Consider the following 72089-nt stretch of genomic DNA (forward strand, 5'->3'; position numbering starts at 1 on the left):
ACATGGAATTAATCATATCTTCAAGGGTTCGATTTTTTCGTTCTGCTATACCGTTGGATTGAGGACTATATGGAGCAGTTACCTCGTGAATTATACCTGCATCTTGACAAAATTTTTGAAACAGGTTCGAGGTAAACTCTCCACCCCTATCAGACCTTAACCTCTTAACAGATTTATTTGTTTGATTCTCAGCTTCAGATTTAAAAAACATAAATTTATCTAAAGCTTCATCCTTAGTTTTCATCAAATAAACATAACAATAACGAGAGTGATCATCAATGAAGGTAATGAAATACCGTTTATGGTATCTCGTTATTACACCGTTAAACTCACAACAGTCAGTATGAATCAATTCTAAAATATCAGAATTTCTATCTGCAGGATAAAAAGAATTTAGATATCTTCACAATTGCATGATATTCTCCACTTTGGGCCTAAGCCCTCATGGTTTTTCTCTTGGGCTTTACCCAAAAGGCCTTATATCAATGAAGATATCTTTCTCTTATAAACCCATGATCTTTTCCATGTGGTTTCAATGACTATGTTTGCAACCTTGCAACCCCAACAATCCTCCCTCAAACAAAGGACCACAGACTTCCCACGTCCGATCCTTAACCCACCAGGACTTCTGCCCCTCGGTCCACCCGACCTACTAGGACTTCCTGCCTGGTGTCTGGTCTTCTTGATCCGAACATAGGAGCCTCCACTTTCTTTGTTCGATGTCAATATTGTACCCATATGGCTCAATCAGACCATAACTATTGTACACAGTCGGCGGTTAAACCTTCTGGCAGTTCGGGCTCTGATACCAATTGCAGGATCAAAAGAATTTAGATATCTCCACAATTGCATGATATTGTCCACTTTGGGCCTAAGCCCTCATGGTTTTGCTCTTGGGCTTTACCCAAAAGACCTCATGTCAATGAAGATATCTTTCTCTTATAAACCCATGATCTTTTCCATGTGTTTTCAATGTGAGACTATGTTTGCAACCTTGCAACCCCAACATTATCAATTGATTTGAAGGGTTTACGGGATTGTTTATATTGCACACAAATTTCACATTTTTTCTTATCATTTATAGCATGCTTAGAAATCATGTCTAGGTTCATCATTCTTTTTACGGTATTAAAATTGACATGTCCTAATCTGTCATGCCATATATCATAAGACTCAATATTATATGAACAACCAATATCAGTAGATTTATTTAAGATAACATTTTCTACATTGAGTTTAAATAAATCTTCATTAAGGTAACCTTTTCCAATAAAGGTTCCTAAATGTAATATTATAACTTTATTACATTTAAAGTTCAACTCATAATCAGCGCGGACTAACTTTGACCCACTAATCAAATTTCGACGGACCGCTGGAACATGATGCACCTCATGCAGTGACAGGACTTTTCCAGAGGTGAACCTCAGGTCAACTTGTCCTATCCCAAACACCCTGGCTGCAAAATGGTTCCCCATGGCCACGGAAGTGCCTTCAATTAACTGATAAGTAAGGAAGGCAGAGCGATCAGCACAACAATACACATTAGCACGTGTATCAATTAACCATTCATTGGGTTGATAGATCAAATTTAGTTTGAGTTTGAAGGTAACAAACCTATTGCTGGTGTCGTCACTAGCAGTCATGACATTTTCTTGTGCCTTGGTGTTGAACATATTGCTCTGGTTCTTCTTCTTGGGGCAAAATTTGGCATAATGTCCAACTTGTCCACATGCCCAGCACGGCTTGGTTCCATTTTTCTTTTGAATCTTTGGTTTAGGTTTCATCTTGTTCTTCATTTTCTGATTTTTGAATTTTTTCTTGTCAGATGATGTTGGAGTGTATACTGAAAGCCTAAGCTTTGTAAACATTCATTATGAATAAAGAATCACATTTGGTCAAATTGTCTACATTTTGTAGTTGTTCATTTAATTTATATTGTAGATAACATAGTATGTGGTGTCACATGCAGAAGATGATGTTATCAGTACCTTATAAATTATAAACAGTAGCTCACGACCAAAATGGAAAGGAACAAACCATTAGAAGATCGTAGTGTAATTAGGTATTAGTTTATCTTGACTATATAATTACACTAGTACACTCAGAGTGTATTGAGTAGGACCATTTGAGGTCGTTTCTTTTATACTGACTTTATAAAGGAACAAAGACCTCAGTTATTATGGAAGTGTGTACTCTTAATCCTAATATAATAACAAGCATATATATTTGATATTTATTTCTTTAATTTATCAATGGGTGAGATTTAGTTCGATGAATCAATAAGCCCGATAAGTTGGGAAATGATATCACTTATAGTGTGTGTTGTTGATTATAGAAGGAAACTGTGTCCTAGAGATACTAGGTTGATAATGTCCCCAAGAGGAGCTCATAAGGATTGTCATGTTAAACCCTGCAGGTGGACTTAGTCCGACATGATGATAAGGTTGAGTGGTACTACTCTTGGACTTAGATATTAATTAAATGAGTTGTCAGTAACTCACTTAATTAGTGGGCATTCGATATCTTAAACACAGGGAAACTAACACACTCATAATAAGAAGGAGCCCAAAAATGTAATTTGGGATTGGTGCGGTAGTTCAATAATAGTTCTCTAGTGAAATGAATTATTATTGATAAAATTAAGTTGTGTGTTCGGGGCGAACACGGGATGCTTAATTTTATCGGGAGACCAAAACCAATTCCTCCTCTCGGTCCCTATCGTAGCCTCTTATTTATAGAGTACTATACCCACCTATACCCACCTTCTATACTCACCCAAAGGGGGCCGGCCAAGCTTGCTTGGGAACCAAGCTTGGGCCGGCCTAGGTATAAAATTGGGTGGTCGGCCCTAGCTTGAACCCAAGCTAGTGGGGGCCGGCCAAATTAAATTAAAAAAGAAATTTAATTTTAATTTTTTATTATGTGGAAGATATAATTTATTAAAGAGAATTAAAATTAAAATATCTCTCTTGTAAAAGATCTACAAAAGATTAAAGAAAGAGATTAGATCTCTTTCCTTATTTGTAGATTGGTGAGATATTTTATTTTCTCTTTAAAAATTATTCACATGTTGAAAAATTAAAATTATGGAAATTTCTTTTTATCAACCATGAAGAGATTTTTGAAGAGAAATTTTAATTTTAAAATTTCCGGAAACAAATTAGGAAGTTTTAATTGTTGATTGAAACTTGTTCAATTTGTTCTTCATGATGTGGCCGGCCACTTGAATTTAATTGGGGAAATTTTATTTTATTTTTCTCAATTAAATCATGTCAAGGAAATTAAGGAAATTTTATTGTAATTAAATTTCCTAATTTGCCTAGGCCAAGGAATATAAAAGAAGGGGTAGGGGTGCCTTCATGAGACACAACCTCTATTATTTTCTCTCCCTCTTTTGTTCCTTGGTGTGGTCGGCCATCCTTTCCCTCTCTTCCTCTTGTGGTGGCCGAACCCCTCTCTTTCCTTGGAGCTCTTGTGGTGGCCGGATACTACTTGGAGAAGAAGAAGAAGAAGGAGAGGAAGCGAGCATCTCTTGGAGCTTAGTTAGTGTTTTGATTTTCTTCCTTGGTGAAGCTTCTTTCTTTGTGGTCGAACCTAGCTAGGAGGAGAAGAAGGTGGTTGGTGGTTTCTCATCTCGGAAGATCGTTGCCCACACAACGTCCGAGGTTAGAAGAGGAATACGGTAGAAGATCAAGAGATTTTTCTACAAGGTATAACTAGGAATTTTTCTTTCCGCATCATACTAGTTATTTATGGAAATAATACCAAATACAAGAGGCTTACGTTCTAGAATTTCGAATATGTTTTTCGATGTTGTGTTCTTTTATTTTTTTCTTTTCCTTGTGATTTGATTGTTCTTTTTGGTTAACCTAAAGTTATTTTAGGAAATTAAATATTAGATTTCTATAAAAGGTTTTGTCTAGTCGGTGGTGGTTGCTCCCATATCCAAGAAGGTCGTGTGCCTCGCCACGTCAGTACTGGGAACCAATTATGGAAATTAATATTTAATGGAATTAATAACTTAAGGTGATTTGGGTCGAACGTGTTAAGTTCCGCAGGAGATCCAAGTCAAAACCTAAAAGAACAAATAGATTAAGTTTTGGATCAAACGTGTAAAGTTCCGCAGGTGATCCAAAATTTAATTTAAAAGAACACATGGTAGCTAGGAAAAGGTTCAGACCTTTGTACAAAATTTTTGTACAGTGGAACCTCTAGGCTTTCCGAGTAGCAACCAACAGATGAGACTACTACGTTTGCCTTTGGAATAAAATCCATAGGCATTCTTTTATCATCATCTTTATGTTGCTTCCGATGTTCTTCTTCGATATTTAAGGCAATCATCAAATCTTCTAGAGAGATTTTACCTCTCCTATGTTTAAGATTCATGCCAAAATCTTTCCAACTCGGAGGTAATTTTTCGATGATAGATAATACCTGAAAATTTTCAGGTAATGACATATCTCCTTCAGCAAGACCATGAATTTGAACTTGGAATTCATGTGTCTGCTCAACCACAGATTTGCCTTCTACCATTTTGAAGTTTAGGAATTTTGCCACAGTATACTTTTCTAAACAAGAATCTTCGGAGTTGTATTTTTTATCCAAAGATTTCCATAGCTCTTTAGCCGAAGATGTTGAGTAGTATACATCAAATAGTGCGTCTGAGAGGGCAGACAGGATCCTCCCATAGCAGAGGTAATCCCTTTGCTTAAACCTCTGTAAGACAGCACTATAGGCAGGTTCCTCTTCATCAGGTGAAGGAGGATCTGTTTCTATAACGGAGAATAGCCCTAGTGTAGTAAGTCAAAATTTCATCCGTTGTTGCCAACGTTTGAAGTTTTGCCCGAAAAATCTTTCGGGTCTAGCACTAGCCTCATTAGACCCCGTTACCCTATCATTTATCATGTCTACTGAGGCTTACAATAAATTCTCTAAAATTGTTGTAAAAAGAGAGCACTAACAGTAATAAAATTGCACGAAAATAACAAGCATGCAATAAACAGGTAAATAGATGAGTAAGGTTAAGAAATTGGTATCTTCGGTTGAAGCGTCGACGTGCCGACTGTCTTTAGAGAATTTATTGCCGCCCACGGTGCAGAGGCTCTCCGGCAAAATTCCCCCAAGATCCGACAACCGCTCGCTCGCATCGTCCGTAGGTGCACTCCAAGACGAACGACACACTCGAACTCAACATCAGATCGCGGAACCAAGCCTCAGAACAAGGGAAAACTCGGAAAAGAGGAAGAAGGTAGTGCACGCACTAGAGAGGGAAGAATGCTATGCTCTGAGAGTGTGTCTAAACGAGGAACCGAGATAGTGTATTTATACACTCAGAAGCAGTGCTTTGCCAGCGAACCGGGTAGGTACGTTGCTTCTTCACACGCAGGCAGGGGCAGGTGCGCCACTTCCTCACGCGCGGACAGGGGCAGGTGCGCCGCTTCGCGTGCGCTGACCAAATCAGAGACTGGCAAAAACGAACCAGACCAAACCAGAGACTGGCAAAAATGAAGCAGGCCGCCTGCAAGTGCGAGGACCACGAGCTGGGGATTTGCACCCACCATGCGCACAATGATCGCGTGCGTCGCGCCCGGTTTATGGATTTCCGGCTCGAACCCCCCGAAACCACCTGATTTGGGCTCGGCCCGCGCATGCGTGTAAGCCCCCTTAACATTGCTAAGCAAGGATGGAAGAGCTCCATATATAAGCTCTTCCAACCTTCTTGGCTTAGCAATGTGGGACTAAATGCATACACATATGCATTACCAAAAAAAACAAAAAGAATACTTTGAATTAAAACTCAACATAAGCCACTAGAAAAATGATTCTGTCTTATTCAGACTTTGAATAGATTGTAACCGTATCAAGAAGCCATAGATTAGTCATCTTCCTTGTCAGTAGTCTAACATAACTGTATCAAAGGATATCTAGTATTGTCATTCTCAACTAGATATAAGTATATAAATTATTAGGAGTTTTTGTACTAATACTATGATTTATATCATGTTATAACAGTTACAAATTATAGAACTTATAACATAATATATATTATTCATGATCCATATCAATTAATATTATATTTTAATAACTAGTAATTACTATAACTACGTAAATTATAATAATTAACAGCTATTACATCATAAGTATTGTAATTATATAGCAGTTCTGGCCGTTGTCACGATAACTTAAAAAAATAAGAATAATTTTAAAAAATGTACGGTACTAGAAATGAGAGGTTTTTTTTATTAAAAAAAAATTAAAACAGAATTCCCCTTAACTATTTATAGATCTTTTAATGATGGAAATTTAACCATCACTAAAACGGGATATACACAGGGACAGAACTAGAAAAAAAATTTTAGAAGGTTAAATTGCATAGATATTTTTTTGTACGACTAAATAAAAATATTTAATAATTAAAGTTTTACATCAACTCTTGCATAATATACGATGCTGCAAAAACTATACACATGAAGTCTGAAATCTAACTGACAAAGAAGTTAAGCTCTAGCCTATTCATTTCCAGTGTGCTGATCCCTCCAAGGCTCTAACTCTTGCATAATATACGTTGCTGCAAAAACTGCAACCAAATAAACATGAACGTCACTCACATAATTGATGGTTGCTACTCGGAAAACCTAGAGGTTCCACTGTACAAAAATTTTGTACAAAGGTCTGAACCTTTTCCTAGCTACCATGTGTTCTTTTAAATTAAATTTTGGATCGCCTGCGGAACTTAACACGTTTGATCCAAAACTTAATATATTCGTTCTTTTAGGTTTTGACTTGGGTCTCCTTCGGAACTTAACACGTTCGACTCAAATCACCTTAAGTTATTAATTCCATTAAATATTAATTTCCATAATTGGTTCCCAGTACTGACGTGGCGAGGCACACGACCTTCTTGGATATGGGAGCAACCACCACCGACTAGACAAAATCTTTTATGGAAAGCTAATATTTAATTTCCTAAAATAACTTTAGATTAACCGAAAAGAACAATCAAATCACAAGGATAAATAAAACAAAAAAAAACACAACATCGAAAAACATATTCGAAATACTAGAATCGTAAGCCTCTTGTATTTGGTATTATTTTCATAAATAACTAGTATGATGCGGAAAGGAAAAATTACTAGTTATACCTTCTAGAAAGACCTCTTGATCTTCTACCGTATTCCTCTTCTAACCTCGGACGTTGTGTGGGCAACGATCTTCCGAGATGAGAAAACACCAACCACCTTCTTCTCCTCCTAGCTAGGTTCGACCACAATAAAGAAGCTTTACCAAGGATGAAGAACAAAACATCAACCAAGCTCCAAGAGATGCAAGTTTTCTCTCCTTCTTCTTCTTCTTCTCCAAGTAGTATCCGGCCACCACAAGAGCTCCAAGGGAGATGAAGGATTCGGCCACCACAAGAGGAAGAGAGGGAAAGGATGATGGCCGACCACAACACCAAGGAAAAGAGGGAGAGAGAAATAATAGAGGTTGTATCCAATGAAGGCACCCCCACCCCTTCTTTTATATTCCTTAGCCTTGGTAAATTAGGAAATTTAATTACAATAAAATTTCCTTAATTTCCTTGACATGATTTAATTGAGAAAAATAAAATAAAATTTCCCAATTAAACTATAATGGCCGGCCACATCATGGAGGAATAAATTAGACAAATTTTAATCAACAAATTAAAACTTCCTAATTTGTTTCCGGAAATTTTAAAAATAAAATTTTTCTTCAAAAATCTCTTCATGGTTGATAAAAAGAAATTTCTATAATTTTAATTTTTCAACATGTGAATAATTTTTAAAGAGAAAATAAAATATCTCACCAATCTACAAATAAGGAAAGAGATTTAATCTCTTTCTTTAATCTTTTGTAGATCCTTTACAAGAGAGATATTTTAATTTTAACTCTCTTTAATAAATTATATCTTCCACATAATAAAAATTAAAATTAAAATTCTTTTAAATTTAATATGGCCGGCCCCCTCTAGCTTGGGTTCAAGCTAGGACCGGCCACCTTAAACCATGCTTAGGTCGGCCCTAGCTTGATTCCAAGCTAGCTTGGCCGACCCCCTTTAGGTGGGTATAAAAGGTGGGTATAGGTGGGTATAGTACTCTATAAATAAGAGGCTACGATAGGGACCGAGAGGAGGAATTGGTTTTGGTCTCCCGATAAAATTAAGCATCCCGTGTTCGCCTCGAACGCACAACTTAATTTTATCAATAATAATTCATTCCACTAGAGAACTATTATTGAACTACCGCACCAATCCCAAATTGCATTTTTGGGCTTCTTCTTATTATGAGTGTGTTAGTCTCCCTATGTTTAAGATATCGAATGTCCACTAATTAAGTGAGTTACTGACAACTCATTTAATTAATATCTTAGTCCAAGAGTAGTACCACTCAACCTTATCGTCATGTCGGACTAAGTCCACCTGCAGGGTTTAACATGACAATCCTTATGAGCTCCTCTTGGGGACATTATCAACCTAGTATCTCTAGGACACAGTTTCCTTCTATAATCAACAACACACACTATAAGTGATATCATTTCCCAACTTATCGGGTTTATTGATTCATCGAACTAAATCTCACTCATTGATAAATTAAAAAAATAAATATCAAATATATGTGCTTGTTATTATATTAGGATTAAGAGCATACACTTCCATAATAACTGATATATATGTTCCTTTATAAAGTCAGTATAAAAGAAACTACCTCAAATGGTCCTACTCAATACACTCTAAGTGTACTAGTGTAATTATATAGTCAAGATAAACTAATTCCTAATTACACTACGACCTTCCAATGGTTTGTTCCTTTCCATTTTGGTCATGAACTACTGTTTATAATTTATAAGGTACTGATAACATCATCTTCTATATGTGACACCGTATACTATGTTATCTACAATATAAATTAATTGAATCAACTACAAACAAATGTAGATAAATTGACCAAATGTGATTCTTTATTTAACATAAATGTTTACAAAAGCTTAGGCTTTCAGTATACACTCCAACAATCTCCCACTTATACTAATGACTAAGCTGCCATATCTTCTATCATACATCTGATTCCCATTCCCTCCACATGAGGATCGAAAGCTTTCGCCGGAAGGGCCTTAGTGAAAGGATCTGCCAGGTTATCTGCTGAAGTAATCTTGGCGATGACAACTTCTCCTCGCTTCACGATATCTCGTATCAGGTGGTACTTGCGCTCTATATGTTTACTTGCCTTATGAGCTCATGGTTCCTTCGAGTTTGCAACTGCACCACTATTATCACAATAAATTGTGATGATTTTGGGCAAACCAGGAATCACATCTAAGTCCATTAGAAAGTTCCTGAGCCATACTGCTTGTTTAGATGCCTCAGAGGCTGCTACATACTCAGCTTCCATGGTTGAGTCCGAAATGCATTTCTGCTTAACACTCCTCCATGAAATGGCTCCACCTCCTAAAGTAAACACATAGCCTAATGTAGACTTACTGTTGTCCCTATCTGATTGGAAATCTGAATCCGTGTAACCCACAGGGAGCAAATCGTCTACTTGGTAAACTAGCATATAATCTCTAGTCCTTCTCAGGTACTTTAATATATGCTTTACCGCAGTCCAATGCCCTTGTCCAGGGTTACTCTGATATCTGCTGACCATGCCCACGGCAAAACAAATACCAGGTCTCGTACATAGCATTGCATACATAAGGCTTTCTACAGCCGAGGCATAAGGAACTGCTTTCATGTCTTCTATCTCCTTTGATGTCTTAGGAGACATCTATTTAGATAGAGCTATTCCATGCCTAAAAGGTAAGAAACCTTTCTTGGAATCCTGCATGCTAAAATGAGCAAGGATTGTATCTATATATGAAGCTTGGGACAGACACAACATTCTTTTCTTGCGATCCCTTATTACTTTGATCCCAAGAATGTGTGCACACTCTCCTAAGTCCTTTATATCAAATTTTTTGGACAACCATACCCTTACGTCTGATAATACCTTGACATTGTTGCCAATTAACAAAATATTATCTACGTATAGTACAAGAAATACCACCACGTTTCCGTTACACTTCTTATATACACAAGACTCATCTGGACTTTGAATAAATCCATATGACTGGATTACTTCATTAAACCGGATGTTCCAAGATCTTGAAGCTTGCTTCAGTCCATAAATGGATTGATTGAGCATGCACACTAGATGCTCTTTGCCTTTTTCAATGAACCCTTCTGGTTGCTTCATATGAATGTTCTATTCAAGACTTCCATTAAGGAAAGCTGTCTTGACATCCATTTGCCAAATCTCATAATCCATATGAGCAGCAATGGATAAGAGTATCCGGATAGACTTAAGCATGGCTACCGGTGAAAAGGTTTCCTCATAATCGATTCCCTCTTTCTGAGTGTACCCTTTCGCAACAAGCCTAGCTTTGAAGGTTTCTACCTTCCCGTCTGTCCCTCTTTTCCTTTTGTAGATCCACTTTCATCCAACGGCTTTTACACTATCAGGTGGTTCTACAAGCTCCCAGACCTTATTAGAGTACATAGACTCTATTTCAGAATTCATCGCCTTTTGCCAAGATGCTGCATCTATATCTTGGAGTGCTTCGTCATATGTCCGGGGATCAGGTTCATGTTTATCCAGGATCAAGTCCGAAGACTCTCCCAAAAACATGAATCTCTCAGGCTGCCTGACAACCCTCCCACTACGACGAGACACTGTTTGTGGTTGTGTATCACGTGTTGCAGTTTCTTGTGGTACTTCATCTTGTACTGTTGGTACTAAAGTAGACGTGTCCTCTCTTAGTTCTTCTAAAACAACTTTACTACTGGGCTTGTGATCCATTATATAGTCTTCTTCTAAAAACTGGGCATTGGTGCTAACAATGACCTTCTGGTCTTTAGGACTATAAAATAAACCTCCTTTCGTTCCTTTGGGATATCCCACAAACACTCGAACTTCTGTACGAGATTCTAACTTATCAGCATCTGGTTTCAGCACATGTGCTGGACTACCCCAAATCCGAATATGTCTTAGACTGGGTTTTCGCCCATTCCACAATTTTGTGGGAGTAGAAGAAACTGATTTAGAAGGTACTAAGTTTAAAACGTATACTGCTGTTTCCAGAGCATATCCCCAAAACGAATTTGGTAATTCTGAATAACTCATCATTGATCTAATCATCTCCATAAGAGTCATATTCCTTCGTTCTGCTACACCATTCTGTTGGGGTGTTCCAGGTGCAGACAATTGGGATTGAATCCCGGCCTCTGATAAGTAATTCCTAAACTCTCCTAAGAGGTATTCGCCACCACGATCAGATCGTAGTGTCTTGATACTTTTACCTAGTCGTTTCTCCACATCAGCCTTGTATTCTTTGAACTTATCAAAGCACTTGGACTTGCGGCGCAGTAGGTAAATGTATCCGTATCTTGAATAATCATCTATAAAAGAGACAAAATATTCAAAACCTCCTCTTGCCTGGACAGACATAGGACCACATAAGTCAGAATGAACCAATTCTAACACTTCTTTGGCTCTATACCCCTTGGCCTTGAACGACCTCTTGGTCATTTTACCTTCCAAGCAAGATTCACAAGTTGAAAAATTTTCCAACTCTAATGAACCCAAAAGTCCATCGGCTATTAGCCTCTGAATCCTACTTAAGTTAATATGACCAAGCCTTAGATGCCAAAGATATGCTTGATTCATTTCCGAAGGTTCTTTTCTCTTATTTGAGTTAGAAGATGAATTATAAATTTCCATGTTTTGTTTTGTGGAAAAAATTGGATTTAAAATATATAAATTGTCAACTAATGTACCAGAACAGATAATCACTTTATTTCTCTTAATAACTACATCGTTACTAAAGGAAACTGAATATCCATCTAAAAACAGTTTAGAAACTGAAATTAAATTCTTTCTAAAACTGGGTACATAAAGACAATTTCTTAAAACCAAATTTTTATTTCTACTAAAAGATAAGTAGGCGTCTCCCACTGCAACAGCTGCCACCTTAGTAGCATTGCCCATGTAGACGGTAATCTCTCCTTCAGATAGTCGTCGGGTTTCCTGGAACCCGTGCAAGGAATTGCAGACATGATCAGTGGCTCCCGTATCTACACACCAGGTGCTGGTAGATAACACCGCTAAACATGTTTCAACAACTAGAGCATGAGATATACCTTTGTTTTGGTTCCTACGAGGACAGTCCGCCTTCCAATGTCCTGACTGCTTGCAGATGAAGCACTTGCCCTTCGGCTTCTTCACTCCAGCTTTAAATCCTGTACTCTGAGTTTTATTCACTTTCTTTGCTGAACCAACTTGTTTCTTCTTCTTCTTTCCTTTCGGCTTAGAAGTAGAACCATTTTCAACATAGTGAATATGAGAGTTGTGACGAAACAATCCTTCCGCTGCCTGAAGTTCTGTCAGTAGTTCCGCCAATGAATATACCCTTTTGTTCATATTGTAATTCAGGCAGAATTGCTCAAAACTTCTAGGTAGTGTTTGGAGGATCATATCGATCTGGGTTTCCCCATCAATTTCTCCTCCAAGTATCTATATTTTGTTCAGATAAGCCATCATCTTTAGGATATGATCCCTCACAGGAGTACCCTCTTGCATGGTGGCTGTCATTATCTTTCTCATGGCTTCTTGTCTAGAAGCCCTATCCTGATGACCAAAGAGTTCCTTGAGATTGTTCATAATATCATAAGCTGTTGGTAGATCTTGATGCTGATGTTGCAATACATTTGACATTGAAGCCAAAATGTAACACCGCGCCATCTCATCTGCTTTTACCCATTTCCTATGATATTCAATCTCCTCTTGAGTAGATTCACCAGTGGGTGCATTAGGACAAGACTCAGTCAGTACAAACTTATAGCTTTCAGTAGTAAGAACAATGTCCCGGTTCCTTTTCCAATCTATGTAATTAGGACCAGTAAGTCTATTCTGTTGTAGTATGATGGACAGTGGGTTGAAAGTCATCCTAAGAATCACAAATAACTTTTGGTCAGAACTCTAAATTTAGAATAATATTGATTCCTCAAACAATACTATTTTAAATTAACCAACACCTCAAACCACCGTGAATTTTGTATGTCACGATAGTGTGGACGTATACAAATTCAACATTTGTAAAAGGAGGGTTTTAACCCATTAATTTTATTATCTTGTCAACCTAACTTTTTGACAAATAAAATTAATAGTTGGTATCCTTTGGTCACACAAATAATAGCAGTGACTCCGATGGGGAGGATACTATTAGTTGTGCCTAAGTGTATACCATTACTTGACACTAAGTCCATTAATAAGATTGTGCCCCTTCCGATGGGGAAGATCACACGCTCTTAATTAACTTCCTATAGTCATCCTAAATGGAAGTTTGTTCTAGTGATCCACAAATAAGCTCATCCGATATGGAGGAAGGCACTCAGAGTCAACGTGCAAGCTTGTTTGCATCAGTTACAAACCAGTAATGGAGACCATGGGTTTTATTTAAAAATCTCTCTCCCACTTAGTTATTTATAAATGAGGAATTTTAACTATGCTAGCCTACTAAACATGTATACTAACATACACACACAGCACAATATAAAAGCAATAAATAGAAAATCTAATTTTCAACTATTATGGCTTTTATCTATGGCTGTCCTCCGTGTGTTGTCATCCCAAGCTGCTGCCATATTTGGCCACCGCCACCGGGTCTAGCTGTCGCATCCATCTTGCTCCTTGTTCCGCTGCGCCTTTGGTCCTCAGAAGGTTCCACGCTTTGCAAGATTCGATCCGCGACATAAATAGAATTTTACAATTTTGATCCTATATTCCAAAAAAGGAATGTACATGTATCTAGATCAAAAATAAAATCCTAATAAAAATAAATACAGCTCCTGCTGTATTTTATAATACAATCATGCACACACATATAAATGCCCTTGACATGTCCAAGGGTCCAATCACACACATAAAACTATAAGCCATAATAGTTGGATCCTGCATCCACAAAGTTAGCACATCCTACTATTATCCTACCTAAATTATGTATGACATGTGCATAATTAAACTAATACCAAATACACAGAGGCAAAACCCTAGCTCTGATACCAATTGATGGTTGCTACTCGGAAAACCTAGAGGTTCCACTGTACAAAAATTTTGTACAAAGGTCTGAACCTTTTCCTAGCTACCATGTGTTCTTTTAAATTAAATTTTGGATCGCCTGCGAAACTTAACACGTTTGATCCAAAACTTAATCTATTCGTTCTTTTAGGTTTTGACTTGGGTCTCCTGCGGAACTTAACACGTTCGACCCAAATCACCTTAAGTTATTAATTCCATTAAATATTAATTTCCATAATTGGTTCCCAGTACTGACGTGGCGAGGCACACGACCTTCTTGGATATGGGAGCAACCACCACCGACTAGACAAAACCTTTTATGGAAAGCTAATATTTAATTTCCTAAAATAACTTTAGGTTAACCGAAAAGAACAATCAAATCACAAGGATAAATAAAACAAAAAAAACACAATATCGAAAAACATATTCGAAATACTAGAATCATAAGCCTCTTGTATTTGATATTATTTCCATAAATAACTAGTATGATGCGGAAAGGAAAAATTACTAGTTATACCTTCTAGAAAGACCTCTTGATCTTCTACCGTATTCCTCTTCTAACCTCGGACGTTGTGTGGGCAACGATCTTCCGAGATGAGAAAACACCAATCACCTTCTTCTCCTCCTAGCTAGGTTCGGCCACAATAAAGAAGCTTTACCAAGGATGAAGAACAAAATATCAACCAAGCTCCAAGAGATGCAAGCTTTCTCTCCTTCTTCTTCTTCTTCTCCAAGTAGTATCCGGCCACCACAAGAGCTCCAAGGGAGATGAAGGATTCGGCCACCACAAGAGGAAGAGAGGGAAAGGATGATGGTCGGCCACAACACCAAGGAAAAGAGGGAGAGAAATAATAGAGGTTGTATCCAATGAAGGCACCCCCACCCCTTCTTTTATATTCCTTAGCCTTGGTAAATTAGGAAATTTAATTACAATAAAATTTCCTTAATTTCCTTGACATGATTTAATTGAGAAAAATAAAATAAAATTTCCCAATTAAACTATAATGGCCGGCCACATCATGGAGGAATAAATTAGACAAGTTTTAATCAACAAATTAAAACTTCCTAATTTGTTTCCGGAAATTTTAAAAATAAAATTTCTCTTCAAAAATCTCTTCATGGTTGATAAAAAGATATTTCTATAATTTTAATTTTTCAACATGTGAATAATTTTTAAAGAGAAAATAAAATATCTCACCAATCTACAAATAAGAAAAGAGATTTAATCTCTTTCTTTAATCTTTTGTAGATCCTTTACAAGAGAGATATTTTAATTTTAACTCTCTTTAATAAATTATATCTTCTACATAATAAAAATTAAAATTAAAATTCTTTTAAATTTAATATGGCCGGCCCCCTCTAGCTTGGGTTCAAGCTAGGGTCGGCCACCTTAAACCATGCTTAGGCCGGCCCTAGCTTGATTCCAAGCTAGCTTGGCCGGCCCCCTTTAGGTGGGTATAGAAGGTGGGTATAGGTGAGTATAGTACTCTATAAATAAGAGGCTACGATAGGGACCGAGAGGAGGAATTGGTTTTGGTCTCCCGATAAAATTAAGCATCCCGTGTTCGCCCCGAACACACAACTTAATTTTATCAATAATAATTAATTCCACTAGAGAACTATTATTGAACTACCGCACCAATCCCAAATTATATTTTTGGGCTCCTTCTTATTATGAGTGTGTTAGTCTCCCTGTGTTTAAGATATCGAATGTCCACTAATTAAGTGAGTTACTGACAACTCATTTAATTAATATCTTAGTCCAAGAGTAGTACCACTCAACCTTATCATCATGTCGGACTAAGTCCACCTGCAGGGTTTAACATGACAATCCTTATGAGCTCCTCTTGGGGACATTATCAACCTAGTATCTCTAGGACATAGTTTCCTTCTATAATCAACAACACACACTATAAGTGATATCATTTCCCAACTTATCGGGTTTATTGATTTATCGAACTAAATCTCACCCATTGATAAATTAAAGAAATAAATATCAAATATATGTGCTTGTTATTATATTAGGATTAAGAGCACACACTTCCATAATAACTGAGATATATGTTCCTTTATAAAGTCAGTATAAAAGAAACAACCTCAAATGGTCCTACTCAATACACTCTAAGTGTACTAGTGTAATTATATAGTCAAGATAAACTAATTTCTAATTACACTACGACCTTCCAATGGTTTGTTCCTTTCCATTTTGTTCGTGAGCTACTTTTATAATTTATAAGGTACTGATAACATCATCTTCTACATGTGACACCGCATACTATGTTATCTACAATATAAATTAATTGAATCAACTACAAACAAATGTAGATAAATTGACCAAATGTGATTCTTTATTTAACATAAATATTTACAAAAGCTTAGGCTTTTAGTATACACTCCAACAATGTATGAAATTCTCATGACAAATAGTGTAGAATATAGCAAAAAAAAAAAGGTTCAGAATTTTGAGGAATTAACGATGAATAAAGAATACTTTAATAGCAAATATTTCTACCAATACAGAAGCAATAAAAAATAGTTGTACATCTCATTTTGCAACCCACTTGATGACTAATAACATGAAACACTCTCCATGCAAAAGCTATTAGCCTATTAAGATAATCGCAACCAATTGATCTTGTTGAATACTTTGGATTCTCATTTAAACCATATAACAGACTACAATACTAATACTTATAATATGTGATTGAAATGATATTGTTAGAGTTTACCAAGAGTTCAAGAGACTAGAACATGAGAGCCTTTCCCTTATCCCACTTAATACTCGACCGAATCTCCATAACCTGATAAATAACATTGAGAACATTTGATTTAACTTGTAAGAAAAAAAAACTAGAAGTTTAGGAAAGATTAGTCTACCTTTCTTCCATAGGTGAGCTTCATTTCCGGGTTGGCACAGAAGTCTGCGACGGCCGACGAGTCGGTACAAAAGGAGATAATTGGATTCTACGAGACTGCATTCCTTGAAAATGTTGTAATATTTGCTCATTTTCAATTGTAAAAAAAAATATCCTTTTTAATATATACAACTAGACTGTCATTCATCCATTCATCTCCCATTCTATTGCATAAATCAGTCTTCATAGTCTTCATTGCGGAAAAAACTCGTTCAACCGAAGTAGTTGCAACTGGTAAAACTAATGCCGACCCTATCATACGATAAACCAATGGGAACACAAAATGTTTTTCAGTCTCAACCAATTTCTGAGCAAGAATTCTCAAGTCATCAATTAAAGAAAAGTAAGGATCATCCCGTAGATTATAAAAGTAACTCATAAATTGTTGTTCCAAAAATAAATAATCAATACCACAGAAGTCCTCGGGATAAAAATTAGTAAGATGGATGAGTTTGTGAACATCAAATTGAGAGAAAGAATTTCTTGGATGAAGACATAATATGCAAGCAAGCAATTCCATATTAACTTCTGAAAAAAGATTATTCATCTCTTGTATAATTAAATCAACAATCTAGCATTCAAATTTGCAACCATGATAACATTAATAATCAATGAAATCTCTTTAACAAAAAAAATAGATTTTTAGAAATAATACCTGACAAAAAATCTCCACACGATAATGATGAAAATTGGTGATGAGTTTCCCGCTACGCATCCATGACCACGAGTTAGCATGTTGTCCTCCATATCGAGTATTGGAATCATATTCAATTCACAAAATGTGTTAACTTGTTCCAAAATTATCTGTCATCCATCTTCCCTGAAGTCTTGTAGTCGACATTTCACACTTCTAACCAAGGACATGGCTTGAACAATATTTTGATCCCCTTGTTGTAGGGAAAGTGATAGCTCATTTGTAATTCCCAATATATACTTCATCAAATGTAACACAAAAACAAATTGATAACTCTCCATCTTCTCAATTAAACCTGCGGCAACACCTTTATTCGCAGAATAAGAGGCATCATCATGTACATTTCCTAACACTTGTATCACTAAAGACCACATAGAGCATAAATGAAGTAATGTTAAGTAGTGTGATCCCCAACGAGTATCTCCAAGTCTTGCTAAACTAGTTTCTTGATTTTTTCCTTTTCCACTAGTAATTTCTCTACTTTCCAATTCAGCAATTATCTTATCATGTTGAATCTTTCTAAGTTGATCTCCTCTTACAAGATGCTCTAGATATATTCACAATCATGGTTATATACCCAAAAAATTCACTCACAGTAAAATTATCATAGGCAACATCAACAAGAACTAATTGGAGCTGATGAGAGAAACAATGAACATACATTACAAATGGATTTTCTTGTAGTATCAGGGATTTCAATCCATTAAACTCGCCACGCATATTTGAAGCTCTATCATATCTTTGGCCTCTCAATCTAGATAATGATAAACCACGTTGCACAAATAAAGCATCAATAGTCATTTTCAAATAATGAGAACTAGTGTCAGGCATATGCACAACCATAAGAAATCGTTCAATCACACATCCTTCTTTATTCACATACCTCAAAACAACTCCCATATGTTCCTTCACTGAACTGTCCCGAGCCTCATCAACTATCAAAGAAAAGAATTTATCTCCAATATCATTGATTATAGCAAGCGTGATCTATGAAGCACAAGCACGTGTTAAATCCTTTTGAATTTTTAGGGAAGTCAATTGATTGTTTGCAGGAGTATTTTGTTTTATAACTTTAGAAACCTCTTCGTTTCGTTGACTATACCATTCAAGCAACTCAAGAAAATTACCTCTATTTGAAGAACTAGTTGACTCATCGTGTCCTCAAAAAGGTAACCCTTGCTTCAATAGAAAGCGTGCCACATCCAACATTGCAGTTAAACGAGTGCGATAATCAATTTCCATATCGCGACTATGTACTCGTAAAATATTCCTCATACTATGCCTTTGATCTTGAAAATCCTCAAATTGTATTCTAGCTTCACTGTGACAGTTATTCACAGTCTCCATATGACGATTGAATCTTTCTAATGCCCTTTTCCAATTGTTGTATCTATCTTTTATAAAGGCATTATCTACATTTTCTTTATTTAACAGTTTGAAAAGATAACACCAAAAACAAAATGCAACATCTTTTGATATGCTATACTCTAACCATGTATATTTTTTATACCAAGTTCCTTGAAAACTTTTTTCTTGATTACCAAAAGTTGTTTTCGGATATACATGACCATTTGGTTGGCAAGGCCCTCGGAGCATATACTCTCTTCGAGCTTGATCTCGAATAACAATATCAAATTCTTCAATTGGTTTTCGTAATTCCGGATCACTAACAATATCATCCAAATTTAATTCTACGCAGGATTGATTTTCCACTTGTTCAATAACATTTGGCTTATTAGAGGAGCCAGAGCCGGAACTACGAGTTCGTTTAAAAAATCTTTCCATATCCTACACAAATAAATAACTAAAAATAAATTATGTAATGCAAAAATATATGTTGAACTAAAACTTTAATAAACTACCACTACCAAGTACCAATATAATAGAATAGTAATGGAAAACTAAACTACAAATGTAATTTTGTACATTTTACAAAAAAAAATCAAATAATAATGGAAAACTACCAATCTAATAGAAAACTAAACTTCAATGGTAAAATGGTATTCTGTACATTTCCAAAAAAAAATCAAACTGTAAAAAAAAACAAACACAACAAATCTAAGTTCAAACCTTATGGAGAAATGGCGTTGGAGCTTGGAGCCTTAGAGATTCGGTTGTCGATTGGAGAATGGAGACTACTGCCGCCGCTTGCCGCTTGGCTGTTCGCGAGCGAGATTGCGGGTCCGCGACTCCACCGAGGCTCAGAGGCACCGACTACCGCACTTGGAGACTTGGTTGAAGGATTGGAGCCTTGGACTCTAGAGTCTTGGAGGAGAGTTGGAGTGAGAGAGGAAGAGGTTAGGGATTTAGGGTTTCCACTGTCGTTCTGCAAAGCAGAAGCGAAGAGGGCAAACCAGCAAAGAATTAAAGAAAATAAAAGGCAGAGGTCGTGTTTAATGTTTTTGCTTTTTTATTATTATTTCATTTATTTAACATTGGGCCCACATACTAAGTTATATATTATTTAATAAAAAATGCTAAGAATATGGAAAAAATGCCTCATTCTTCTCTGGCACCGCACTACATTCACCGCACAGACGCACAGTGGCATAGGCGAGCAGCGCCGCAGGCCCACAGCGGCACCGCCGCACCGGTGCACGGCACACCGCGACACCGCTCCTACACCGGCACTGGCAGCAAGCACCGTGGGCGGCGTCCAAGTGGGGGGAGGCTGAACCCTCCTCATCCTCTTGCGTCGCTCGGAAATTTTTCTTATCGTCCGGCGATGTCCAGTGGACGTAGCCACGCTGGGGGGGGAGGGGGTTGAAGCCTCCCTCAACCCCCCAGTCGGTCCGCCACTGGATATACAAGCACACCAGATATGATATGACAGTCAAAATTAAAATGAGATGACAATTAGAGTATCTCTCTCACTAAGGCTTAGCCTCTCACTCAGGACTAAGGCCTTTGGTATAAGGATGGCTGACTACAGAGCCAGTTGGACTTAAAGAATCTAGTACTCTATTTGTAAACAATCGGCCGACACAAAGCCCGGTCGAAAGTCATGACCCGCACTACATAACTCGGTTATATAGCAGGTCAGCTTAAATATCGACCGAGTTTATCTAAGCTTAGTATTCATTAAGTCTCTCAGTATATGGACAGACGACCCACTAGCCGGTTGGACTTAAGAAACTTATCATTCCGATCAGTGCCACGATATACAAATTAAACCTGAACGACTCTAGCGTCGCTCGAGCATATGAGATACAACACCCTCCGGCTACAACATATTTTCTTAGTATATAGCTAGTTGAACATATGAGTCTTACCTATCATATGTCATTCCTTCTTCATATAGCCGGTCAGGCCTAATGCCAATCAAGTTTACATAGCTCAGTATTCTTGTCTCCTATACGTGTACAAGATAAATGTATGAGGCAATTCTTAGTATAATCTTGGCTGGACTTCCAGATCTCAGGGGCAAGCCTCCTAACATAAGGACAATCGGCTAAAAATATCGATCAGATCTCTCGGGACTAAGTTCCCCATTCTTTAGAGGTAAGTTGTCACGCCCCCAGGGGGTCCCAGCCAGCGCAAATCTGGCAGCATCTCCCCTGTACAGGTGACAATATGAATTCTGAAATACATAGCTCTCAGGGCCTCACAATCCTCGGCCAACATGGCCGGAACATATACCATAAAGTAAATAAAACATTCCACACAGTTTAATAAAGGCAGTTTCCGGCTGACAACATAATACGAAAAGAAGTGAAACGATATTAAAACATCGTAGATATATATAACCTACTCCACTATAACGAGGGAAAACACAGCCCACCAAGAAAAACATTCGCAGCGGAAAACTTGGGTAGCATACCCCAAAACTCGATATAAAATCCACAAATGCAAGACTACATATCACGGGTCTGTAGATCGCATAGCAAGGAAAAAAAGACCAAAAATAGAAACATCGCGACATGGAGAGGGGACTAGCAGCTGGAACCTCCTGACGGCTTCAACCTGCAACAGGAATAAATCAACAGAGTGAGTTCAATGAACTCAGGGGGTATCTAGTAGACATGAATAGTAATATAACTATCAGTAATAATCATGCAGTACAGTCTCTTGAACAATAATAAGTAAAGCAAACTGAACAACAGAAGAAACTGTACTCACCCAGACCTCCTATCCTGACATAAGGGTGAGAATCATACAAATAGATGCAGGATCGTAAGACCAAATACATAATGTCTCATCTATGCATGTCAATCATATGCAGCCACCAAAATACAGCATCCAAAGTGCAGCAATCACACACAAATAAATGCAATCCATGAATATGGTGCAAATGACATAGTCACCCCTGACGTCAGTCAGCCACCGTCATTGCGATGATGAGATCGAGTGAGTAGAGCTATGACAACTGTGCACTCTATCATCACTACTCCTGAGTGACAGAGTGAACAGAATGCTGTCGGAGTACACCTATCCTCCTACCCCAACTAAATGGGGGAGCCGAAGCTCTCATCTCCTTGTGTCATAGTAAAGAGGAGGGATCCTTGCCCGCTACCACGCTACATCACCACTACCCATGAGTGGCCGAGCGGAGCCCTGATAGAGCAATTGCACATACCTTGCCTGATGTACCACTAACCCATGAGCGATTGTGTGTGCAGATCATGTAACTGGTGATGTGCTCAACTACAAAGGAGCCGACAATCGTTCATCATGCCATCATGCAAGATTGTGCATGACACTAAAGCATGTAACACTTGACAATATGCGCCTCCATCTAATATGCACCAAAAAGAATAATGAAAACCATAACAATAAACTAGGTATCATAATGTCTAAGTACGCATGCCAAGTATAACTAGTAGCTAGTCCTAACCCCAGTAATACATGGTATATCACTACTTCTATGAACATAAGTACACAGGGCAAGAATCAAGATGATACAGGCCTAAATGCATATCAGATAAAATAAAGGCATACCACAGGTATCAAATAGTGACATATAAAGGTAGATATAAACATATCAATTACTACTAGCTATAACATACTATGCATATCGTAATGACCATATCAAAAGAAGATAAGTCAAAGGTATCTGTCTTTATTAGAGCACGTGTCAAAAGTGATCCCTACGTCAAGCGGCTTGTAGTAAATCAGAGTCCTATAACAACATGTATAATTTTAGCTAATTTCAAATGTAACTAGCTAAACTAAATCCTAATCTCATTAGGAACCTCAATTTGGATTGTCCTAAACCATCCAACCCAATTAGCTAACCCAAATTGGTTCCATCATACTCATTTATCAATTCTTCCATAAACAATCACCACTACATTGGATTTGATATCCCCAAGCATTTACAATAAGATTAAACCAATTAAAACCTAAGCATCCTATACTCATATCAGTTATGCTAAACATAAACCAAGTCCAACAACTCACCCAAATTTCAGATGCTCCCCTGTTGATTCACTACTGGAGGAGTTGACTGCTATGAATACAGTGGTTAGTGTTAGGATAAGTTGTTGTCATCCAAACCAAGTACCCCAATCAACAATCCCCTATTCAATCACCTAAATCAATTGTTAGGGTTGGTGATTACCCCGAATTTGGCTTCAAGGAGGGTGAGGGAAGAATCTCCTGTGAGTGTGAGAGAAGACAGGGGATACTGGCTGGTCGGAAGTCTGTGGTCGGATCAAGAGGATTAGCGACATCCGACACCATCCGATGGATCAAAGAGGCACTGATCGGATTAGGGCACAGGAGGTGCAACGTTGGTGGGATAGCCGGCTGACACGCCGTTGGCAGCTAGGTCAAGGAAAGGGCGATGATTCGTGAAGCGGAAGAATGGATTGTCACCAATGATGAAGGGCAGCGATTGGGAGATGGGACAGCATCATCAAATTGACAACGTCGCCTCCTAGAATGGCGATGGTCAATGCGTCGCTAGAGGGTCTTGCACAGATGGTCGGTGACAGTGCATCGATGTTTGACGAGACAGCATGACGAAGTCGCAAGGGAGGGAGGCGACGATGGCAACTAGGACACAGATCTAGCTTTGATGGCAAAACACAAGATGACGCGGCAATGGGACGTCGATGACCGACGAATTAAGTCGTCAGTGATCGACAAATCGGAGGAGAAGGGTAGTGGCTTCGCGCGAGTGACAGAGATCGGAGGGGAAAGGAAGGAGGCGGTAGATGAAAAGAGGGAGAGGATGAGAGATCGGAAGAGAAATAAGAAGTAAAACTAGGTTTTCCTAGTTATACTTAGGCATAAACCTAGGTTAATAAGATTAATCAACTCCTAACTTATTTGATATTCTAAACAGACTTTCTCTTAGCCTATAAATCCATCCCCTTAAACATGTCATACGATTTCCGTTTAAATCCCAGAAAATTTCTAAAAATTTCTTTAAAATCCAATAAGGTTATTTCTCCAATAACACTTATTATTTAATTTGTCGTATTTTACATTCTCCCTCACTAATTAAAATTTGGTCCCCAAATTTACTTCTCAACTCAGGGATCCTCATTCAAAGGTAACCACTAAGCAACATACTTATATATCACTTCATCCAAGTATCATAAATAAATCTTCAACCGTAAGAGATGACTCTGTGAGTTATGAGCTCACCCTGCTTCCGCTACTCCTACACCGCTACCTAGCCAACTGTGGGTAAATTAACTATCTCCGAATCACTAAGAAGTGTGCGGATTTGGTTAATCGGTCAACGATTACCCAAATCACGTCATGGCTTCTTCGTGTCCTAGGCAATCCCACCATAAAATCCATAGTGATATGCTCTCATTTCCACTCCGAAATAGGAATCCTTTGAAGTAATCCGATAGGTCTCTGATGCTCTGTCTTCACCTTCTGACAGACTAGACATCTAGCTACAAACTCCGTGATATCTTTATTCATGTTGTTCCACCAATAGGAACACCTCAAATCTCGATACATGCGCGTTCCGCTTGAGTGGATAGCAAATCAGGAGCGATGAGTCTCCTGAAATAACTCCTTCATAACCGAGTGAGATTGAGGTACGCATAATCTGTCTCGGAAATAAATAATACCCTCACCATCTCGGGTGAACTTCGTCTGCTGCCCGAAAGCTATCTAGTTGCCAATGGACTGTAAGCGCTGATCACCAGCCTGGGCCTCTTGGATCCTCATCCTGATCGATGAATGAGCAATTATGGTAACAAGGATACCCTGCTCAGTCTGTCTCTGCTCCTCAAGACCCAACTAGGAGAAACCTTAAATCAAGTCTGTTACTAAAACTTGGTGGTAAGATAAAGTCTCTCTGGACTTCCGGCTGAGTGCATCGACAACCACATTAGCTTTCCCTGGGTGGTAGATAATGGTACAGTCATAATCCTTCAGGAACTCCATCCATCTCCTCTGTCGGAGATTGAGTTCCTTCTGGTTGAAAAGATATTTGAGACTCTTATGATCAGTGAGAATCTCAAATGTAATACTATACAGATGATGTCGTCAATTCTTCAAAGCAAAGATAATGGCGGCTAGCTCCAGATCATGTACTAGGTAGTTCTTCTCATGCTCCTTCAGCTGACGAGAAGCATAGGAGACTACCCTACCGTGCTGTATCAAAATAGTGGCCAAACCCTGTAGAGAAGCGTCGGTGTAGAGTATACGATTCTGTCCTTTCCAGAGGGAAAAATTAGAACTGGCGCCGACACTAATCTCCACTTCAGCTCCTAGAAGCTGCTCTCACAGGCTTCTGACCACATGAACTTCACGCCTTTCCTGGTCAGGCGTGTTAGCGACATAACAATGCGGGAGAAACCCTCAACGAACTATCCGTAATATCTGGCCAATCCCAAGAAACTGTGGATCTCCTGAATTGATTTCGGCTGCTCCCAGTTGGTGACAGCCTCGATCTTCTGGGGATCTACCGAAATACCTCGACCATAAACCATGTGTCCCAGAAAATTGACTGAAGGTAGCCAAAAAGCACACTTACTGAACTTCGCATATAGATGATGTCATCGAAGAGTCTCCAAGACCATGCGAAGATGTTGTGCATGTTCCTCCTCGGAACGCGAGTAGATCAAAATATCATCGATGAAGATGATAACGAACTAATCTAGATACTCCAGGAAGACGCAGTTCATCAAATCCATAAATACTGCTGGAGCATTGGTAAGCCCAAATGACATTACCAAAAACTCATAATGTCCGTATCTGGTGTGGGATGTTGTCTTCTGAATATCAAAATCTTTGACCCTTAGTTGATGATATCCGGACCGCAGATTAATCTTGGAATATACTGATGTACCTCTGAGTTGATCAAACAAATCCTCGATCCATGACAAGGGGTACTTATTTCTGACAGTCACTGCATTCAGCTGCCTGTAATTGATGCACAACCTCAGAGTACCATCTTTTTTCTTGATGAATAATACCGAAGAACCCCACGAAGATACACTAGGGCAAATAAATCTCCTGTCCAATAACTCCTGGAGTTGAACCTTTAGCTTATCCAACTCTTTCGGTGTCATATGGTAAGGAGCTTTCGATGCTAGCGCGGTCCTTAAAATCATCTCAATAGCAAACTCCACTTACCTTTGAGGAGGCAAGACTGGTAGCTCATCTAGAAATAGATCCGGATACTCTCGAACCACTGGAACATCTTAGAGCTGAGAACCACTGCTGTCATCAACATTAATCAACGACAATAGAAATCCCTGTCACGCCCCAAAGGAGTCTCTGTCCGAAGAAATTTCGGCAGCATCTCCCCTGTACGGCGGACAATATAAACTTTCTACATATCACATATACATCAGCCACAGGCGGCTGGAATGATAACAAAAATAAAAACAAACACCACGCAGTTTATAAAGATATTCAGCCTCTGGCTGTCACAACCACGCAGTTAATAATAGTAATCAATAACAATAGGACTCTGACTCGAAATCCACCCTACTCCACTACACTCGTAAAGCTCAAATCCAACGAACTCACCTCTTCTGCCATCCAGGAAGTCACGTAGTAGAATGAAATCCAATATCATATAAAAAATCCATCAAAAGGTATCACTCCATACAATATCCATAGGAAAAATCCAAAGACAATACTAAAACAAAGTCTAATATAGAAAAAGGCCAAAATAAAACAAATAACGAACTAGTAGAGAACTGGCTCTACGTGCAGATGGGGGGCCAGCGACTGGAACTGCTCCGTACAGCCTCAACCTGAAGGCGGGGTGAGTCCAACACTCAGCAGGTACAACTGATATGCATAATAAAACAAATAACAGACAACACTAATCATGCGTACAGTCTCCTGAATACGAGAAGGAATAAATGCAACTGAAACGAAATCAGGAGATAACTGTACTAACCGGGATCAAGGTACAAAGGTAACAGGTCGTCAGACCGAAGAAATCATAATCCTGTATGCATGTCAATCAAATGCATCCATACAAATGCAGCATATAAGTGCAGCAATCACAACAATAAAATGCAATAAATGCATATGGTGACCGTGCACTCGGACATCACTACTCCTGACAGTGACTGAGTGGACGGAATGCTGTCGGAGTACTCCTGTCCTCTGGCCCCAAATCATAAATGGGGGAGCTCAATGCTCTCATCTCCTGGTACACAACGACGGGGAGGAAAAATCTCTGCCGGCTACCACGCTGAGTCTCCTGACCAACGGAGCCAAACAGAGTCCACCATCTGCCGGCTACCACGCTGCTACCCTAAATGCCAACGGAGCCAAACAGAGCGGAACTGACTGCCGGCTACCACGCTGAGTCACCTGACCAACGGAGCCAAACAGCAGAACCGCCACACTCCAGCCAGATATACAACTAATCCATGGGTGGTGTGTGCAGTACATGTAACTGGCGATGGGCTCAACCAAAGTGGAGCCGACAATCGCACAGCATGCAATCATGATGCATGACACTAAAAACATGGCATAGTCCATATAACTAGATACAAGTGTGTACCACTGGAAGAAGTATCAAATAGAAGGTACACCAATCAAATAGGGTATCAAATAAACCCTAGATCCAGAACATATCATAGCATATGGTTGGTTCACTACCTAAAGCATATGTGATCAGGTAGATATCATGCAGTGCAGCATAAATAAACAAACAAACATGTAACTAATCATGTAGCGACCAACCGAAACAAACAGATAACACAATTATTGTTATATGTTAAACATATTATCATGCATATCAAAAGACATAAGTCAAAGTACCCGCCTCCAATATAGAAAGGTCCAATCTGACGTCGAGATGCTCGTCTCACGTCAAAGTCCTGCGTCAACCGATACACATATATTTATTTAGCTAGAACTCAATGAATAGCTAAATAAAAATCTCAACGACTACTAGGGTAAGATCCTAATCAACCTTCAAAAACATCTCTTCCTAACACAATCAACAATCCCAAACTTACCTCAATTCACTTATCTCTGGGCTCAATCCGTATCACCAACACCTGCAAACATTCTAGCCCGCATAAGGATTCTGGTGGAGTTACTATAATCCGACAACAAGAAATTAAATCCAAACTTACCCCTAGATGTCTTCTGATGGCTCTCGGCAAATCACAAAAATATACGACCAGATCCTTACAAGCCGGATTCTAAACACATCGTACCCCAATCAGGTCCAAAGCTTCCTCTGATGCAATCCCAATGCCACTGTGGTGCCGAGCCGGGACAACAAAGGTGGCAACGATGCTAGGGCACGAGCACAGCGAAGAAGATCCCTGCGATCGCCGGCTGCTCAAGCAAGGAACAAGGCGGGGGTCGGCAATGGCGTCGGAGCAGGCTAGGGCACTCGAGATGGAGGAAAACTCGACTCTGATGTGAGGTGATCGAAGATAGGGCTCGCGGTGGCCGGCTGTCGTGGCGGCGCGAGATGCTAGGTCTCGGCGATGTGGCGGAGCAAGGTGGCTCGTGCTCGCCGGCACTTAGGCAGGGACAGAGGATGTGGCGGCAGAGGAGAAGAAGAAGGAGAAACCGCTCGGGATCGGGGAAGGAGGTTAGGGCACGCACGGGTTCGGCGGGGAGAGGGATAAGAAGAGGAAATAAAGAAAATAAAAAAGAAATAAAAGAAAAGGAAATGTAAATATAAACATTTCCTCGCTTAAACGGGGTAGCCTAAACAGGCTTTCCCGGGCCTCATTTTTACCCCCGTTAACTCGTCCGTACGAGCTCCGAAAAATTCTCGAAAAATTTTGGAAAATTCCCCTGTTAATATTTTCTATTTTTTTCCGATATTTTACAATCCCTGACAACCATGTGACAGCAGCTTCTAAGCCTGAATCGTAGAAATGGTCGATATACCGTCGTCCCTGATGCTAGTGAAATCCAACGAGGGTTGGTTCGGAGGTCAAAATGTGACCACCCTCGTCTGGCAATCAACCGTGGCATGATATGCTGACAGTCAATCCATGCCAAGGATAATGTCGAACTTGACCATTTCTAGTACCAATAAATCTACAGTGAGTATAATGTTGCCAAAGTCTAATGGGCATCCTTTGACCTCCTGAGTAACGTCCAATGTATCACCGGATGGTAGGGAGACGATCAGTTGCTGCGGTCTAAGAGTAGGCAGTCTGTTGGGGTTGCAAGGTTGCAAATATAGTCCCACACTGAAAACACATGGGAAAGATCATGAGTTTATAAGAGAAAGATATTTCCATTGGTATGAGGCCTTTTGGGTAGAGCCCAAGAGCAAAACCATGAAGGCTTAGACCCAAAGTGGACAATATCATACCATTGTGGAGATATCTAAATTCTTTTCGATCCTACAATTGGTATCAGAGCCCAGACTGCCAGAAGATTTAACCGCCTGCTGTGCACAAGAGCTATGATCTGATTGAGTCATGTGGGTACAATATTGACCTCGAACAAAGAAAGTGGGGGCTCCTATGTTGGGATCAAGAGGACCAGACGCCAGGCAGGAAGTCCTAGTTGCGGCTAGGAAAGGAAGTCCTAGTAGGTCGAGGGCAGGAAGACCTGGTGGGTCGATGATTGGATGTGGGAAGCCTGTGGTCCTTTGTTTGAGGGGGAGATTGTTGCGGTTGCAAGGTTGCAAACATAGTCTCACGTTGAAAACACATGGAAAAGATCATGGGTTTATAAGAGAGATATCTTCATTGGTATAAGGCCTTTTGGGTAGAGCCCAAGAGCAAAACCATGAGGGCTTAGACCCAAAGTGGACAATATCATACCATTGTGGAGATATCTAAATTCTTTTCGATCCTACATAGTCTACCAATCTCCCTCATAAATACACGAGAAATAAAGGAATGCGAACTACCAATATCAATTAGCATATTAGCTGACAATGCATAAAGTAAAATCGTACTGCGAAGACAGATTCATCGGCCCACTGCGCATCCTCTCTGGTAACCGCATGAATTCATCCAATCTTTGGCGCGGGTGGAGGTGGTAGCACTGCCAGAGACTGCTGTGTCTGAGCCTGAGCCTGCCACTGAGGTGGTGCCGGATGCTGAGCCAGAGATGGATATGAGGGCTACGACTGATATTGAACCAGTGACTGAGGTTGCAGCTGATACTGCACTAGTGGCGGAGGCTGCGACTGGTACTGAACCAGTGGATGGGGCTACAACTGATACTGCACTAGTGGCAGAGACTGCTCCCTGGGATAGTCATTTTGCTATAAGTACCCCAACATATGGTCGGTCGGTCATAGAACCAGTCGGGCATAGGGGATATGACTCCCTATTACTTCAATATCATATCCCAGCATCTCATAATATATAGTTGAGTGGCCCAGAGGCCGAACGTCCTTACAGGACTCGGTACCTTACTTCTTTTATATCGATTGGTTAGTATAATATATAGTCGGTCGGCTAAAAATCTGGTTAAGATGTCTCTATGGGACAACATCGTCAGAGAATTACAATAACCTGTCAGAAAGTAACAACTATTCGTCAGAGAATATTCTTCTATTATAACATATGCATTCAATGGAGACTTATTCTATTATAACATATGCATTCAATGGAGCCTTCTTCTAAGACAACTATACACCTTCCATCAGGGAACACATTTTGATAGCATATTCTCTTAATCGCTTTATTAATGATATAAGTTATAAAAGCGATGCACATACGAGTAATGGAAGATTCCTTGGACGGTAATTATACATCTCCTAGGCTCTACATCTTCCTTCACTGGACAACTTCTGATACCCGATATTCTCTGCTACCTCATGATTACGAATGTTATGAGAGATGATTTATAAAGGAGTTCTCTTCATTGGCGAGATATGCTTTTATAGCAATCTTACTTACGCTTGAACACGCTTTCAAACTACTATTCATCTTATGCTCTATTTTCTAGGCAATCACCATACTAACTTAAGTGTTAGAGTGTCTGTGCTAGAGATCATACCTCTTCCCTGATTCTCACTCTAACGTTATGTTAATTTATTTTTCTATATGTGCATAGAGGAGGGAGATACTCAGAACCTCTTCGTTGCTCCAACTCATCAATTTTTTATCTAGTTCAAAGTCTTCTTCCGGATAACAGCGTAACCACCTATCCAACATGTCATTTCTATAACTTTTAGACAGATTCAGTTCAATATGGTAGTAAGAATTCTCACTTGTATTGTTCATTTTATTTGATTTAAACAAAATTCTGCCTAAAATAGTGATATACTTGTAGTATTTACTTTCCATAACTTAAATGAGGGGGTTGAAATTTAATGCGATTGATTATGTTAGTCAAGGGATCTGATGCCTTGCCATTAAAACATAATCAATTGCATTATGATATTCAATTCTGCATATTGTGTGCTTCATTAAAACACGTCGAGTTTGTCAAATTTCTTAGGTTAATTATTAGCCATGTGACGTTTGGAGAATTTAATGAAAGATGTTTACGTGCACGTCTTTGATAATTCCAGATCAATTAATAAATCCATTTTGTTAGGTGATGTGGACCAACAGACCAACAATAAATCGTTCAAATTTCATCGTCTTTCTAAATACAAGAGTTTTATGAATAAATTTAGAGGTTTTCAAATTGGATTTTTCACGTTATTAAATAATTCCCGATTGGAGGGTCGAAGTCGACACGTGCCGAGTTTTCCTTTGGCACCAGAGCGCACGAATCTCGATGCTGAGGCTCTTAAATAGACGACCAGACCTGGCTCGCTCACGTCGCGAATTGAATTTTTAAAACGGAGATCGCGAATTTAATTTTTCAGAATATATTTCAGTCTCTGAGGACTGAGGGTGCTGCAAGAGTTTAACTCTACTCCTCCTGTCGACTCCGCAGCTAGCGTGAAGCTTTGGCCTCTCCTTAATCCACATTTTGCAGGACGGAAACCAAGGAAACAAGAACAAATACAGTGCTCAAGCCCACAGCGAAATTGCTCTCTCGGCCCACTGCTTCTCTCCTCCTGTCAAATCTGGTCAGTGTTCGTCTTGAGTATTCATTGATTTTAAATTTTTTTTTTCTGTGCAATTTTTTTTAATGAGCAGGAAAGCATTATTGACTCCACTCGCAACAGCCAGCCACAAATAGTGTTCGTCGAGAGATTGTTTGACGGGCAGATCGCTGAGATTGTGTACGAAGGCGACCACAACCACCCGAAGCCTCAGCCTCCGAAGCGACGACTCTCGTCGGGTTCGCAGGAGCAGGCCTTCGTAGCCGACCAGAATAGCAGATCAGAGAGGCAATCTGCAGTCATGGAGTACTACTGATTCGCTGCTGCTAGAGGTAAACCCCAAGGGATTGCCCTCCTGCAGGATTCCAATGCCTTCTGTACACTCCGCAGTCCGCGCTGTCTACTCACGTTATAGATCCAACCGAAAATGAGTTGTGAGGAAATATTCAATTCTCATCACTGAGGACATAGAAAAACACCTCCTTAATTACCAATAACTTTGAGTTCAGTAATCAAGATCGGACTAATTCATATTAGACGAAAAACCTTCTCTTCCTCTATTCAAGCAGGGAACTCCAAATCTCAGTTCATCCTCCATTCCAACAAGGTATAGTCATCAGTATAGTCAACAGTAGGACTTTGGGTGGGATCCTAAGGTCTAGGATTCTGGAAGGCGTAGTATATTTATTGGTGTGTTTTTTAATATGCAACTCCTTTCCCCGCAGCTGTGGGCTCAAATCTCAATAAACAGAGCAACGACGCAGAGAGACGCCGTTCGACAGACCCCAATAATCCAGAGCTTATTCTCCCTCTCTCGAAGAAAATTGTAAGAGCAGTTTTTTTTTTTCATTTATATTATTTTGTTGTTTCTGATTTTATGTGCATTTTTTCATATACAAAATAAAATGTCATAGAAACAACAGTCAAATTATTTGCAGATGGCTCCGGCAAATGGTTTAAGAAAAGCGTAGATCATGGTAAATTTTATTTTCGATTCATAATTTCTTTTAAAAAGAGAGAAATTAATTTCTTTTTCATTGTCACTTTAAAAAAAAACATTTATTACACTAGAAAAAAACGAGTTTACAAAGATGAAAATTTTATCTATTTAGTTAGTAAGTCAAACAATCTAAGAACAAATATACAATTAAATAGCAAATAACTGCTCTCAATAAGACAATTCATAGTCAGGAAATAAATTAAAATCATTCACGAATTTTTCATATTTCAAGTTTTTTTTTAAATTTTAAATTTATATTTTAATTTTATAAAAATTATCCTACCAAATAGACCTCAAATGCCTGAAAAAAAAATTATAATCAATCTCAAGTAACTTGCATAGATGGTGTGGCTTTTATGACAGTTCCAAATAAATACCATTATTATGTTTTTTTTAAAAAAAATATATAGGAATTCTAGGAAAAAGATTTAAATTAAAATTAAATTTTGAATATGAAGATATGTAATTTGAAGTACAAATATTTTGATATTCAATATTGTTGATCATTCTGGGTTAGTAATTGTTTTTGAAGTCTATTATGCAATTAAGTAATAAAAAATAAAGTAATAATTCTTATCTGTGATATTAGATAGCTTTAGGATTTCCCGTGTTTAAATTTGGATGGTTAATTTTTTTTTATTAGTAAATCATTATATATCTACATTGCATAGATATTTTAAAAGAAAAGATTCAGAATAAAAAATAAAACATTGAATATGTTAGAGTTGAAAATTTTGATTATAAGATTATATATATATATTTGTATTTTATTAATTATATTATATTGTTGCATATACTGAATCAATATCTTAACTTAGCCTTATTTATCCCTCATATCCAGGCATACAATCGCACAAGGTGTATATAATGGGGGCATTTCAAACACTAAATTCTACCTCTCTTATTAGATTGTATATGAGGAGAATGATAGTCGAGATGAGGAATTGTGCTCCCTATGCCGTCGTTGGCTGCCTTCTTCCTCTTCTATCTACTCGCGCTGGATCTGCCTTGTCAATATCGCAATCAAAATCTCGACGGCGTGGCCATGTTCATGATTTTAGGTTGGAAAAGCTTGTTACAGATAACAAAATGTCCATGCCGACACGAGTAGTAGGGACTTTTGGATATCTTGCTCCTGAATACGCAAGTAAGTGGATTGTTTTATTTTTTTAGAAGATATTTCATTTTTAAATTATAAATATAACTCAAATATTTTGATAGAAATATTTACTAACATGAGCTTCTACATTTTAACAGCCACCGGAAAAGTATCCACGAAGGTTGATGTCTACACATTCGGTGTTATATTAATGGAGATAATTATCGGAAGAAAAGTACTAGATGAGTCATTCCTTCCTGATGATAATCTTGTATCAGTATTTCGCAGAGAGTTTACTCAAGAGAAAAATAAAATTTTAAATTCCATGACGGAGTGAGTCCTTGAACTTGACGATGAGACTCAGAAGAGTCTAGTGGAAGTTGCAGACTTGGCTTGGCACTGCACATGCAGTGAACCCTATCAAAGGTCTTATATGAGCCACATAGTCAATAAACTTGCTCCTTTAGTAGAGGTATGCCGATCTAAGACAACCTGTGATGTGGACAATGACGATGGCTCAATTTATAGTCTGATCGAAATACTCGAGAGATGATAACATGATACCACTATGACCAGGTGATTTGGTTGTTATTGATGTTGAAAGAAGTTTTGGGATAAAATGCACCTTTTTTTGACAAAAATACATAGCGGAAGCGAAACCTTTTTTACAAGGAGAATGATGATCAAGACGAGGAATTGCACTCCTTATGCTGCCGTCGGCCACCTTCTTCCTCTTTTGTCTACTTGCATTGGATCTGCCCTGTCAAAATCTCAATGGCGCAGCCATGCCCGAACTGGCACGGTCACTCTTCGAGGTTCCTTCCACCTGGGACGACGTTATTTGCTCCGGACAAATGAAATGTATATGAGAAATTATCTAAGTTTCATATATAGTCAAATACTCTGAGGGATCATTAATATGAGCAATAATACAGACCTCGCGTGTGTTTAACTTCTGTATGCATCCAACAAATACGTTTAGTTTCTGAAAGCTGTGCACACAACCATGACGATCTACATTAACAATTGAACAGGCTAATTTATGTTCTCCAGATCATTTATGTGGGGAAAAGAGCAAGAGATCAAAATGAAAATAAGTAAAACAACAACAACAACAAGAAAAAGAAAAATAAAGTTGTGCAGAGTGAAACACATCAGAGCCGAGACTAAATATACTTCAAGCAAAAGTGTTGAACAGTTGAAAATTAACACATTTCACAAAGAAAAAAAAATACTAAGATGGATGTGTATCATCATGAAAAATGACATAAAAAATAAATCTTAGATATTATTTTACTAGATAAAAAATAATAGAAACTAAAGAAGTCATGAACGTGCACAAAGAAGATTCATAAATCCTATAAATGAACTAAAATAGAATCGCAAGTAAGAGAGATAGGGGAAGGCTTACGCACAAAAAAAAAACCCACCCCAGTAATCTACATGCTTTAAAATGGCATATCCAATTAAAAATTATCATAAAAAATTAGATATAAGTAATGGTATAGTTTTACATTGATTTCAGATGGGATAACATCCATGTGTCAACCTCAAATAGCAAGGACATACAATTTATTTGTTGTAATCTCCAGCATAAAAATTCTTGTATTTCTTTCTTTATTTGTTTTTTCGGAGAGCAGAGTCCTAGGACTAAACATATTAAGAATTCTAAGAAATTCAGACAGCATGTAGTTGAATCACAAGACTCTTGCAGCTGATGGTAAAAGAACAAAACAAGTTGTAGTTATACAACAAGTCAATCACTACTTAGATAATCAAGACATTAAATAATATCATTTACCATCTAGGAGTAAGAAATATAGTCATACAATTAGCACACTTAGCTACACTGAACAATATAAAACCTAGGAATAAGAATGTTTAAGGAGGTCAGCTGCAAGAAGCGGACTAAGGTTACTTACTGATTTGTATTGAACCTGCATGGTGATCATAACAGGAGATAAGCGAACACATTTTTCCAAAGAGAGTCAAAAGTCTGTATTTTTTAATGGACATGAACCATCAGATGATTCATTTGTAATTTCTAATTTCAAGAGAATCTAGGCAGTTCCATAGATCAATATGAAGAAATCTCAGTATCAATCATTACAATAACTATAATTGCATTGACAGATCACGAGTAATCAGGTAACATAATTAAATGGAATATTTGAAGCAATTGAATTGCAGTAGACTATAGTTTTTTACTCGCAAGCACCATGTTGCAACTTGTTTGATAGTTTAACTTTGGATTGTTTGTACTTTGCGAGTCCATATTGTTAAAAAAAAAAAAAAACAACAGTCAAAGCAAGTAACTTATATCTAACATAACATGCATTATTTACTGAGAGCCAACTTTCCACTTCTATGACACTATAATTCTAACATGTCAGCGTCAGAGACTCTCTTGGAGATTTGTAATCAAATGAACACAGGTAAAGAAGTTAGACCATCTAAATTCTAATATGCACAAGTGAAAATTTATCTCTCAAGTTATCCCTTGAGTTCTAGTTGAGCGGCTAACAAAAACAACAAACTGAATTTAAAACATCAATCATGATAGAATATTTTGAAAAGCAAACCTGGAGTAAGGCTAGAAGATTGGGTCTGCATCTGGGCAGCATGAGCTCCAAGAAAACGAGCAGCAACAATTGTTGAGCAGCAGCCATAGATACCTGACTCAATGTTCCCATTGTAGAAGCGGCTGACAATGCAGTCATCAATAGATTATGTGGTGGGTGATTGAGCTTGCCTTCTGTGTCAGAACAGTGTCCATTCAAGTATTCACGGAAATTCTCCCCCAGCGAGAAGCCAATGCCCTACAAGATCACTCTTGCAGAGGACCCTGATTAAACACCAGCTGTCATGCCTAGCAGCCCTGGGAATGCTCCAGACACCGACCCAGCATAATTTTGCACGTTGGGCATTGACTGATTGAGCAAATTGGGGGTAAGGGGACACTGACAAGCTCCCACTTGCTGTGCCAGCACTAAAGTAAACTGGGAACCGACTTCCCATGCATGATCGGATTTCATTGCCAACAACGGACCATGTTGTTGCCGCGTTTAGGAACAGCAAAAGTCACATTGTACTCCCATCCCACTGATATTTTGGTTACTGAAAAATAAAAAATAAAAAATAAAAAATAGCTGATTGAAAAACACATGTTCGCCCAATCGGTTATCCGTATAAGATTTATTTTTTAAAAGTATTTTGGTATATCAAAGTTGTTGATATAAATAATATGAATTTATACGATATTGAAAATTTAATATATCGAAATTTTAATATATCAAATTTTTAATATAGTATTGATATAAAATTTTTGATAGAAAAAATGTTAAAAATTTTGGTAAACCGTATATATCATATTGATATGTATTGTTCATACCAAAAATTTTAGTATATTGAAAATTTTAATATATTTAAAATTTCGATAGAGTATAATATTATATCAAAATTATCGGTATCGATGTAAATTTTTTTTTAATATTTTGATATAAAAAAAATACCAAAAGTACTAAAAGAAGTATCGAAAAATACATATTCCGTGCAATCTAGAATCGGTATGAGATTTATTTTTTTGATATTTCAGTTATTTTTGGTATATCAAATTTTTTTTATTGGGACAATATGAATTTATATCATACTATATCAAATTTTCAATACAATCTCAGTATAAATTTTTTTATAATGAAATTTTTTTGTACAGTATACTGTTTCATACATTGTTGAAGACATCAACAAAAGAAATAATTTTGGTAGCTCGGATAGTAGCCCATGTGACCCCAGCTTACGACATTATTAACCATGGTTGAGGAGTTTGGGTACTCGGTTGTACTTGCAAGTCATGGTAGGGGAATGATCCTTGCAGTAGCAATTGATGTTTTTTTTAATTTAAAAGAAAATTTCATATATAAAAAAAGAGAATGGGGGCCAAACCTAATTGCATATTATAATTTTAGGAGGACTCTAAACATTTACATGAATATTCAAATCAAGACAACTCTTCTCCGTACTTACATACCAAGATCACAAAACAAAAATACTTTACTTTCAAACTCTTTAACAAACTAAATCCAGCACACCAAAGAGAATTCAGCCACATCCTTGAAGACTTGTATCTCCAAATAAACAATGAACTCTCATCACAAGATCAAACATAATACCATAACCATAGTCACAAGTTGTTTTCATATACACCACTTCCTGCACTGCCAAACCCAGCCAGAAGAAAATCCATCAGCCACATGAAGCATCACATCATCAGGAAACATCCTCGTGAACTTGTAAACAAGGCACAGAAGTTGAAATCCCAACACAAGAATAACCCTTAACAAAATTTAAAGAAACACCAGCCTCCAAACCAAACTTAAACAATCACTTATCAACAAAAGAGAATAGGACATAACCCCCAAAGAAAATTCTGCATATTCACAACCAATATCAAAAGGCACGTTCAAGAAATATAGCACCAAAAAAACACCAAATGAAAACAGATGTGCTCCTCTCCAGCATCTCGGAACCACCAAAATAAATTCACCCACACCCTAGCCTGACTTCCATACACAAACCAGCACTTGCATTACCAAACCAAAAGCACAGGTATTTCACCAGCCTCAAAGGACATCATCCAAGCACCAAACTAGCCCATCAAATATCACCAGCATTCATAATAATAGCCCCAATAGAGCCTTTACAAACAAAACCTCATGAATATCACAAGCAGAAAAAGAACCTCCATAAGAAAACCTCATGAATATCACAAGCAGAAAAAGAAGCTCCATGAGAAAACCAACAGCAAACATGACTTTAACCACAGCCCCAGATATCCTTCCACTTTGAACAAAATAACACTCCACAAATTTGTCAAAACCAAATAGCAGTACATACACATCTAACCAAAAGATATCCAACAGATTCTTTAAGGCTTAAACATTTCCAAAAATGAGAATTTGACACTCCCAATCTCCTCCACATTATATTACAAATAATCTTCACCACAAAGAATTTCCTCAGCTTTACCAAATAATCTCCTGCAAAGAACACCACAATACAAAGTATACTCCTTGCAAATTGAAAACCACAAGGAAAGATACTCCACCATATTCCATCCAAAAACCAATATATACAAGAATCTCCCAAACCAAAAACATTTCTGAGAATGCTCAAAAACCAGAGCGCAAACACAAAAAAAAAAAACCGCATCCTCTTGAAAAGAAAAGCTATCCAACCTCTTCGTATCAAAGCATATCAAGAATCCAAAAACATCCAAAGCCTACAAGAAATATCCAATATATAACTTAAAAACACATCAGTATCACAGCCCCATAGAATGTGCAACCAAGCTCTAACAAATTTCCTTCATCCACAGCTTACACAATCCCTGTTGAATAAGTGTGAATGGAGAAGAGGAGGAAGAGAAGAAGCTCTATTATGCATGAGACTTTAGTCCCACATTGGGAGTTTCTTGGCATCTTTGTTTGTTTATATTGATTCACATACATTGAGCATGTGAACAAATACATGGGGAGAGGTTCTCTCTCACGTGTGGGTGGGCAGGGGGTGCAAATTCAGGGTCCGGATTGCACTGATCCAAGTTGACTCGAGCGCGACCTGCGCACACGAATGTCGGACCGATCAGGCCAAAATTTGCCCAAGCGGCGGAGGTGGGGTCGAATCTTTTTCAAGGAAACTGCTACTTGCAGACCTCGGTCAGCTTGCCCGATCGGGATTTTGCTCTGTCAAGACCTGTTGCTCTGTTGAGACTGTTCTGTAGATCTGGTCTTCCTTTCTGTCAAGACCTGCTCTGCTGCCGACCAATCGACCGACCTGCTGTTGACCGACCGACTGACCGACCCGATCGGCAGATCTGCTTGGCCGATCTGCCCTCTGCTCGGCCGATCTGCCCTCTGCTCGGCAACACGGACTAGTGTCTCAGCCGATCTTCTCGGTTCGGAGCAGAAACCAACCCCTTCTGGCAGCCTGAGATTATCCGCTCAGGTCATCTCTACTGTAAGTTGAATTTAATTCAGTGCAATTTAAATTCAGCTAATACCCGTAAAATCTCTGGCAGATTGTTGTGTGTCTACCAATCTTGAAACAGATTCGATTCTGTTGAGATGGCCACGGAACAGAATGTTGAGGTGCAACAGATTCAACAAGTGCATGCCCCCTCCGCCCCGATTAGAACTGTGCCAATCAGTCATGGGGAAAAGCCAGAGAAGTTTAGAGAGGTGGCAGCAGAAGATGCTCTTCTACCTGACAACGCTCAATCTGACTCGATTCTTGACCGAGGACCCTCCCAAGCGAGCTGAGGATGTTGATGCGCAGACCATCAGTACAGTGGAGGCATGGGCTCATTCTGAGTTCCTTTGCCGAAACTACATCCTCAACTGCTTTGCCGACTCGCTGTACGCTGTGTATAGCATGAAAAGAACGACTAAGGAGCTGTGGGAGTCCCTGGACAAGAAATACAAGACGGAGGATGCTGGGGCAAAGAAGTTCATTGTGGGTCGATTCCTGGACTACAAGATGGTTGACTCCAAGACAGTGATCAACCAAGTCCAGGAGCTTCAAGTGATCTTGCACGAAATCCACTCAGAACTTCAAGAACTACCTAAAGCACAAGCGGAAGGAGATGAATGTGGAGGAACTTCGACTTCGTATCGAAGAAGACAACAAGAGTTCAGAGAGGAAACTGTTCTCTCAGGCTACTGTGAAAGCCAACGTGGTCGAGCACGGTCAAAGCTCGAAATGGAAGAACCCTAAGTCTTCCAAGATGGGACCCAGAGGAGGCATCAGCAAGAAGAAGTTCTCTGGGAAGTGCTTCAATTGTAACAAAGTGGGTCACAAATCTTCGGAGTACAGAAAGCCGAAGAAGAAGCAAGAGGCCAACCTGAACGAGGGACCAGAAATGGATGACCTCTGCGTTGTGGTCGCAGAACTGAATCTGATCAGTTCAAACCCGCAGCAATGATGGATCGATACTGGAGCCACCAGACATGTGTGCTGCAATAAGGAGTTGCTCCACAACTTTGAAGAAGTCCCTGGAGACAAGCTGTTCATGGGGAACTCAGCAACCTCGGACATCATGGGCCAAGGAAAAGTGGTGCTGAAGATGACCTCGGGCAAGGATCTCACATTGAACAATGTACTGTATGTTCCGGATATTCGAAAGAATCTAGTGTCAGGATCACTTTTGAGCAAGCATGACTTTCGCATAGTTTTTGAGTCGGACAGAGTTGTATTGTCCAAAAATGGAATGTTTGTAGGAAGAGGCTATGTATCTGATGGGTTGTTTAAGCTCAATGTAATGGCCATTAGGCCCAAGATAAATAAAAATGAAAGTTCTTCCACTTATATGCTTGAGTCTTCGTGTTTGTGGCATGATAGATGATATAAATATGGGTGTAGGGCATAAGGGTAATTAAGAGGAAAGGGAGGGGCGTTTTGGTCTTTTGAGAGGTGAAGGGTTTTTGAGGTTTTAAGGGACACTGTAGCATGCAAAAAAGAGGGGGTTGGGTCCGTGGAATGATTCCACCGCCACTACAGGACCATCTTCTTCCTCTCAAGCCCCTCGCCGGGGTCGACGCTCGCCGCCTGCCGTTCCCCTCCTTTTCTTCCTCCAGCCACCACCTCCTCTCCTCTCTCTCTCTCTTTCTTCTTCCGCGATCAGATTGTGTCTCAAGCTCCAAGGGATTCCGGGGTTCATTTTTGCTTCCGCCGCCAACTCCCCTCCTCCTCTCTCGTCGCCGACGCTCCTCTCCTCCGACTCGCGACGCGACCACTAGACGGTCCACCGCCTTCTTCTCTCCCTCTCTCCCGGTTCTGTTCCACCACCAGAAAAGGGGGGGTCCGTTCGTGGTCTCGCGCCGCCAACAGCGAACAGAGAAGGGAGTTTTCCTCCCTCTCATGCCTTCGTCGGCGCCGAAGCCGGCCACCGGCCACCACCTTCTCCTCTCTCTCTCTGCTTACACGCGCCTCCTTGTCGGATGCCCTCTCCACTGCCACCACCGGACTGAGCTCGCCGCCTCCGAGAGTCTTTCGCCGTCAACTGTCGTACCTCTCCCTTGTCCTCCCTATGACATCGCCGCTGGACTCCTTCTCCTCCTCTCGACGCTGCCGCAGGACAGACCGACCATTGCTCCCCTCATCCTCCTCGTGACACCTTCGCTGGACAAGATAGGCATTGCTGCTGCCTTCTCCCTCACCGCCGACAGCCACCTCTTTTCCTCTCCTAGTGACGCAGCTACCGAATAGCCTCGCGAACGACAACCACCTCCTCCTCGCATCGACCACCGCTTGACGCCATCTCGCTACCGCCTTGTCACTGGCCGCCTCTTCACTGGTCGTTGGCGCCGTTGCCGGCACCTTAGATCGGTCGTCTAGTTTTCTGGTGCTTGACCCGCAATGTCGTACGCTTCTGATGTCGATCGGGCCCTGAACCCTCGTCATTATGTTCTGATCGGACTGGTGTGAGGCTATTATGTTCCGGCCTTCGTGTCGTCATTGTATCATGATCCATGTGCTAATATTTTTGTCCCGGCCTGCGTGCCGATCTCATTTCTCGACCCGCGTGTCGATCTCGTTTCCCGGCCTGCGTGCCGATATTTTATCCTAGCCTGCGTACCGATCTCGTTTCCCGGCCTACGTGCCGATCTCGTTTCCCGGTCTGTGTGTTGATTGCGTGTCCCGACCTGTGTGCCGCTACTCTCGGCCTGTGCGCCGGTGTTTTATCCCGTCCTGCAGCTCATCTCCCGGTTCCGTGCCGCGTTCAGCTCCGCATCGTCAGATCTAGCTCTCCATCCTGATCAGGAATTGTCTACTCTTCCGGGTTCCGATAACTCGAGTCGCGTCCCATCCGAGGCCGCCCCCCTGGGCCAGGGTTCGTTCTTCATACTCATTCCTTATTCGTTTCATTATTTTAATATTAGTCAATTACTTATATGTTCGTTGGATCCGCCTCGAGCCTCAAGGTACTAGGGACCGGGGGGACCCGGTCACTGCCTGCAGGTAGTGTTGACCAGAAGACTTCTGACGACTTGGTCAACACAGAAGCCTGCAGCACACCCCCCTCCGGGACGTCGCGATTCGGTCAACATTTTCGCCACCTCACCCGGCGGTGCGTCTGACTCAGATTCCAGACAGGATCAGTAGACAAGGACATGTTAACTACGATGTGTTGCATAGATTAATAAACATGCAAAGCATACCTACATTCCACCTTGACCCAAAACACAAGTGTAAGATTTGTGTTGAAGCGAAAATGACAAGGTCATCCTTTCAACATATTGAAAGAAGTAATGAACCACTTGACCTAATCCACACTGAAGTAAGGATGAAGTTATAGAAAAATTTGCTCTCTATAAGAATGAGGTTGAAAACCAGCTTAATAGAAAGATTAAGGTGGTTCGAAGTGACCGAGACGGTGAATATGTGTCACCATTCGCTGAGTTGTATGCTGAACATGGGATCAGACACGAAACAACAACTCCATATACTCCTCAGCAAAACAGAGTTGCTGAGCGAAAGAATCGAACTCTTAAGGAAATGATGAATGCTCTTCTATTAAGCTCTGGATTGCCAGAGTCCATGTGGGGGGAAGCTGTATTAACAACTAATTACCTTTTAAATAAGGTGCCCCGGAAGAAAATAGATAAGAGCCCTTATGAGTTGTGGAATGGAAGACAACCATCCTACAAATATTTACAAATATGGGGGTGTCTTGCCAAATTGATGGTACCTGATCCGAAAAGGATTAAGATAGGACCAAAGACTGTTGATTGCATATTTATTGGATATGTACATAACAACAATGCTTATCGATTTTGTGGGTATGAGTCACACATACCGGAGATACACAAGAACTCAATAATCGAATCGAGAAATGCCTCTTTCTTCAACCATGTGTTTTCGTATAAGACCCGTGAGGATGCTAGCTCCTCAAAACGGGCAACCGAAACACAAGCGGAGAAGAAGATGATGACGACGAGGAACCTATGGAGGTTGAGCCTAGATGGAGCAAAAGAGCTCGGGTAGAAAAATCCTATGGATCAGATTTTATCACTTTCATGTTGGAGAGTGAGCCCCGAAGTTACTCAGAAGCTGTAGGCTCTTCTGATGGACCTCACTGGAAAGAGGCAATTGCATCTGAGATAGAATCTATCTTGCAAAATCACACTTGGGAACTTGTGAATCTTCCTCCGGGAAGTAAACCACTAGGTTGCAAGTGGATCTTCAAGAAGAAAATGAAATCAGATGACACAATCGACAAATACAAGGCCGGATTGGTAATTAAAGGATACCGACAACGAGAAGTCCTTGATTACTTCGATACATACTCTCCGGTATCGAGAATAACTTCCATTAGAGTATTGTTGGCAATTGTTACTTTATGAAATCTCGAAATACATCAAATGGATGTAAAAACAGCCTTTCTAAATGGAAATTTAGAAGAGGAAATCTACATGGACCAACCTGAGGGGTTTTCTGTGCCAGGACAGAAAAACAAGGTATGTAAATTGGTGAAGTCATTATATGGCTTGAAATAAGTACCAAAGCAGTGGCATGAGAAATTTGATAATGTCATGAAGGAATGTGGATTCAAGATCAATGAATGTGATAAATGTGTCTACATGAGAGTCATAAAGAGTGACTATGTCATCTTGTGCCTCTATGTAGATGACATACTTATCATTGGGAGCAATGATAAGATAATCAAATCCACGAAAGATATATTGAACTCAAGATTTGACATGAAAGACATGAGTCTAGCTGATGTGATTCTAGGAATCAAAATTCTTAGAACGACAGAAGGACTTGTTCTTAGTCAGTCTCATTATGTGGACAAGATTCTTGAGAAATTCACCAACAGTGATATTGCGTTGGCACGAACGCCGATAGATACGAGTCAACATCTATCGAAAAATCAAGGTGAAAGTATCTCGCAGATAGAGTACTCTCGAGTGATTGGAAGTCTGATGTACTTGATGAGTTGTACTCGACCAGACTTGACCACGCAGTAAGCAAACTGAGTAGATACACGAGTAATCCCGGTGTTGAGCACTGGAAAGGGATAACAAGAGTACTGAGGTACTTGAGGTATACTCGTGAATATAGACTACACTACACGAGATATCCTGCTGTGATCGAAGGATACAACGATGCAAGTTGGATATCTGACATAAAAGACTCTAAGTCTATGAGTGGATATGTCTTCACTCTAGCAAGTGCAGTCATTTCCTGGAAATCTTCTAAGCAAACCGTAATAACTAGATCCACGATGGAATCTGAGTTTGTAGCTCTTGACAAATGCGGTGAAGAGGCTGAATGGCTACGACAATTCTTAGAAGATATTTCTCGATGGTCGAAACCAGTGCCAGTGATTTGCATACATTACGATAGTCGATCAGCAATCGGTCGGGCACAAAGTCATCTGTATAATGGTAAGTCTAGACATATACGTCGTATACATAATACCATTAGACAACTACTCTCAATGGGAGTTATCACTGTTGACTATGTGCAGTCAAAGGATAACCTAGCGGATTCACTAACTAAGGGGTTAAATCGAGAGTTAGTTGCAAGCTCATCAAGAGGAATGAGCTTGATGCCGATGTCAGCGATCAGTGTAGAGGACACCCAACCTTTGCTGACTGGAGATCCCAAGAACTAGGTTCAAAGGGACAACTAATCTGCACTGACTAGACACACTGTGGGGGGTAGCCCAATGAAACAGTGACTAGAGCAAGATAAGCCGATGGGCTTTTAATGATCAAAAAGAGTGATGGTAACTCTTGAGAGATCACCTATGTGAGAAAGAAGTGGGGCCACTTCGAAGAGAATTGGAGGCACAATTCTTAGAGCTTCTCACAGAACTAGATGTGTTCATGGCCATGAACGAACACTCATGAGAACTGAGTTGTATCAGGGAGAGTCTTGGGTGAGATTTGTCACTGCTTACACAAATGGTAGTATAGTTCAAGGACATCGTGTCTACTATCAGCCAGTAAGCAACCAGATCTTCACAAAGGAAGGTTCAAAGGGTAAAACCTACTTATCCTATACTTGACTCAACTGCTGAATGCTATCACATACCCTATCTCCATTCATGTGGGGGATTGTTGAATAAGCGTGAATGGAGAAGAGGAGGAAGAGAAGAAGCTCTATTGTGCATGGGACTTTAGTCCTACATTGAGAGTTTCTTGGCATCTTTGTTGGTTTATATTGATTCACATACATTGAGGATGTGAACAAATGCATGGGGAGAGGCTCTCTCTCACGCGTGGGTGCGCAGGGGGGGTGCAAATCCAGGGCCCGGATTGCACTGAACCAAGTTGACTCGTGCGCGAGCGCGACCTGCGCACACGAATGTCGGACGGGTCAGTGCAAAATTTGCCCAAGCGGAACAACTAACATTTTGCCACATATATCTTTTTGCTGCTTGTGAACGGATGCATTAAAGAAAGATTAATGCATAATTAAAAAGGCCAAGTTAAAAGCTGGCGTTGAGTAATGATCATTAATTGATCATTAATGTTGTCCTTTGGCCTTGAGCTCCTATATAAGGAGGTTGCGACCACAGGCAAAAGGTTACGTAGATAACACAACGAAAGCAAGCAGAAGCTCTCCTCCTCATTCTCCTTCTCTGTCGTGCAACTCCTGCCTCGGCAGATTGCCCGTGGTAGCATTCGGATACTACTCAGTTCGCCGTGACCACCGGTGCTTGGTGGAGTTCACGGTCAGACCGTTGTATCCTGGGAAACATACCACCCAAATAAGCCTCAAAGCACAGCCGGAGGTGGGGGCGAATCTGTTTCAAGGAAACTGCTACTTGCAGGCCTCGGTCAGCTTGCCCGGTCGGGATTTTGCACGACCTTACTGCTCTGTCAAGACCTGTTGCTCTGTTGAGACTGCTCTGCAGACTTGGTCTTCTGTTCTGCAGATTTGCTCTAAACAGACCTGGTCATTCTGCTCTAAACAGACCTGGTCTTCCTTTCTGTCATGACCTGCTTTGCTGCCGACCGATCGACCTGCAGTCCGATCGACCGACTGACTTGCTGCTGACAGATTGACCGACCGACCTGCTGCCGACCGACCGAGTTGCAGTCCGACCGACCTGCTGCTGACCGACCGGCCGGCCGACCGACCGACCCAACCGGCCGACTGACCGACCCGACCGGCCAACTGACCCGATCGACCGACCCGGCCGACCGACTGACCCGACCGACCGACCGACCCGACCGGCAGATCTGCTTGGCCGATCTGCCCTCTGCTCGGCCAATCCGCCTGCTCGGTAACACAGACTAGTGGCTCAGTCGATCTTCTCGGTTCGGAGCATAAACCAACCCCTGCTGGCAGCCTAAGATTATCCGCTCAGGTCATCTCTACTGTAAGTTGAATTTAATTCAGTGCAATTTAAATTCAGCTAATACCCCATCAAATCTCCGGCAACAGATTGTTGTGTGTCTAACAATCCCAACTTCATTCCCTTGAAGATAGCTCCCCATATAGTACAAGAGACAATAAAAAAAAAAAGGATGCTCCTTGAAACAAAAGTTCCACCAAAGAAAATGCTCCTCCATTTCCCTCCAAAAGCCACAGTGGACAATAAAGGTATCAATTTTATCAAACTATCAATTGATCTAATCACCAAAAGAAAAAGATGTTGGATTGAAAAGAATTTAGATATTTTCACAATGTTATGATATTGTCTACTTTGGACCTAAACTGTCATGGTTTTGCTCTTGGGCTATACCCAAAAGGTCTATTGCCAATGGACATATTTTTTTCTCTTATAAACTCATGATCTTTTTCATGTGTTTTCAATGTGCGACTATAACAATCCCCCCTCAAACAAAGGACCACGGGCTTCCCACGTCCGATTCTCGATCCACCATGTCAATATTGTACCCACATGGCTCAATCAGACCATAGCTATTGTGCACAGTCGGCGATTAAACCTTCTGGTAGTCCGGGCTCTGATACCAATTGTTGGATCGAAAAGAATTTAGATATCTTCACAATGATATGATATTGTCCACATTGGGTCTAAGCCCTCATGGTTTTGCTCTTGGGCTCTACCCAAAAGGCCTCATGCCAATGGAGATATCTTTTTCCCTTATAAACTCATGATCTTTCCCATGTATTTTTAATATGGGACTATATTTATAATCTTACAACCCCAATAAAAGAAAGAGCTTTTTGAAACATTAATCAATTGCCCTGAGCATGACATATACGAATCTAGAAAAACCTTAACTCTTTTAACACAATTCATTGACCCATTCATAAGGATCATCACATCATCTGCATGCTAAGTGGGACACCTTATAATCACAGCCAGAATTAAAAAACATTTGAGGAAACTTGCTAAATAATTTATCCAATCCTCTAGCCAACAATTCAGCAACAATAATAAATAATAATGGAGAAATAGGGTCCCCTTGCCTAAGACCTCTTTTAGAATAAAAGAAGCCCAATAAATGATCATTTATCCTTAAGGAAAACCAACAATCAGTAATATACCTCCTCATAATATCAATCACTGAATCAGAGAATCCAAAAACACCCATTATTTTGAAGAGGAAATCCCATTGCATCTGGTCATAGACCTTAGCCATATTGAACTTTTTAACATGGTAATTTAACTTATGATAAAGTTCTTGAGCCAAAAGGATGTTACATGAAATCAACCTCCCTACTACAAATCCACTTTGCATAGGAGATATAATGTTATCTGAAAGTAAACTCAACCTATTAACCAGCAATTTCGATATAATCTTGTTTGATACATTGCACAAACTTATAGGTCTGAAGCCCTACCACTGTTGCATATTATCTTTTTTAGGAATACGAACTATAGTGGTAGCGGCCATACCTTTTGGAAAGGATCATCCTTGAAATAAATCCAATACGGCATTATGAACATCCAATTTAATAATCTCCCAACAAGCCACATCAAAAGCTACAGAAAAACCATCCAGTTCTACAACACTATCTTCACACATCTCCCATACAACCTGTTTCACTTCTTCCATAATAGGTGGAGCTAACAAAACGAAATTCTCTTCAGGGTTGATTAAACTATGTTTTAGATTTGTAGAAATTAGATTTTCCTGCTCCCCTAACAACAACCTTTCAAAAAATTCAGCATCCGGAGTTGGGATTAAATCTGCTTTCTCTAAACAAACTTCATTATCCCATATCTTGAAAATCCGAACAGCTTGCTTTCTCTGAACAAACTTCATTATCCCTTATTCTAAAAATCTGGGCAGCCAACCTCCTTTTCTACACTTAGTTATGAAAGAACTTAGGGGGCGTTTGGTTAAATGATGGGAATGACTATGTGTATGAGTTTGATAGTAGGGTGGAATGAAAATAGAAATGGAAATGAAATCCATCAGGTTATATGAGTTTGGTTGATTCCCATAAATCTAATAATCATTTCCAAAATGTCTTTCCCAAACTCACAATTCAAACACTATCTTTTATTATAGTTTCATTCCCTCATTCTCAAACCCATCAACCAAACACCCCATTAGTATTTCTATCTATCTCACCTATCCACCTAATAACCGCTTTTTGATTCCCGAAAATCTCTTCTATTTTTAAAATTTTGAGTAAACGTGCATGATCCTTGGCCCTCTGAATTTTGTTTTCCATTGTAGGGGCTGAATTAAAAATCTTTTTAGCTTTAGCAGATTGTTCTTCATCCTCGTTAACCCTATCATGAATATTCCCCAAAATGTCGGAATTCCACCACTTCAAGTGTCCTTTCAGACGCTTAAGTTTGAATTGCAATTTCTGCAAGCCAAATCCAAAGCAAGGATTTTGGAATCTAAAAGATGCCACCGGAAGAGAAAAACTAGTAAAAGAAATCAAAAGAGTGCAATGATCAGAAGTTGCCCTGCTCAAATGCTCAACCCGAACATTAAAATCTTTGGCACTTCAAGAAGGGGATAAAAGAACCCTATCCAACCTCTTCCATACCTTATTATTCATCCATGTGAAAGAATCCCCAACAAATCAAGCATCTACTAAACTGGCCCGCATTATAAAGTTATTGAAATCTCTCACAACACCCGGTTTTGAAAGAAAAGCAATTGGTTGGGGTCACCTGCGACCTACAAAAAACCATTAGAGTGCTCAACTTTGGGAGCCAACATTTTGGCAAGTACATCTCCTCGGTCTTTGGCAACTTCACCTCTGTGTCAACTGCTATTAGGCAATAATAACCTCACCGGAACAATCCCTAACAACTTTACTCAGATTGTACTCTCTAGCTATTAGATGTCACTAATAACGATCTCAATTGGAATGTGCTAAAATTTCTTAGCTTTGTTATGCTCAAAATTGATAGAAATCCCAAACTTGATAAAGACTCTGGCTCAGGAGGTGGAAGTCCTTCTCCAATGAGTGGGACCTCTTATTCTCCATCTTTTGATAAACCATCAATTAGGCGATCTCTGTTGCCATGATTACAGGTATCATTATAGTTGTGGTGGCTCTTGTTGCTTGTTTAGTAGTACTCTTACTACATCACCTCAAAAATAGAACAAAAAGAAATTTGGCCTTAATACTGAGAGAGCAAATGCATATCTTGGTGAACCTCAAAGCTTGCATGAGTCTATTCAAGCACTGAAATTCAGTATACCACAATGAGTCTATTCAAGCACTGAAAAACACCATATACAATTTCAGTAAGGATTTTATATTGGGTAAGGGTAGGGGTGGAAAAAAATAAAAAATTCAGTATACCGTACATACAATAGCAAAATATATCAAATCATATCGATATTAGAAAATTTCAATATGGTGTTAGTATACTTTATCAAATTTTTTAATATTAATATCAATATGAGATTTAGTATCAGTATACTGCATATATTGTACCGCTACTGAAATTTTAATATAAATAATCGTCATGATATTATATAAATTTTTTAGTATTTTGGTTTTTTTTCGATATTTGGTATCAGGATTTTTCAGCCTAGATAGACTTTTGGTGTATGAATTAATGTGAGAGGGTACACTGACACTTGTTTGAATAAGAGAGCAAAAATGAACCACCACTTAGAAGTAGCTGTTATTGATTTCTTTGGATGTTGCTAAAATTGAGTACTTGTGTAACTTGGCCTACGAGAGTTTCATTCACAGAGATTTGAAACCTTCTAACATACTACTAGACAAAGGCCAAAGTCTCTGATCTTGGGTTGGTAAAGCTTGTCACAAACAACAAAAAGTCTATGATGGCATAGTTAGCAAGGACTTTTGGATATCTTAAATAAAAGGTAGTCCGGTGCATGAAGCTCCTACTATGCGGAGTCCCGGGGAAGGATCCATTGTACGTAGTCTTACCCTATTTTTTGCAAGAGGTTGTTTCCAGGATTCGAACTCGTGATCTTTTGGTCACAAAGCAACAACTTTACCGTTCCACCAAGGCTCCCCTTCCGCCCTTCACTAATAGCTTAAATATTTTATTAGGAATAATTTTATAATTGAGGATTTCAACCCATATTTTTTTTTATTTTCTTTATCTTTTAAATGCCCATTTTCAGTCTTTACATACAAAGTCCTTGAGTTTGTGACTGAATCAAAGCCCACTTTCTAAATATTTGAAGGTCTTTGCCTTTATATCAATATTTACTGACATGAGTTTCTATATTTTAACGGTCATTGGAAGAGTGTCCACGAAGATTGATGTCTACACATTTGGTGTTATATTACTGGAGATAGTTCTCTAAAGAAAAGTATTGACTGAGTCACTCTCTCCTCATGACAGTCATCTTGTGTCATTGTTTTGTAGTTGGCTTACTCATGAGAAAAAGTAAAATTTTAAATTCCATGACGGACTGAGTCCTTGAACTTGATGATGAGGCTAAAAAAAAAATCTAGTGGAAGTTACAGACTTGGCTTGACATTGCACAGGTCACGAAAACTACCAAAGGCATGATATGAGCCATGCAGGCAATAAGCTTGCACCTCTAGTAGAGCTATGGCAACCTAGGACAAACTGTGATGTTGATAATGAAGATGACGCAATCATAGTTTGACTGAAATACTCAAGAGATGGCAACATGATACCACTATGACCGGGTCATCTAGTTATTGTTTATATATATATATATATATATATATATATATATATATATATATATATATATATATATATATATATATATATATATATATATGTGAAGATGACTCGATTTATTGTTTGACTAAAATACTCAAGAGATGACAACATGATACGATTATGACTGAGTCATTTGATTATTGTTGATATGATTATATATAGATACCACTATGATCAGGTCATTTGGTTATTGTTGATATATATATATATATATATATACACCATACCTGAGAAGCAAAACTAGTTACCTGTACAAATCTAGATTTAATAGAAGTACAATCAGATGTTTCTGATACATCCTCCATCTACTCTATTGTTTTTGTAGATGACATAGAAGAAGTTGTTCTTTCTTCTAATTACAGTCTTGTAAACTCTTTCTTGCAACCCTCGCATCAACAGTATAACCTATATCCTGAAAATTACATACCCTATGATACATTAGATAATCTAGATGAATTATGGGAAGACTCTCCATTTCCAGATACAAATCTAATGTTTAAACTGTTGGACCGATGCGGCCGGGTAGAAGGGGGGGTTGAATAGCCCTGAAAAATCAAACACAACCCTTTCTCGTACGATTAAGCTAACACATAAAAAATAGATTAAACAGAAAATAAAGCATAAGAACGAGGCACCGAATTTGACTTGGTTACAACCGGGGAGGTTGTTAATCCAAGAATGAAGATCGCACTAAGAGCTCCTTCAGGCGGAGAAGCCTCGTTTACAGTAGTGTAAGCACAGAAAGACAGAAGCTAATCTAAACAGTGGAAGCACACAAGTGTTGTTTACAATTTCTGAACTGATGAAGAGCTTCTAGACCAAGGCTATATTTATAGCCTTGGTCGGGGCGCCTGGAAGGGTTCCGGGCGCCCTGGGGGGATAAAGTTTTATCCCCCAACGTTCAGATCGCGTAAATCGCGATCTTGGTCAAAATCAGGGTCTGGGCGCCCCGAACAGCTCCGGGCGCCCGGATTGGTTCCGGGCGCCCGGATTGGTTCCGGGCGCCCCGGAGCAAAAAGTCAACTGCGGTTGACTTTTTGTCCGGGACCACTTCTCCGTTAAGTCCCCGTTTCGGTCCGGGTCTTCTGCTCCGGATCCGCTTGATTGGGTGATCTCTGACATCCGGAATAGGGCTCACCCGAACCCATCTTCCGGTCTTCTCGAGCGTGCTTCCCTCCGGCTTCTCGTCCCTCGGAATTGCCGCGTGTCCCTTCTCGTCCACCAGCGTACTCATCCGCAGACTTCGTCCCTTGATCGCACCCCGTGCCGACCTTCGCGCTAGCTGCGTCTCTTGCTCCCCGAGCAATCTTCCGCTCCGGCTTTCGTACCTCGGAACCATCGCGCGCACTTCCTTCTCATCCGCCGGTGTACTCTTCCGCAGCGCCTCGTCCCTCGGACGCACCGCGTGCCGTCCTTCTCGCTAGCTGCGTCTTCCGCTCGAGTACCTGTGCTCCTAAGCTCCTGCACACTTAGACACAAGGTTAGAAAACAACAGAACCTAACTTAACTTGTTGATCACACCAAAACCAACCTTGGGGTTCCAACAATCTCCCCCTTTTTGGTGTGATCAACCCAAGTTAAGCTAGGGTTAACTAGACAAAAAATAAACTAACTAAATTTACAATTTAGTGCACAAAGATAGAAAAAAATAGTTTTAGGCTACCTCCCCCTAGACCTATACTTATCCTTCTCCCCCTTTGATCACAAAAAAATGGGGTTCCAAGAAAAAATCTAAGGGTTAAAGACTTAGAAAATTTTGAAAAGCTACCTTAAAAAAAATTTCTAAGTCAAAAGATTCTAAGTTAGAAAAAGAATTTTGCAATCAATAAAACTTAATTTGAAAAATATTTTTGAATCAATAAAAGCAAAATAAATTCTAAGTAAAATTTTAAGTAAAAGAATTTTGAGATTTATTTTATTTATTTATTATTATTTTTTTAAAGATTTTAACTTAGGAAAAAATAGTTTTTGAAAATTTTTCTAAACACTCTAAGTAAAAGTTATTTTTGAAAATAGAATTTAAAAAAAAAACTAATTATTTAAAAAAAATTTAAGTCAAAATTTTGAACCATGTTTGAATAACTTTTTAAAGCATTAAATAATTCTAGTATTAATGCTTTATTAATTGAACATTTATTTCAATATTTGGCTTCCAGGCAGTGGCGAGGCACTAGACCTTCTTGGTTATTGGAGCAACAACCACTTTCTAGTCAAAGCCCATAAAGAAATTTTTGTTTAATTTTCTCACTTAAAGCGCTAACTTTGATTTTAAAATTTACACTAAGCAAGATTTAGGAACCCAATAAAGGTTCCAACCTACTGGATTAACTAAAAATTTCTTAGGGACATATTTTCTAGAGATATTTTTAATTTGTCCCTGGTGATATCTATAATACCAATTCAAATTATTGAACCTTCTAAAATTGGTTTTAGATGAGCAAGCAGAGTTTTTCAAGTTTTCTACTTGAACTTTTAAATTTTGAGTTTCTAATTTTAATTTTTCATTTTCTAAATTTGATTTATCTAGCATTTCTAACGGACAAGATGTAGCTAATATTGCTTTTAAATCTTTATTTTCATTTTCTAATTTGCAGCAATCTTTTGTTAAAATTTTAATGAATTTAAACATTTTATTAGGAGGAAGAGATCGTACCTCACTTACCTTGTCGATCTCGTTGTCGGTTTCTCCCCCTGAACTGCTGCTCTCTTCGGACGTGGCTCCCCCTTCATTGATGCTTTCGATGCTCATTTCGGAAGAGCTTGATTCGCAGTCGTCGTCTCGATGACTCGCCATTAACGCGAGCCCGGAGAACTCCTCGACTTCTGATTCCGACGACGTATCGTCCCACGTCGCTTTTAGGGCCTTGCGCTTTTGGATAGGCTCCTTACCCTTGTCCTTCCCGTTGTTCTTCAGTTTAGGGCAATTGTCCTTGACGTGCCCTTCTTCATCGCAATGGTAGCAGCGGATGGTTCTTTTCTTTCTTCCCTGCGGATGGTTAGATTTCCTAGATTTACAAATATTTTTAAATCGTCTTACCATCATTACCATTTCCTCGTCGTCGAGAGAAGATTCTGACTCAGGTTCGTCTCTCGAAGCTTTAAGGGCGACATTATTCTTGGGCTCCTTCGGACCTGCACATCTTGACTCATGCACTTCAAAAGTTGAAAAGAATTCGTCTAATGAAATTTTTTCTAGATCTTTTGAAATGTAAAAGGCATCTACTAGTGATGCCCATTTTGAGTTTCTAGGAAAGGAATTTAGGGCATACCTTAGCGAATCTCGGTTACTTACCTCTTCTCCGAGATTCGTAAGTCTGGTGATGAGTTCCTGAATCCTCGAGTGTAGATGTGCAATTGTTTCACCTTCTTCAAATCGGAGGTTTGTAAGCTGGTTACGAAGTAAATCCCGTCTTGCAAGTTTGGCTTCGGATGTTCCTTCGTGTAACTCAAGGAATTTCTCCCAAAGCTCCTTTGCCGAGTTGTAGGTACCGACTCGATTGACTTCTTGTGTTGGAAGTACACTTAGCAGATGAAATTCTGCTTTCTTGTTTGCCACGTGGTCAGCCTGCTCCTTCTTTGACCATTGATTTCTTGCTTTGCCCTCTGGTGCTTCATAGCCAAATTCCATTGTTAGTAATAAATCATAATCTGTTTCAAGAAATACCTCCATTCGCTTTTTCCAGCTAGCGAAGTCCCCTTCGAATTTTGGTGCGTGGATGTTGGATCCGGCCATCTTGTTGCTTCGTTCGGCGGTTAGTCCTCCTGAAGCGCCTCGGCTCTGATACCACTTGTAGGACCGATGCGGCCGGGTAGAAGGGGGGTTGAATAGCCCTGAAAAATCAAACACAACCCTTTCTCGTATGATTAAGCTAACACATAAAAAATAGATTAAACAGAAAATAAAGCATAAAAACGAGGCACCGAATTTGACTTGGTTACAACCGGGGAGGTTGTTAATTCAAGGATGAAGATCGCACTAAGAGCTCCTTCAGGCGGAGAAGCCTCGTTTACAGTAGTGTAGGAGCTAATCTAAATTGGAAGCACACAAGTGTTGTTTACAATTTCTGAAATGATGAAGAGCTTACGGACCAAGGCTATATTTATAGCCTTGGTCGGGCGCCTGGAAGGGTTCGTGCACTGGGGATAAAGTTTTATCCCCAACGCTCGATCGCGTAAATCGTGATCTTGGTCAAAATCAGGGTCCGGGCGCCGGTTCGGGCGCGCCGGAGCAAAAAGTCAACCGCGGTTGACTTTTTGTCGACCACTTCTCCGTTAAGTCCCGTTTCGGTCCGGGTCTTCGCCCGGATCCGCTTGATTGGGTGATCTCGACATCCGGAATAGGGCTCACCCAACCCATCTTCCGGTCTTCTCGAGCGTGCTTCCTCCGGCTTCGTCCCTCGGAATTGCCGTGTCCTTCTCGTCCACCAACAGACTCATCCGCAGACTTGGTCCCCTTGATCGCACCTGCCGACCTTCGCTTAGCGCTCTTGCTCCCGAGCAATCTTCCGCTCCGTCAGAACCATCGCGCACTTCCTTCTCGTCCGCCGGTGTACTCTTCCGCAGCGCCTCGTCCCTCGGACGCACCGCGTGCCGTCCTTCTCGCTAGCTGCGTCTTCCGCTCAAGTACCTGTGCTCCTAAGCTCCTGCACACTTAGACAAAAGGTTAGAAAACAACAGAACCTAACTTAACTTGTTGATCACACCAAAACCAACCTTGGGGTTCCAACATAAACAACTTAACAATAAGACTACAGAAGAACTTAACTGCCTACATGAGTGGATACTCAAAATAGGAGCTGATAACATTCCTTGTTTATTTTGTAGTTATTATCCATCTTTAGATAAAAGAGGAACCTGCAAAATATGTAAAAAACAAGCCTGTAATCTTTGTCTTCAACAATTGTTCTCTATTACGATACCCATAAGCCAGCTCTCTAAAGGAGGCACTAGAAATTTTTTATTAGAAACAAGAGTTTCTGTATTAGAAACACGTATTAATAAATTAGAAACAGAAATTGAGATCCTAGATAAACAATTAAAAGAAAACCTTCCTCCACATTCTTCTTCTCAGGCTACCCTTGATAAAGGAAAAGGTTTACAACTTACACCAGCAGATGTAATAGATCGAGATCTAGTCTTTATAAAAGCCTCTAGTATATGTAATACAGGAAAAACTCTAGACATCAGAGTCAAATGTTTGGTAAATATCCATGGCCATGAATTCACACTACATGCCTTTTTAGATAGTGGAGCTACTAACTCCACCATAGATGAAAATACACTTCTTTCTGTCTTACCCAAAACTTTTATAAAAATAGCATCACAACCATTACTAAGTACACAATTTGATGGCCAACAGTTAGCTTGCACGCAATTTGTTAGTAACACCCATCTAAGGTTTTATGACAACTGTGGTAAATATGGCACACCGCTCTCACTTCCTAAGCTATGGATTAAACCACTATTACATCCTAATATTCATTTAATCCTAGGTTTAAATTTTCTGGTAGCATCAGATAGAGCTTGTCTTCTAACTAAGGATTATGCTCTTTTCTTTTCCTCGCCCATAATATCCCCAATAGTATTAGACTATCCCTCTATTGTCCATCCCTTAACTACAAAATCCCACATAGAACTCCTACCTTCAGACAACATATCTTGTCAATGTTCTCCTAAAAATGCCTGTAAACAACCCAGTAAGAAGACACAACCGGATAACCAGACCTGTGCCCTAGCTTTTTCTGACTACCAAGACTCGGAAAACTAGCCTCACTTGGCTGGTCAAGCCCTATAATTGATGACACCTATATCCCACATGATCTTATACTCCCACAACAGTTACTTCAATTAATAAACACACATAAACCTGATTTAGACTCTCTCATTTCTAGATTAGAAAAATTAAAAATAATTGGAGAAAATCCTACTAAATATTAGGACAGATATAAAGTATACTGCAAGCTATCAATCATTAATCCAAACCTTCCAATTAAGGCCCAAGACTTAAAATATACAAATTGGGAAACTGAAGAATGCAAAATGCATATTAACCAACTCTTAACTTTAGGAGCCATTCAAAGGTCTACATCTAGGCACCGAAGTCCAGATTTTATAGTTAATAAAGGATCAGAACAAAAACGTGGCCAATCTAGAATGGTATTTAATTACAAGAGACTAAATGATAATTGTCAAGAAGACGGTTATAAAATCCCAGACAAAGACCAACTCCTAAATAAAATCCAAAACTCAAAATGGTACTCAAAATTTGACATGAAATCAGGATTTTGGCAAGTTAAAATGCATCCTGAGTCCATTGAATGGACAACCTTTTCCTGTCCCGAAGGACATTTTAAGTGGCTTGTCATGCCTTTTGGCCTCAAAGTCGCTCCTCAAATATTCCAAAGGAAAATGGATGACATTTTTCGAGATTTTTCTCTCTTCACTTGTGTGTATATAGATGATATTTTAATTTTCTCTAAGACTAAACAAGAACATTATGCTCATCTTCATATTATATTTAACTTATTTGAAAAACATGGTCTGATTATTTCTCGAAAGAAAATGACAATAGCTACTACTCATATTGATTTCTTAGGAGCAGAAATAGGACAGGGATAAATAGCCCTTCAACCTCATATCTCTGCTAAAATCCTTGCTTTTCCAGATAAGATGGAAGACACTAAAACTCTAAGAGCCTTTTTAGGACTCCTAAATTATGCTAGACCTTATTTAAAAAATATAGGAAAAATCAACGGCACCTTATACAACAAAACCTCCTTAACAGGACAAAAACACTTTAATTAACAAGATATGGCGCTTGTAAAACAGATTAAAGAATTAGTAAAAACAATTCCCATGTTAACACTCCCACTTGATGTTGACTACTTAGTCATCGAAACAGATGGATGTGAAACAGGATGGGGAGGAATTTTATTTAGAAAAACATCCAAGTATGACCCTAAAACTACAGAAACCTTATGCAGATATGCCTCTGGAAAATTTCAAGAAAAAGGACATCTTACCTCGTTAGATTTTGAAATATTAGCAGTTATTTATTGTCTAGAAGCCTTCCGATTATTCATTTGTAATAAGCAAGAAATCACCATCTGAACCGACTGCGAAGCTATAGTCAAGTATAGTCAACAAACTAAAGGATTAAGAAAAGGATTAAGTACTAAGAGATGGCTAAAATTCACAAATACTATTATTAATAAAGGTTTACGTATTCACTGGGAACATATAAAAGGAATTAACAATTCTTTAGCTGATACTTTATCTCGTTTACTCCACTAACACTTTTTGTTTAGGTAATGGATCGGCCAAAGAAAGTACGCACCTCTTTTGCTACTAAAACATTAAGATTTGGAACACAAGAACTACAACAGTTTACACAGCAAGAAGATCAGTTTCGCTCTTTATTCAGAGACAAACTAGATCACATTCAACACTGTTTGATAGATAACATTTGGCACATTCCTACCATCCCTGGTAGCTCAGGACACAAGATAGCAGTCATAAATGCTTTGACAAACTACTTTCTAACAACCATACAAAAGCCAGCAGGCAAGAAATTCTCTTGTTATGTAGTCTTTTCTGGGCCACAAGCTGGGGTATATGCTACTTGGGAGGAAACAAATATGGTCATACAAGGCTTAGAACATCCTTTCTTCAAAGGGTATTATTCACTTGAAGAAGCTTTTACTGCTGCCAGAACTCAACTTGGTGCTAATTTCTTTATTAGCACTCTATTAAAAACAACAACTATGGTGCCAACTAGCTCACAATCAGAAGAACCTCCTACATATGCACAAATTACTGAAGGAACTCATGGGTCTCCTTCCTCTTCCACAACATTAGAAGAAAAGAAACCACAACGGGCCAACTATCTAACACTGGTCCAGTTAAAAGAACAAGCTGCTACAACTTTTGCTCAAAGAACATCTGCAGCCCATATATTGGGTCTGCCCAACACCATACCCGAGGATATCAACTCCTACGTTCGGAACCTAGCAGAACAATCTACACTACAGACATTTTTTTGAATTATGTGAAGCACTAAAGGCCTTCCACAAAAATCCCCCTCCTGGGATAACTATTACCTATGAAACAGAATTTGGCCCAAAACTTAAATGTCAGAAAATTGGGCCAACCTGTGAAGACTTTGCTAAATACGGATGTCCATGCCAATTGCTATATTCCTTCCGAAAAGACAACTTAGACTACGAAAGGTATAAAGCAATTTCATACAAAGGAAGGCTTATTACTCCTTTTCTTCTGATGGACTATGGACTACTATACAAAGTTTGGGTACATGATCCAGATTCTGTTAAAGACTTTCCTAAAAAGCTTGGTACTATTATTTCTCTAGCTCTCGAAGAAGAGGAAACGTTTGTTGTATGTACTTTTGACAGCTCTCCACCGGAATGGCTTAACCTTAATATTGAACCAGCCAAACATCTGGTTAAGCTGGATATCAATGAAGTCGGGGGTATCCAAACAGAACTTGAAGATTACTCATCTGACCCCGATCTACATTAGGAAGCTCTCCCTACTATTGAAGATCAATTAAAGCATTGGAGAGCATCAGTACAAGGAACTAATTGGGCTTGGGATCGCTTAACAGATCCAGACAATTACTTCCTAATAGGAGAAACTTACACTGAGAAGATCTATTGGCCAAAAGATATGGGAACTAGATTCCTCCCTTTCTCCTTCAAAACACAGCATACGACATTGCTTCAACATTATAAAAGAAAAACTGAAAGATACTGTCAGAAGAGACTAGCCAGCTCTGTCCTCTCTGCTAGAGCATATAGAGACGCACTCCACAGAAGTATGCAGCCAGACTTAGCCGGAAGTTCACAAACTCCCTCTCTAGATCTTACCAGTGACAATAACCTCGACAACTTAATGGAGACTTAATAACGTCATCCATGACGTCCTCTCCCATAAACACAACACTACAGTAATATCTACCAAAAACGTCATTCATGACATTTTTTCTGCCACCTAGCCACTATGTCCACTCACCTAAAACGAAGCCATCTGTCCCCCCAACTAAACCCTTCTTTTGCCAGACCCCCTTTCCATTTCTTAGAGCTTTCCACTTGTCCTTCACCAAGCCTTCTCTTTCCAGGCCCCTCTCTTTCTCTGCTTTCCTTCTCCTCCAAGAAAAGCTCTCTCCTCCTCCTATAAAAGGACCCCAAAACTCTCTTGCTGAAGCATCCACTTCCCCCACTGCACTCACTACTGTCCATACTCTTCCACTGTTCTTCAAGTTTGCGCAAGTGTGTTTGTAAGTTCTCTCTGTCAAGTTATGTAAAAATTCGGTACCTTTATGTAATATATGTTGTTTTCTATGTAAGCTATCTTTATGTAAAAATTTTATGTAACTCTCTGTAAAAATTCTCTACTAAATAAGATCTATGCTTGTTGCTTGTTTTATAATGACAATCTAAGTTTAGACTCAAAAACATTCTGTCTCTCTCATCTTGGTTCTTTTCCTCAGTCCTTGTCTTAGTAACCAACACGTGAACAGTAACTGTATCAGGAATAACCAAAATCATATAAGACTTGTGCGGGCTAAGTAAGAAGGGTAGCAACCCAAAATCTTACGCATAAGCCGGGGCACTGATTGAAAGGTGAGGTCCTGAACAGGTGAGGCTCCCTGGAAAACAAACAAGAAAAGAAAGCAGTTTAGTAAAAAAAAAAAAAGAGTAAAAATTTAAAAAGTCAATATATTTAACCATACCATCACGGTATTGTGACTATCTACTTTATGTACTGTATTTTTCTTTTACTATTTACTGTTTACTATTTACTGTTAACTATTACTGTTTTACTATTACTGTTTACTGTCAAGTTATCTTTGTTTGCTGTTAATCTATTTCTGTTATTGTTTACTGTTAATCTACTTCTGTTTACTATTAAAAAAAAAAATTAAAAAGAAAAAAATTTGGTATCCTCCACTTCTGTTTACTATTAAAAAAAAAAAATTCCACACTCGACACCAGGACTTTACACCTAGGGTTACCAACCCCTAGGACTTTTACCTGAAGCACTCGACCCGCCAAGACTTTCCGCATAGGGTTACCGCCCCCTATGACCTGGGGTTACCACCCATAGGGTTTTCCACCTGCCTAACCGCAGCTAGGACTTTCCTGAAACACTCAATCAAGCTGTTAGATCACAAGTAAGCTTAACTTTGAACTTCTTTGCCATTATCAAAACAACGGTTTGATCGTCGGATGCTTCCCACACCAACAAAAGGGACTTCCACCCAAACATTTTCATGAGCACACTGCCCGTATGGGTATTTTGTCATTTGAGAATTTTCAGACTTATGTGGGAGTTAGTTATTCTAAATTATTTTATGTAATAAATAGTTTCAGTTATATATATTTATGGTTACTTTTTGCACAAATAAAATATTAGGTTATTTACATTCTGATTATGATCAAATTTTGATCTCAATAAGGTTTAAGGTTGGTCTAGATGGAAATAGGCACGTTATGAACACATTACGTGAAGTTTCCTTTCTACATATCCATATCATAATCCATGTTATTCAATTGTCTTGGCACATCTGACCATTGATGGGTCGAGTTATCAAGAGTGTAACAAAGGCTGCTTTAATCCTGTGTTGACAAGATTAATGGACGGGATTGGTAAAAGATACATTTCAGTAATATGACATTTTTTGAGCTCGTACGATTATTTTCACAACACGTAATCATAAGGTTGCATATATAACCTAAGTGGGAAATTATTGGATCAATTAATTATATGGGCTTATATGTAAGAGATTACATGCTGGCTAGTAAGTAAAGTTAAGCTCGAATTAAAGTGATCATCTAAAGTTTTGGTTATTGGGCTTTAATCTATCTAATAGGATATGGGTCTTTCATGGGTAGAGGCCAAAACTATAATTTCTAATTTAATGATGGGCTAAAATAGAAATAATAGGAGGTAATTGATGAATTATCTATTGTTAGGTGATGGTACCCAGATCTTCTGTATCATGTTCCAATATTCTAAATTCCATTACTAGAATAAGATCCAGAGAGAATTAAAAGGGCTCTCGAGAAAGAACACATAGATCTTGAAGATCAACCACTCGTTCTCATGGATTATAAGATTATGGCTTCACGTATGCTTCCGCTTTGGTTACAGTTAAAGATACATCATATTCTCAATAATTTAGCATGATGATTCTGGACATGTTTTTATATTAATTTATTACATAATAGTTTATGAAATTATGATCCTACACAAGATCAATATAGGATCAGAATCAGATTGATTAGGATCGTATTAAACTATCCCAAAACCTTTGAAATTTTATGGTATATGATTAATAATTATAAAAAATATCAAAAAAGATCATTTACAAATAAATAGACTAATACTTTTACATATACATATAACCGTTGACATTCGGCACCACAGATGACATTATTATTATCACAAATTTAAATTAACTTATAATTTAATTATTATTATAGCACAATAAAACCCAATAATATTTATATTTTCAAATTATAAAATGAAATAGTATAAAATTTCTACTAAGACAATAATAATAATCACATTCAACCTTAAGAATGTTTACTTTATTCACAATATGGCTTTGTTTAGAGACTAACAAAGCAAATGGCGTAGCAAAAGCTATGGATGCTTAGATTTGAACATGAATGTCATAAATAATTTTCTAAAGACCTATTGATTCCGCATTATACCAGACAATAGAGACAATAGAGGTCGAAAAATTCATCATTTCGAAAACAAATGAGAATATTATTTAGATAAAAAAAACTACTTCAAAAATAACTAACAAATATTTGATATTCTAAAAACCCTAATTTTGCAAAAGAAAAAATAATCTAAATTATAAAATAGCTTAAAATAATTTTTAAAAACTAAAAATCTTTTGGTCATCCAAAAAGACTTTAAATTATATTTTTTTGGATCTAAAACTAAAGGTTGATTATGAGTAAAGCTTTTAACTAGCTTTAAATCTTTGAACGAATTTTGATTTGATATATTTAACTCATGTGGTTCAATCCAAATCAAAAGCTACATTGGCAGCCCCCAACTATAATTGTTTGTAGCGTATGACCATACCAATCCTATTGATCATGTTCTGATTTTACTGAACAGATATTTTATAGTCTAAAACTCTAATTTTACAAATTCTTGCACAAATTCGAAGTGATTTTAGAATAATCAAATGAGGATCTGCAGCCAAAAATTATAGAAGGGTTGATCAAATGAAGAATTACGTGGGTGATTCTAACCTAAAGAACGCGAGATCAATGAAGCTTAGAGGAGTAGATAGAGATAGATCAGGTGTGAGTGGGACTTAATAGCAACATCATCTTGTGACATAGAGCTGTTATGGAGCATCATAAATCCATACCATTAGTTGATGTGAAATGGATGGTGGATGATGGGTGAATCTAAATCACATGGATCATTGAGGTGACATCAAAATATATTAAATTTATACGAAAAATCAATTAAAAATTCCCACATTCCTACAAATAGCAACATCGGCCATATCTAGAAAACAATAATATTTCTATATATAAAATAATATTTTTAATATAATTTTTAGTTGATTAATTGAATTTAAATGAAAGGCAAATAATATAAATATTGAAATATGTATAACTATGTTAAGTATTAAATCATTTGTCAATAATATAAATATAGAAATATTTATAACTAAGTTAAGTATTAAATAATTGGTATTGTTTGATTAATTGATTAAAAAATTTAGAGATACGTTGTAGAGAGAAAATTAGGGGAAATGAAAGTGGTCGAAGTGATAGAGATATTTATGTAATAAAAAAAACAGAATTCATAAATAAATATGCGGTGATTTAACTTAAAGTAATACTAGTGTTTCTTCGCATGCATTGTAGGTATATATGGTAGATTTTTTATATAAGTACTCTTATTAAAAATAAATAAATTTTGAAAATCAAATTTATTTTTTTATTTGTAATTAGTTTTATAAAAAAACTTTTTATTTTTATTTAGTTTTTATCTATGAGATAAAGATAATAAAGATCTTGAGTTAGCAATAACACATAATTAAGATAACTTTATTGGATGAATAAATAAATATTTTTTGATATTATTATAAAAAATAGGAGTATTTTAGGATAGTAGGAATAATTTGATAATTGTTCTTAAAAGTTAAAGTAATAGAAACGGTTAGTAGCAGTGTTTGACAAAGAACCACTACTCAAATTATCCAATATTAGTAGTTTGAAGATTTCTTTTAATAGTTATATAATTAAGAATGATTTACAGTAGCAGTTTATTCAAATTGATACTAATGCTATTCAATAAGAGCAGTTGTAAAACCGTTCTGAAAAGGTAAGACAATAAAAATAATTTAGCTCAAACAGATTCTATTGTTCAATTTACAAGAGCGCCGTTAAAACTGATCCTATATAGGTGTTTTTTGTAGTGTTAAAAACTACTTCAAAAATAACTAAACAAATATTTAATAGTCTAAAAACCCTAATTTTATAAAATAAAAAATAATATAAATTATAAAATAGGTCAAAATAATTTTAAAAACTAAAAATCTTTCGGTCATTAAAAGACTTTAAATGATATTTTTTAGATCTAAAACTGAAGGGTGATTATGAGTAAAGCTTTTAATTAACTATAGATCTTTGAATGAATTTTGATTTGATATATTTAGGTTCTGTGGTTCAATCCGAGTCAAAAGATACATTTACAGCCCCCAACTAGAATTGTTTGTAATGTAAGATCATACCAATCCAATCGATCATGTTCCGATTTTACTGATCCCAATGATCTTGCTCTGATTCCATCGTAAAAAATGATCCTACACAATCCAAGAGTGATTTGGTGCTTTTGGATCGTAGGATTGTTCAACCCTATGATTTAAATCATGATTTTACAAATTATAATTGTCGAATACAATAAAGATGGTTTGGAAATTAATTTTTATTTCTAACAAAGAGACGTGTGTGGAACTTTTAGATCGAGATAATCTTGTTCAGTCCAAATTTATTAGTTTGATTTTTATATTTAGAGAGAAAAATATGCACACTCTGATTGTTATTAGTTTTTTTAATATGTTTAATCTTATATATACTTATATTTATCGGCACTGATGCATGAAAATTCAAAAAAATGAGATAAAGGTTAACGAACGCTCCATTCATTAATTTATTTAATACTTAGAAACAAGGTGTTCATTTTATTTTTGGTGTGACCAAATTAAATCTCGAACTCCATCATATCCCCAAGCAATTAATCCAGCTTGCTTTATGAAGGATATACGCAGTTTTCATAACCTGCCATAATGAGTGGTGAACCAAGCATCAGAACCAAGAATAATGAGGGCAAGCAAATTTATCAAATCAATGAATTAATTAATTAGCAGTTTTAATATATTAATGAATTGAATGTCGACTTACTGGGGTCCTTCCAGATGAAGGTGGCGGTAGCGTTGAAGTAGCAGTTGTTTTCCTTTTTGCCGTTGGCATAATAGTAGGCGTTCATGGCATAGGATGCGTGCCCGAAGAGGGTGTCCGGCAAGTAGCACGGGCCGCCTTTCTGTATCGGACTGCAATCCGCTCTGCCGGGTCTCCTGCATGCCTCCTGGATGTTCGCCTGGAGCTCCTCCGACGTTAGTCCCTGCAAAGGCAAGCACCACGGTCCTCTTCCTGACGAGATCGTCACCGCTAATGTCACCTATCACATTCATTAATTAATTTGTTCATTGATTAGATCAATCTTGATGACATAGAGTTCAAAACATGGGGAAAAAATCTAAATGGTTTCATCTTGGATCAAATAATTAAATGAAAATTATTTATCAAACAAATGATTGAGAAAAAAAATAAGAGTCTGCGTTTCTGAGAGAAAATCTCACCGAGCCAGAGGGTGTGTGGTTATACACGGAGTTGGAGATGGAGGACGTATTTGTTAGGCATTGGAGGAGGAAGAAAGATAAAAGAAGTAGACTTGTTTTCTTCCTCATTGTGTCTGCCATTGTTGATGGATTTGAGAGGCTCGAATTATATAGTGTTTGTTACTTGAATGGAAGTAAAATTAGAAAGGAAAGTCATTAAGAAAAAATGTTAGCCGTGTCAAAGTTCGAAATTACTGATTATAATTAATCTTAAATTTAATTTATAATCAAAGATGCAAATAATAACGTATGGTACATTAATAAAACCCAAAGATGCAAATAATAACTTATTATGCATTAATATTTAAACAAAGTAATATTATCATGTTTAATTATTTTCTAAAAAACAAAAATAAGATTATAATTTATTAAAAAAAATAATTTATATCATATGATGATTAATATTTTATATTTTAATAGTAAATAAAAAATAATTATAATATTTTCTATAAATAGTATGTTTTTATTTAACATATTTATTATCAAGTTGAGTTTATAGAAAAAGTATAGAGTCTTGTATTTCATGTAGTTTGGAATTAATATAATTTTTAATTTAATTTTTCCGTATGAGGTTATTTTCTTCCTTCATTAACTTCATTCTAAGAGTGGTTTAACATTTTGATTTCAATTGTGTGTTTATTATATTTGTGGTTCAAAATCAAATTGAACAAATCAAGATTAAATTAATTAATTTTATAGATAAATCGGACAGATTGTACTTTGCTACTAAAATTAAACAAACCCAACTAATATAAAATCTCTTAATTTGATTAGTTATCGAATTAATCAAACTTTATATATCAATCGATTGAGGTTCTACATTATTTGAGTGTTATTGGATAGTTAAAATCATCAATCAATAGTCTAATCATAATTTAAAGTTTTCTTTGTAACGACCGCCCGTCTATACTTTTTACCTTACCTTACAATGACAGGCATTACTCCGTTACATATCTAAATTTCTTTTTCTTTTCTTTTCTTTAATCTCACATTATATACTATTCAGTTTCGAGATCTATTCTGAACTTGTTTCGACTGTTAGGACAAGATTTGGGGCAAAGCAAGATGTGTAGGGCGTTCTCGGCTGGCGCAGGGCACGACTGAGTGAAGGTCACACGGTCATGTCATATAGAGGTGCACGACCGTGTGAATCCACACGGTTGTGTCACCTAGGGGTGCACGGCCGTGTGAAACCACACGATCGTGTCACCTCGGCCGAGATGAGGAGGTGCACGGCCGTGTGGGTCACACGGTCGTGTCGCCTTAGCTGAGGGAAAGAGGTGCATGGCCGTGTGGGTCACACAGCAGTGTCATCTCAGCCGAGAGAGAGAGGTGCATGACCGTGTGAAACCAAACGGCCATGTCACCTTGGCCGAGAAGACTTGGTGCACGGCCGTGTGCCTCCATATGGTCGTGTCACCTAGGCCAAGAGGATAATGTGCACGGCCATGTAAATCCACACGGCCGTGTCACCTTGGCTGAGAGGGAGAGAGTTGGGGTCATGTGGCTCCACATGGTCATGTCACGGGCCCTGTGGGAGTCATGCCCTGCTCCTCAAAAGGGGTGATTCTCCCCTTGGTACTCCTTCTTGGCTTATCATTCCATCCCATTACTTTACGAGGAGTCTTTGACACGCTAATCACTAACAAACGGCAAATTCATCATACACAACTCTTAATTGTATTTTTATACTAAGTAGAGATGAGAAAATGGATCCATCCGTACCAAAATTTAACATATTCCATGCACTAACAAATTCCAAGATCACTTCTCACTGTTCCGTCACACACACCATCTAACATTGCTCCTGCTGCCCCCTCCTACTCGAGCTTTCCCTTACCTTTATCTGCAGTATAAGGAAAAGTAATCTATAAGTGAATGCTTAGTAAGCACATTCTACTCACAAAACAATGTATTAAAAGAGAACATGTTTTTCAAACTGCTTGCGGAAACACAAAACATACACTTGACAATCATTCATGCTAAAACACATTACTCGGAAATATGTATATGGCATGCATTTTTAAATCAGTTTATCATTCAAAACATCCACTTAAAACCATGCTAGTAACATCAACATGCAAATGAAAACATAAAATTTGTTATGCTATAGAGATCAAACACTGCACTCTCTAACTCTAGTTCTCAACTTAAAAATGTTTTCACTTAAACAAATCAATGAGCATTGAAAACTTTATATTATGTAATAGTGAAAATAATAATCACTTGCTTTGGGCCTGACATTGTACCACTTTACGCGCATCCTCAAGAAAGTCCGAGGTAGCTAATCCCGAAGCTATTAAGGTACTACTAGGCGATCTAGGGGCCTAGGGGCGATCTAGGAGCCCACCCTTGGACCTTGTGTCTAGTACATGCCATCTTAAAGTAAAATACTTTCTTTTAATACTTCTTTCTTATACTTGCACTAACATGTCATTTCAACAAGCACCTTGTGTGCACTTAATCCCTCACACTTATAGGGAAGCACCTTTGGGACACTTGATTATGCTTCTTAGTCCCAAAACGTCATGGGAAACAAATCAAATACTCTAAACATGCTCTTAATCCCAAAACTTTAGAGGGCATCTTACAATCATAACATCTATATCCTTTAACATACATAAAACATATCATGACATAAATCTTCTTTTAACTTACATAGACACATACAACAACATGCATCGACGAAGCAACTTATACTGCAGGTGAGGAGTACTTACATCCTTTCGCTAGATCTCACTACTATACCGCTATGATTTAGGGAAAATAATCCTCCCGGGTATGCCTTGATCTCCAAGACACCTTCCCGTGTGTACTACTTCCTTGGAATAAACCCTCCCTTAGATTCTCCCCCTTGAAAAGCCTTAAGACATGGAGCCCTAAAGTTCTTGGCTGCAACTTGAAAGGGAGAAGAGGAAATTCGGCTAGGGAAAGAAGAGGAGATGAAAAGTTATGTTTTCATCTCTTCATTTCCCTTTTATACTAAGTGGAAGTTAAAACATCTTTTTACACAACATCTGCTTATAATCAATTGTTTCTTATTCCCAATGTGATGCTTTACCACCACCCTAATGACAACTTAAACTAATCTTAACTAATAGGTCTTGGGTTCATATCCTAGCCTGGGTCATTTATGAATATAGTTTTTTTTGTATTTCTTTTCTCTTCTTCTATTTATTTTTTCTCTTTTGAAATAGAGGAAATTTACGGGTGTTACAATCCCACATACCTTATAAAAAGTTCATCCTTGAACTTAGAACAATTGTAGATACTTCTGTCTCATATCGTCCTCGCATTCCCATGTTGCCTCTTCATACTGTTGACTTTGCCACAACACTTTTACTAATGGTATCTTTTTGTTCCTCAGCTTCTTAACTTCTCGATCTATTATCTGAACAGGTCAACTTTCATAGCTGAGATCCTCTTGAACTTGTACCGTCTGTGGCTCAATCACTTGGCTTGCATCAGGAACATGCTCCTTCAGCATTGAGACATGAAATACTTTATGAATGACTGACATTTCCTAAGGTAGTTTTAGCTCATAAGCTACTTTGCCAACCCTTCTAGTGATTAGGTATGGTCCGACATAACGTGGACTCAACTTTACTTTCTTTACAAAACGCATTACTCCTTTTATAGGAGTTACTTCGAGGAACACTGAGTCCCCAACCTCAAATTCCAGTGGTCTACGGTGCACATCCGCATAGCTCTTCTGCCGGCTTTGAGCAGTTTCTATTCTCTGGCGAATGTTCTGAATGACTATGGTGGTGTCCTCTATAAGGTCTTTCTGAAGTCCCAGTTCTTTCTTTTCACCATCTTCATACCAATAAATAGGAGATCTACACCTCCTCCCATATAAAGCCTCATAGGGCGCCATTCCGATAATAGCTTGATAGCTATTATTGTATGTGAATTCTGCTAAGCATAGATATCGGCACAAGCTTCCTTTGAAATCCAAGGCACAAGCCCGTAACATATACTCTAGAACTTGATTCACTCGTTTTGTTTGCCCATCAGTTTGAGAATGAAATGCAATGCTAAACCACAGCTTAGTGCCAAGAGCACTTTGAACACACTCCCAGAAGTGTGAAGTAAAACGACAATCTCAATCAGAAATTATGGTTTTGGGAACTCCATGCAATCTGATAACCTCTTAAACATACATTTGTGCTAGCTGTTCAATAGAGTAGGATGTTCTAATAGCTAGGAAATGAGCAGACTTGGTTAATCTGTCTACTATTACCCATATAGCATCATAACCATTCGTGGTTCTGGGTAGTCCTACTATGAAGTCCATAGATATATCCTCCCACTTCCGCTCTGGAATCTGGATAGACTACAGAACTCCACCCGGTCTCTGATGTTTTACTTTAACTCGTTGACACGTCAGGCAGGTACTGACATATCTAACAACATCTCTTTTCATTCCAAACTACCAGAAGTGTCCCTTTATATCGTGGTACATCTTAGTTGAACTAGGATGCATCACATAAGGTGTTCCATGAGCTTCATCTAGAATTTTCTTTCATAATTCCTCTTGATTGGGGACATAGAGGAGATCACCGTGATATAGTATCCCATGGTCTGATACTCGAAACTCTCCCTTTTCTCCTTCATGTATCTCTTGCTTGATCTTCTGAATTTCAGGATCTTCATCCTACCCTTTCTGTATATCTTCAAGCAGGGTTGAGACTAAGGTCAAGGTGGAGAGCTGTTCGGTAACAATTTTAAGCTCAAAGTTTACTACTTGTAGGGGTTGGGACATAGCAGATAC

At 38.6% G+C, this 72089-nt stretch overlaps 1 protein-coding gene and 2 long non-coding RNA genes across 7 annotated transcripts; 1 reads left to right on the forward strand and 2 right to left on the reverse strand.

Annotated features, from left to right (window-relative positions):
* Positions 1-31890: 31890 nt before the first annotated feature.
* Positions 31891-35141, forward strand: LOC122005251. Of its 5 annotated transcripts, none has more exons than XR_006118360.1 (6): positions 31891-32139; positions 32239-32722; positions 32841-32941; positions 33039-33092; positions 33957-34262; positions 34373-35141. It is a non-coding gene; the product is annotated as an uncharacterized LOC122005251 (long non-coding RNA). The 5 variants fall into 5 exon arrangements; XR_006118359.1 differs by having other exon boundaries at positions 33054-33092; XR_006118358.1 differs by lacking the exon at positions 33039-33092 and having other exon boundaries at positions 32210-32722.
* On the reverse strand, positions 34784-37081 carry LOC122005249. Its single transcript, XR_006118355.1, has 2 exons — positions 36797-37081; positions 34784-35228 (listed from the first exon to the last, which is right to left on the reverse strand). It is a non-coding gene; the product is annotated as an uncharacterized LOC122005249 (long non-coding RNA).
* A 29585-nt stretch (positions 37082-66666) lies between these two features.
* On the reverse strand, positions 66667-67396 carry LOC122004138 (glucan endo-1,3-beta-glucosidase 7-like). Its single transcript, XM_042559067.1, has 3 exons — positions 67277-67396; positions 66819-67095; positions 66667-66695 (listed from the first exon to the last, which is right to left on the reverse strand). Exons 1-3 carry the CDS (start codon positions 67394-67396, stop codon positions 66667-66669), a joined length of 426 nt encoding a protein of 141 aa, XP_042415001.1.
* Positions 67397-72089: the final 4693 nt, after the last annotated feature.

Source organism: Zingiber officinale, chromosome 7B (genome assembly GCF_018446385.1).
Source record: "Zingiber officinale cultivar Zhangliang chromosome 7B, Zo_v1.1, whole genome shotgun sequence".
NCBI lineage: Eukaryota > Viridiplantae > Streptophyta > Magnoliopsida > Zingiberales > Zingiberaceae > Zingiber > Zingiber officinale.

Coding starts and splice junctions, on each gene's coding strand:
- LOC122004138 (XM_042559067.1), bottom strand. CDS start 67,396: ATGGCAGACACAATGAGGAAGAAAACAAGTCTACTTCTTTTATCTTTC. Junction 67,096..67,276: donor ACCACACACCCTCTGGCTCG/GTGAGATTTTCT, acceptor TGAATGTGATAG/GTGACATTAGCGGTGACGAT. Junction 66,696..66,818: donor CTTCATCTGGAAGGACCCCA/GTAAGTCGACAT, acceptor TCATTATGGCAG/GTTATGAAAACTGCGTATAT.